We start from the raw sequence: 72,089 nt of genomic DNA, 5'->3' as shown, positions 1-72,089 counted from the left end.
GGCCTGACCAGTCAGGGCCAGGGGTGTGGATAAAGAAGATGTGATATATAGATGTATAGATGTATACACACAATGGAATACTCCTCAGCCATAAAATGAATGAAATAATGCTATTTGCAGCAACATGGACGGACTTGGATGGTGCTAAGTAAAGTCAGTCAGCCAGAAAGAAAAATACCAATTGATATCGTTTATATGTGGAATCTGAAAAATGGACACATGAACTTATTTACAAAAGATAGACAGACTTACATAGAAGGTAAACTTATGGTCACCAGCGGGGATAGGGGAGATGGAAGGATAAATTAGGAGTTAGGGTTTAGCAGATACAAACTTCTATGTGCAGAACAGATAAACAAGGTCCTACTGTACAGGGAACTATATTCAATGTCTTGTAATAACCTATAATGAAAAGGAATATGGAAATGAATATATATGAATAAATGGACCACTATGCTGTACACCAGAAATTAACACAACTTTGTAAACAGACTAGACTTAAATTTAAAAAAATAAAGAACAGAGTTGCATTGCGCCCAGAAGTAGGCTTCCAGCCAGAAATAAACACAGATTTCAAGTATAACCTTCAAGCGTCACTGAAGGAATTAATCCTAATTGTAGAAAACACAAGCACGGCAATCTGAGAGCACTGCTGAACAACGAGGACCCTACTTGAGTGTCCACCATATGCCAGACGTGGCTGTAGATATCTCACACTTACAGTCTCACCGAATCCCCGCTAAAACCCTGTGTAGCTTTGGCACCACTCTTGGATTCTGACTCTCAGACACCTTGGAAGATATTTCACACAATCACGTAACGTTCATTTGTCTCTCAAAGATAAGAGAGTTGCCCATAATGTGCAAATGTGTAAACTTAAGTGTGACTCAAAGATATTAGTAAAATTTACCCAAATAACACAGAGATTTAAGTAGCAGAACCAGGATTCATACTCCAGTGTAAGATTTCAAAGCCTCTTATTCTAAAATACTGCACGTCCACTCCAAATTGTTGTCAAACAGATCTAAACTATCGAGTGGTTCACCTTGGAGTGGAAAATACATACCAGCTTCTCACCTCTCCGCCAACCGTTTAGAAATATCTGTGTCCAGTCTGATTCATTCCCAAGGAAATACTATTTGCCCAGATACCAAAGTAAATCTATTTAGAGTTTAAAGAGCTCAGCTTTATTTTAATTACATTAGCAAAGCCTTTCTGTATTACCCAAGGGGCACTCAGAGCAGGCATTCTATGTCTGAGATGGAATAAAAGAACACAGTTGTCCTGGGCATGCTCATCCCAAGGCAAGCAGGTGTTCTCCGTGTTTTGCAGACCCAGATGGAATTAGGAATCCCATGATCAACTATTCATCCTTTCCAATTCTGTGCTGACTGGAAGGGGACGAATGGGGATTATGAGACCAGTCAGTCCACAATGTTTATTACTTCTCCTTGAAACCTGGATTCTGCCAGCAAAGCTGATCTCCAAGTGACCTCATGCCTTCTGAGACTGCACTTCCATTTTGGATTCATAATTCCTAGCAGGTGGGAGCTTAAGTGTGGGGTATCAAAAATGATTAAAAAATATATAGAGTTTCCAGTTCCTTTGAAATATGTAGCTGTACCTTACAGCTGACTATACCTGATAAAATGAATACGGTGTCACTAGTGGACCCAAAAGCTATGGTAAAGGCTCAGGGTTGTTTATTAGACTTTGTTCTTTTTAACATAGTGCTCTAAGCTCAGATTGTGAAAAGAATAACTGTGCTTGAGTGAAGTGATCGCTAACAGGAAGTGGTCAGGAGGATCATACCTGGGAATTTGTCTCGCGTTGGGCAACATGAGGACGTGGATGGCTCATCACCTCAGTGCTAAAGCGCACCGTGGTGCTTGCTTGATTAAAGTAAGTTATGCTTTGCACATCGATACGGAAAGAAATATCCTAAGAACGATGAAGAGAGGTGCGAAAATGAACTGAATTTTACCTATGTGGGGTACAAGTGGTTTTGTTGTTGTTGTCTGTTTTTTCCTAGGGGTCTTGTTTATCCTCCTGAGTTCATGGTCCATTTATTATGCTTGGTACATGCCAAGCCCTTCTCATTTATTTTCTTCCCTTTTCTCTTCTACACTGCTTTCCCATTCTCTTTTTCCCCACAGGGAATTGCATTTTTGCATTTGATGCTTATCTTTTTGCTTATGTATGTTTCTGTAAAACGTTTACTCTTTTGCTGCATGTATTTTTAATGTCTGTAAGTGGTATTGTGTGATATAATCTCATCCCCTTTCTTACTCTTCTCACTAAACATGGTGTTTTTAAGATTCACCCGTGTTGCTGTGTTGAAATCTAATCTGTTGCTTCTAATTGCTGCATGATGCTCCATTCAGATTTTATTTGGTGGAACAGTAAGCTGTTTTGAACAAGAGGTCTGTCTGAACTTCAGGAAAATAATTCTGCAGATTCTGGGGAGAACAGACTGGAGTCACTGGGGGAGGGGACACGAGGCAGCAACTTTAATCATCCGAATGAGAGGTCACCTGGGCCAAGTACTGGAAATGGAGAAGAGGAGTTTGTGTATTGGACCTAATCTGAGGTAGATGATGTATTTTGCCTACATGTTGGATAGAAGGAGTGAGGAGGAAAAGGAGTCAAAGGGGACACAAGGATTTTGAGCCTGAGGGGTGGGATGTTTTCAAGCACCAATGATTGAAGGAGGAAACACAATAGAAGGCAAGGGTGGTGGGGAGAGGTGGGGAGGATAGGACAGCCTCAAACCTAGACATTCATTCGTTTATTGAATCAAGCATTTATTGAGTCCCACTTGTGTGCCCGGCACTGAACTAGCCTGCTCGGAGAGTAGGGCGGGGGTGGGGTGTGTACACATCTCTACCCGCATTGAGTGCAAGACAGACATTAACAAAAGATCACAAAAAGAAAAACACCATCACAGGCTGTCTCAAAGGCCCTGGGAAGATGAAGGACCCGGCATTCTGCACAGAGCAACAGCACTGGGCACACGTGAGGTGTGAAGGTGGGAAAGGATTTGGCCTGTTGGAGGAACTAAAAGAAGCGAGGGTAGCTGGGGTGTAGGGAATGAGGGGAAGACCTAGCTGAGTGGGGACCGAACTCAGACCACATCAGAGGCCAAACTGCAGAGTCTGGATACTAACCTGAAAGGAAACCACGGGAGGACTTTATGCAGGAAGGACCCCGCGTGATGTGCGGGGTTGAAATCTCAGGGAGGCTGCTGTGTGGAGCATAGATTGGAGAGTTAAGTAGGAGATGTTCAGGAACTGTTGCAGTTTTTCAGGTGAGGGTGGGGCTGGCGTGGATTGGGGGGGCAGAGGAGGTGGAGAAAAGGAGGTTGAATTGAGAGGCTCTGAGGCTGAGCTGACTGGACTTGATGATGGATGGGAATGATGGGGGCCGGGGGGTCTGTGTCAGCGGGGCAGTGGGTTGAGCCTGAGCTCCCTGTTGCATGTGCAAATGCAGACATCCAGGGATTAGCTGGAAAGGACACCCTGACATGTAGGAGATGGCTGAGAGGCAGTGAGATGTACTTCAGAACCACCTGTGCTATGGCAAAAGGGAGACCCTTGAAAATAGGTGAGATCATCAAGGAAGAGGGTGTAGGGACATAAATTGAGAAATGTCTCTTTCGAAGATAAAGCTTTATTGGAGATTTAAAAGTTTGTTATTCATTTTGAGACATTAAAAATGGAATAGCAAGCAAAAAAAAATAGCATAATCTCATACTCATATCACCAGACACATATTTGGTTATATCTGCTATGGTGGGAAAAAAAGAAAGAAAACATTACAACCTAATCTCCCAACTCCTGGCAAGCACACTGATGAATTTGGTAGCGGAATACTTTTTTGAGATCCAGATTCATCTTTTCTCTTTGTGTTTTTTCTTCCCTGATCGAGGCAGATTGTAGACTCTATGCTTATAAGCCTTACAAGGTAGGGCTCTGACGTTTGTGAGGTCAAGGCTGTCTGTAGACGATGAGGGCAGTCGAGGCAAGGAGGGTTTCCCAGTGACTGAAGAGTTCCCTGGGCAAGTTCTGCGGTCCTGGAGGGGAGCAGTGAGGTTCTTCTCGCTGACCCTGGTGGTATTCTGAGCACCGGCAAGGCCGCAGAGTGGGCAGCCCCTGCTGCCTGGGCTGCCAGCCCAAAGCTTCACGGGTGCAAGCTTGGTGGGAAAGAGCAGGGCGCGCAGGGCTTCGGAGCCTGAGACAGCGCAACTCTCAGAGGGGACTGAAGTTGTGTTCCGCCTTAGTCAGCCCCGTGTCCTGTCTGAGAACTATGGCAGAGCCCCTCCGAGGAAGGAGAAGAAGAAAAGAGGAGGAAAACGGACTGACGCTCAATTTCTCACCAACCCAGCAGGATGAGAGCCTGGGGTTGAAATCCAGTTAATTAACAGAAAATAAGGAAATGCAGTATTTCTTGAAGACTTGAGTAGAGACAGAGGTTCATACCCAGTTCATACTCTGCTTAGTGGGAGGAGACCGCAGTGGAGACCGAGTACGAGGAGGGCCAGTACCAGCGCCTCCTGGGGAAGAGGCAACTCCAGAGGGGAGCGAGGTCAGCTGTGTGACATGTGGCAGAAAGGCCTGACGGGGAGGGGGACACACCTGCAGGGAGGGGAAGCCTTTGAGAGCACAGAGGGCACACGGTAAGGGGCTGGGAAGAGAAACTTGTGTAGACTCCATTCAAGAAGATGGGTAGCGGGAACCCACTCTTAAGCTCTGGCCAGTGTAGATACCAGGCTGCCGTTGTGCTCTTCTAGAAGACCCGGGGCTCTCACTTCACTCATTCTTCGATATTGCCATTCAGTAAGTCCTTTTGGTTTGAACTTGAATATACCATTGGTTACTGCTTTATGTCTGAAGCAGAAGATTAGGGGATGGATTAACTACATCAGTTTGTCTGTACCTCCTACTACAGTTGATTTTTTAAGTTGATTGTTATAAAATCTTGATCAAATATTTAGCATCCTATAGTATAAATGCATGTTATATTGTTGACTAAAAGAGCCAAAACGGGTTATTTGAAGTGTCTAAATAAGTTTTGAATGCAAGGGCAGAAACAGCTAAAGACACATGGAGATAAAGTTGTTAAAATATCCATTAGTTCATTTCAACAGATGTCATAATGAGTCATGACAGTCACCACCACAGTAAAAAATGAGTATTGAATTTTTAAATTTTGTTCACATTCCTTTTTTTAACATTTTTTATTGATTTATAATCATTTTACAATGTGTCAAATTCCAGTGTTCAGCACAATTTTTCAGTCATTCACGGACATGTACACTCTCATTGTCACATTTTTTTCTCTGTGAGTTATCATAACATTTTGTGTATATTTCCCTGTGCTATACAGTGTAATCTTGTTTATCTATTCTACAATTTTGAAATCCCAGTCTATCCCTTCCCACCCTCCACCCCCCTGGCCTTTTTAAAAAGAACTTTAACAATTATTCAGAAAACAAGACTAAGTTTCTAAAATAAAACAAGTACTTCTGAAATTGCCTTTAAAAAAAAGATGATGGTTAGTGGAGCAAAGGCAAGAGAAGGAAGGTCTAATTTTTGTTTGTTTTGCTCAGGGCTAGGAGAGACTTGAGGTCCCTTCTGTCCTGAGGTAGAAGGAGAGGTAGGAGAGTCTGAATAAGAAGGGTGGAGTGGATGACTGGTGGAGGGAGGTGCCTGAGCAGTGACAGCTGGAGGTCCTAAAGAAGAAGGGACTGCCTTGTAAGGAGACAGAGCAGAGTCTGGGCCTGCGGGAAGGAGGACCCCATGGCTACCTAGAGAGGGACCTTTAAGGCACTGAGGAAGCACATGGGGGAGGTCTTGATCTTCACAATGAAGCATGTCAATGTCAAGAGATCAGTGTCTGCCCGTCAAGGACTTGGGAATAATAGAAACATTTTAGGGTCTATACAGAGAAGAACACAATAAGGAATCATTAAGGCTGAATATAAGTACACTTATAATAAAATTACCTTTAGGATTGTGTATTATATGGTGGGCACTGTTCTATGCCTACTACATAAATATTCATATAATTAGTATAATTCTTAGACATTACGAGTATTATTATCCCCACCTTATTGATGAGGAAATCGAGGCTTAGAGAGGTTAAATAACATAACCTCCTTAAGTAGTAGAACCCTGTGGTCATTCAACAAGAAAATCACAGAGCCAGGGTTTTAACCAGTCTTCTGGGCACCAAAGTCAACCTTAATCCTTTGCCAGTTGGAGAAACACACCGGGGCAGGCTCTGAGGTTGAAGCAGAGGGTTTTGTCACAGGATGTTCACCAGCATCTTGCGGTCAGGAAGATTGCTGGATGCTGGGTGAACTGGTTTAGGAATTCCTTGACACTGATCGCAAAATGTCTGGATGAAGACATGGTGCCCAGGTCATGCAGAGAGAGGCTGGCAGAATAAAGAGTGTGAAGGTGTGAAAGAACTGAAGACTGAGGCAAGGTGGATTTCAGAGTTCAGCTGTGTATAGGCAGAATCTGAAGCCATGAGGCTGGTGAGTTTGCTGAGGGAGAGAGTTTACAGTGAAGATGAGGGGGGCCTGGGAGCAGGTCTGGAGGAATTCCAATATGAAGCAGTCAGCTAAAGGAGGAGACGCTTGTGAGGGAGACAGAAAAATCTGTTGGCAGGAAATCTAGGAGGGGGGCAGGGGTGTGTCACTAGAGCAGAGGGAAGAGAGTGGGTATTGAGAAGCAGGGAGGATCCAACAGGGCCAGTGAGAAGCTGACCAGTGCGGTGAGATGGGGATGGAAACAGGCCTTCTGGGTTGGGGGCATGGAGATCTCTGGTGACCCAAGCAGGAGCTGTTTTGGGGTAATGATGGGGACTAAAGCCAGCCAGGAGTAGGCTGAGGAGTGAGAAGAGTGAGGAACTGTAAATGAAACAACATTCTTAGGAAGTTTGGCTTAAAGGGTAAAGAAAGATGAGGCAACAGCTAGACGGGTATGCAAGGTTGAGAGAAGGCAGTTTTTAAGTGGAAAAGACTTATGGGCATTTCAGTGCCTTTGGGAGAAATCCATTAGAGAGGAAATGAGAGAAAGGAGGGTTGGTGGCCAATGTACACTTCCTGACAGCGGCAGAAGTTGGATCTTAAGCCATCTGGACGAACCAGCCTTGGCTTGGGGGAGGGAGAAAAGGCCAGGGAACAGGTGGGAGGGAATGGGCTTGAGCACTCAGTGGTGGGTGGGTGAGAGAGATCCTCATAACAGACTCAGTGTTCCCTGAGAAAAAGGAGGCAGGGTGGTAAGAAGTGAGGGAGTCAGAGGTTTGTGGAGGGCAGATTAGACCAGAAGTGCTTTGCAGAGTTGACGAGAGAAAAGTGGCATGCGTACTGGGCAGGGCTGAAAGACATGTGAGAATCGTTACCGTGAGTACATGGTGAGATGTTGTGTGTTACTTTCTCAGTAGGACTCGACATGTGCTCTGCTTCAGAGCAAGAGGGGTGTTGGGTCCATTCGGAGCTGACTTTTTGCCAGATGGGTGTGATAAAAGGACAGAGCGACAGAGGAGTTTGGAATTCTGGAAAAAATGCTGTGGAGTGATGGGCCATGCGATCTAAGTTGGATAAAGAGGTCAATAAAGAAAGAAGCTAGGTGATGGGTTGGCAGAAAGTGAAGGGTTCATTGACTGGAGGTTCCCAGGAGGCTCAAAAACCATTTGGGCAGAAGTTGACCAAGCTAGCTGGAGAGAAAGTTAAGATTTATGCATAAAATGAAACATGATGAAAAGATTTAGGTGGCTTGGGGAGTAGTGACCAATGTGAAACAGGGAAGATGGTCGCTGGGATTGAGAAGATCAAATGATTAAGAGGACTTAATGGTCTAAATATAAAACAGAAACAGACTCATAGACAGAATACAAACCTGTGGTTGCCAGCGGGGAGGGAGGTGGGAAGGGACAGACTGGGAGTTCAAAATTTGTAGATGCTGACAGATACATGTGGAATGGATAGACAAGACTGTGCTGTGTAGCACAGGGAAATACATACAGGATCTTGTGGTAGCTCACGGTGGAAGGGAGTGCGACAGTGAATGTGTGTGTGTTCTTGTGTGCCTGAGGAATAATGCTCTACACTGGAAATTGACACAACATTGTAAGCTGACTAAAACTCAATAAAATAAAATTTTAAAAAAAGAGGACTTGATGGCCATCCCAATGTTGGATGGTCATCCGTGTGGACCATGAAGCACATGATGCAGGGGCCAAAGTCATCTATGAATAAGAATGGTAGGAAGATGGCATTACTGAGGAGGGGAAGAAGGCTGGGTAGCCAGTAGCTCTGGACAGGGACTATGTGCCCAGGAGCAAAGAATTGAGTGTATGCTTATGCCTGAAATGCCACAGTTCCTTTTTTGACTTAAGATTGCGTTCCCTTTAAGTTGCAGAGGTTTTGAGGAGGAGTAATACACCAAACCGTGCAAATCATTTACTGTTTGGAATAAATGAGTTTCTCACTAGTTTACAGAGAATCCTTTTTGGCCAGGAGAACTAAAAAGGCATATGTAGTGAGAGGAAATGGCTAAGCCTAGAAAATGTCATCACAAGTCAATCCCAGGAACCAACATGGGGCAACTGGCTCGGCGTACCAGGAGAGGTGTAATCAGGCAGGTGGAGTTGCATCAGCTCACATCAGCCCTTGTGGGCAAGCAGGGAGCACCATGAGACTTGGCTCAAGGCTTTTCTACACCCTGGCTGGACTAGTTTGAATGAGAGCCTGGCAGAAATCAGGACCTTGGACAACTCAAGGGGACCACAGTTTGCCTCAATAAAGACCATTTCTAGGCTGCTGACTACTAACCCCATAGCTGTAGACTTTCTAAGTGGAAAGGGAGGGGTGTACAAACTTGGTTATTAAATTATAGGTCCTTTCTCATTATGGGAAGCAGATCACATTCGTATATTTTAGGAAGCAGATCATATTGTACTTCTATTTCCATCCATACATCCGAAACCAAACATTTGTTAATCAGTTTCTATACGCAGACCTTTTGATGAGGGCTGTGCAAAGACATGAATAAGATGTGATCCCATTCCCAGAGATGATCATCTGGGCAAGGGAGACCAAGAGAAGTTAGACAGATAATTAAAATGCTATTAGAAAATTCCATCATGGTGAGTTGAACAAAAAAACCGGGGCACATAGCAGAAGAAGTAACGAGCTTTGTATACATTTTTTTGTTCTCAATCAGGGTACAGGCAAACTAAAACATTTGCCACAAATGTCCTAGAATAGTCAGTGCCTTTTTGGGTGAAAGATAAGTGCCTTCTCATATGTGCTTTCTAAAATTCCCAAAAGTTGAAGAAGGTTTCAGAAGATCATAGCATTTAGACAATTGTCCTGATGTTGGTATGAATATGATGTGTTTTGGTGTGGTTTTGAGATGAAGAATATCCCAAGTGAATAGCAGAAGTATTTTGAGAGTTAGAATGCCTGTACAAAGAAGAGAATGCAAGCAAAATCATAGAACTGGGATGTGCCTCATGCTTGGGAGCTTGTCTGAGTGTCGCTGAGGCTGGTAGGGAAGGGAGCCCAGAGAGCCCTGCGTTCTCTGTCTTTGGGACAAGAAGCCTGGGGCCTCAACATGGCCTGGAGCCCTGGAAGCTTTCCCACCTGCACCTCTTTTCTCTTTCATTCATCTATAACCATGGTTTTCAACTTGATGTGACAGCACAAGGATGCGAGGCCACACCTGTTAACAACTAAATATGACTCATGTGGCCCCCATAATAGTTTCAAAGCTGTTTCTATAGCAGTACAACTCTTATTCATATTTGAGTCTTCTCCCAGTGTCAGAGAAGGAGATGGGTGTGCCGCTCTGGAAGGAAATTCTGCATGGCCTGCCACCTATCTTATTTCTATCACATCTCTCCTACCATGAGGACCATTGCCACTGAGCCACTAACTGTCACGGATCACACAGGGAAGGCTCCGTTGGGGTTGGATGGTAAGGTGCCGCTGCTTCTCCAGGTGTAAACAGTTGACATCTCAATGATAGCGCATAAGATCCGGTCAGTCAGGATTCTTCCATAAAAAGAAAGGATTAAAAAAACCCAAATATTATGCATTAATTTACTCTACTCCATAGGAGACTAAGTTTGAGGTTTCGCTGGGGTGTAGAGAGACACAGAGCAGTGAGGCGCAGGCTGGTGCCTTTGGACGGGAGCTGTCATTAATTGCTGCTTGACCTAAGGTTCTCCTCTTCTCCTCCGGGAATCTTTGTAACACTTTCCAGCCCCTGCCTGTCTGGGAACCTCTGGTCCACATTCCTTCTGGCTTGGCCTTTGCTAGGCGGGATAGTCTCTGCTTGCTCGATTCTCTCCGAGTCCCTTTAAGAGACAACTGACTTCTTGTTTCTGTTCTTTTGTGGTCAGAGCACAAAGAAAGTGAAAACTCCTGTGGTTCCCAGTCTGGTTTCCTTCTAATTAGGTTGTGGTTACCTGATGACGGGGTCATTGCCACCAGCTGGCTGTGCCCTCCGCCCCCTGCCTGGCTCTCTCTGCTCGCCTGCCCTGCCTTTTCTGATGAACAGACCCCTCCGACACATGTAAAGCCTCAGCCTTGGAGCCCGCAGCGTGCAGGATGGTACAGTCTTCTTCTGCCAGCCCTTTCCTTAAAAAAGCCAAACTCTCTTGGCCTTTCCAAAATTTTAAATATGTCTTAAATATGCCCAAGCACGTGTTAAACCGAGCTATATAGTAGTTTTCATATCTCCAAGTTGCTAATTTCCTGGGATCTGCCAAGATTTCCATTTTAGGCTTGTGAGATTAAAAAGGATAATTTGGAAATATGTCAACACTTCGCACTTTCCATCCGGGCCTTGGGTGTGGATCACCTCGGGGTAGACGCCCTGGTTCCTGGGCTACTTCTCTTTTCTTCCCTTGGTTACTGCCCTCTGTCCGTTCACTGGAGGGTGGAGGGGGCCCAGGACACGCTCAGGGCAGTCTGCACAATTTTAGTAAAGTCCTGGAGTCAGAGAGAACTGAATGTGGGAAGAATATGAAGCCACGGACTAAAATCGGACGTTACTTCTCATCCATGAAAGAAGGGTGATGGCAGATAAAGGAAACTGAGAGGACAGGGAGGCAGTACCTTTTCAGGGCTGTGCACGGAAGGAGATGTGCAGCCATGGAAGGCGAGAGGCACCACTGCCCTGTGCTCAGTCTCCTTTCAGACCCTCCTTCATCAGTGCTTTCCCCGTCACACACACACCCTCTCACATACGTAAAGCCTTCCCACACCCGCTCACAATCACATACACAGAGGTACACTCACTCATACACACACACACACACACACACACACACGAACCTTCTCCAAGTGTGATTCTCAAGTAGAATGGAGTGGAGGGGACTCTTGGCCGGGCATGGAAAGGTTTGGTTAGCTGTGTGATCTTGGCAGACCCTTTACCCCGTCGGAGCCTCAATTTCCCCACCTGGAAGATTAGGGGTGGGGACCACATGATGCTGGAGTTTGCTCCCAGTCCCAGTGCAGGCAGAGGAGAACCGCTCTTCCTCAAGGTGCGCTCCCACTGCTCCTGCACCGAGGGCTTCTCGGCATCCAAAGAAGATGCTGAAATGATTGCTGAGCCAACAGAAATGAACCCAGCTCAGCATTCCCAGTTAACAGTTTTGTGGCCTGCTGAGCTGGTCTGGCACCTTCAGACCTGTTATTCAGGTTGGCTTTTTGCCGGTCTTTTCCAAGTATCCAGATAATTCCCCTTGGCAGGGCGCCCGTCCCCCGTTTCCACCGCCTGGCCGGCGGGGGTGGCGCTGGAGGCTGTTTGGAGATGCTGCTGCCGCCACCCCTGCTGCAAACGGCAGAGAAGTGAGTCTCCCTGGGGCACGGCCCTTAAAGGGAGAGACTATCCCCTTGAAAGGCGCGAGGTGCACACGGTCACACCCGTTTTTCCCATCACTTTGCCACAGGCGATGCACATTCGCACTTTTTAACCACTTCATTTGGTTCTTCCAAGAGCTCTAAAGAGAAGAGAGTTCAAATATTCTTCCTGCAATTTTTGATAAAAGGTTAAGTGACTTGCCTTCTGGTCACAGCTAATGAGGAGCAGAGGTGAGGCCGCACGTGGCTGCTTCTGACTGACAGATCAGGACCCTCCCTGGAGCTTTTCATCATCTCTCAAGAACATGGATGTGTGGGACTGACCCACCCTGTGTGCAGGGGCATGTGGCGTCAGGACTGGGGGGCGGGAATCTAGCTGGTCAGCTGGAGCCCCAGGGGATTCTGACACACCCCAGGTCTAGGGGGCCCAGGTGTCTGTTATCCAGAGGCTGGGACAGGCGTGGTGTGGTTAAGAAGTGGGTGGGATGGGAAGCACATGGTTTTTCTGCTACATTCACCCTCTACTCACTCTCAGACTCGGTCTCTTCACTTGATCGTGAGGAAAAGGAAACATGGACTAGCCCTTCCCCCTACACACTGGAGCTAGCTGAGAAGGTACTCTGTGGGAAAGCCCTCATCATGCACGTGGTGGGTTGTGTTGGTTAGTTTCCACGGTGGTAACAAACAGCCCCAGGCTGTCAGGGCCTTACAACCATCAACCACTTTTCTCTTCCTGACTTTACATGAAGGGCTGCGGGTTGGAGTAGCTCGGCTGGCCTCTGCTGGGTTGGACCGAGCTGGGCTCCCCATACAGGTTAAAGGGGCGGCCACTCTCTGGGACAGGCTGTTCTCAGAGTGGAGGGTCAGAATGAAAAGGGCAGAGCCAAATCCCCAGAGTATATTTACAACTTCTGCTCAGACATGGCCTCCATCACATCCACACACTCATTTAATTAACAGATCTCCTGCCCAACCGTGAAATCATTGGAGTGGGGAATTACATACTCCGCCGGCAGGGAACCGCAGCCTGGGTGGAGGGGGAGTGAATGGTTATCAACACACAGTACAGTTCAGCAGAGGGGTCTTATTATGCTGCCCACGGTCACAGAACTCAGGAGCCTCAGCTCCAGCGGTTGAATCAAGCTCTCCGTTGTCTGGTCGGGTGACTGTCTTTTAGTCTGAGTGGCCTCAGTTCCACTCTGGCACTTTTGCGGCTTCCTCTGTCTCTATGTCTCTTGCAGACCCTTCTCTTCTGTTTTCTGCCCCAGCAGAGCTCAAGTCTCAGAGGCAAGGCTCTCGCTCCAGGGACCATGCTCTATAAATGCAAACAGAGAGGAGGCTGGAAATCCCAGGGGCACCTTGAGGGCCTGGCACGCCTATCCGTCTGTGTGGCCCGGGCAAGTGCACTCATGCCTCTCTCCTGCAAGGAGGGCCCCTGCAAGGTGAGAGACCACAGACAGAAGAAAGGGGACCAGCATTCAGTACCTCACAGAGAAACCAGTGTAATTAAGGGAACTTGCAGGATTCCAGAAACTTGCAAGGATTTCCATGAAAGAAAGAAAAATGTTGTTAGCATGAGTTCTCCTGCCTACTGTTTCGGGGACACAGTCCCGCAGGTCCAGAGCACACTGAGACATCACGGAGGCTCAGTGTTCTGTAACCAGCCTCACCCTTTCGGTGGCTGTGTCTCCATCGTCACTGGGCTGTTGCGGATGAACAAACCTTTATCCCTTACCCATTATTACCATTCCAAGGACACATATTGAGTGCTTCCTGTGGGCTGGGCCCATGTCTGAGGGTATGGCGATGCACAAGCCCCAGGTCCTGACCTGAAGAGCTCATACTCTGCAGCACGAGGTAGACGCATGAACCCAGCCTTGTACACCAGCAGGGGCCCAGCAGAGATGCATGAGCATCACCCAGGCTGGTGCAGACGAGAAGTTTCACTTCCCCGGCTGCCTTGTCTTCTCTTCAATAATAATAAGAACAGGCATGTCTGGAGCCCTCTAGTCCCCTGTATTTTGTTCTCTCCCTATACACAACCCTTATGGTAACGCACTGGGCAGTGGAGCAAAATGAGAGACAGACAGTCCTGGAATTCTGATCCTGGCCCTGCCACTGTGTGACCCCACGTGAGTTATTTAACTTTGCTGAGCCTCATTTCATCAGTGGTAAAATTAGGGCAGTAATATCTCCCTTTCTGGAGTCCTGTGAGGATTAGAGCCAAGATGCTCGCATTGCCTGGTCTGGCCTCTGGATGCTCTTTGGATAGTATCTGCTTTCACAGTGCTGTATGTTCTAAAACGGATCACTTCTCATGACTTCATGGCCCCGTCCTTTGCTAGGTATGTGAATATTAGCTGCTGCAACAAACACACCTCTTGATTTCAGTCATTTTATACAATAAAAGCTTATTTCCTCCTCATATCAGAGTTTGACACAGATGATCTTGATTAGCAAGAGGCTTTCCTCCATGGAGGCTTCAGGGATCCACACAACCTCCATCCTGTGGCCCCACCATCCCCTGAGTCTTTGCGGCTTACAGCAGATGAGCAAGGAGGAGACAGCACATGGCTCCCTACCTGCCTTGCCATGAAACAAAACACACCAGTGCTACGTATATTTCACTGGCAAAAAAGTCAATGGCAGTCTTAACAGCAGAGGAGGCTGGGAAATGCAATCTCCTTGTGAAGCGAGGAAGAGAAGGTCCAGGCAGCCTATGCTGCCCCCTCTTTCTCCATCAGAACACTGCAAATGCCCCCCTGAGCCTACTCTTACCCCCATATAGGCTGTCTCCTCTCAGTAGCCAGAGGGGTCTTTTAAAAGTGTGAACTATGTCATTTGTTCCCATGCAAAACCCTTCAAATGTAGACTCCCAGCATGGCCTCTCTGTCTGCTCTCACCTCCTATTACTCTGCCTTTCACTGCACTCCAGCCCCACAGGTCTTTCTGTCCCTGGAACATGCTGGAGTTACAGCTACCTCAGGGCCTTTGCACTTGCTGTCCCCTTGGCCTGTGACAAACTTCCCACCTCACCTTTCTTTCATTCAGTTCTCTGCCTCCTTAGAGAAGACTTGTTTGACCACCCAACTACCCTTCATTAAAAAAAAATTACATTGGATTAATTAATGGATAATCGTTAAATACTTGGATAAATTCTATGTAAAATGAACTATTTGAAATATTGGTCACCAAAAAAATTACATTAGGAAATGTTAAAAACAAAAAAGATATAGGAAATAATAGACTGATACCACCATCCAGGTTTATCAAAGCCTAATGTATGTAGGAGTTTATTCAAATGAGGATCTCTATGACTCAGTTTTGACCCAAATACCAATAAGTGCCAAGTAGCCTCATATTTTAAAGCAAGGTGATGGTATTAGCTGGTTGCCCACCTCCAACTTCTAGGATAAGGTGATGTTGGGGAGGTCGGAAGGGAGAATTTCTTTGCAAGGAGTGGCTGGAGTGTGCGGCATGTCCCACCCCTGTCTGTGAAAGGATAGAGTGTTTTTCTCTCCCTTTAACCTCAGAGATGGAGCATTAGATGAACCACTCAGAGAGCCTGTCCTGTGTCCCCGGGAGTGGGGGAAACTCTGGGACTGGATGAGCCTGAAGAGAAGGGCCAGCTGAGAGCTAAGGACTGGGTAGTGGAGAGAGAGCTCCAGAGTCAGCTGCCAGCCAAGTGATGATGGGGTGAGAGTGAGATTCTCCCAGTAGGAGGTTGGTCTGAGGAAGGGAGCAAGGTGCGGGTCCCGCTGAAGAGGGCCACTGTTCTTAGAAACAGTGAACAGTACATACATGTGAATTTTAAAATGGTTTTTAAAAAAAAGGCATCTCCTGATCAGCACTCATTAGGTAATTGGCTTGAAAGACCCCTGCCATCCCCTAAAGAAAGGTAACTTTGCAATCACCAAGCTGTTTTTTGCCTAGTATGTCCTTGTGCCTTCTCCCTTCTGCCTATGAAATTTTCCATTTTATATTGCTCCTTGGAGTTCCTTTTTATCTGCTAGATTGGATGCTGCCTGATTCAGATTGATACGTGATCAAATAAACTTTTAAATTTAAAAAAAAGAGAGCGAGCCACTGTGGAGCCTCGTGTTTCCTGGCAATGAGCTGTCTGGGATGAAGGCTTCCCATGGGGCTGGGGGCATTACTTTCTCCTCCACCGAATCTAACCTCCGTTTGGGTAGTGGAGTGCTAGAAGCTGGCCTTCTCAGACAACTCCCTGTGCAGCCAGGGGCTTGGATGGCTGGCGCTTCTGCTCGTGAGTTCCCCCCCCAGCGGCAGTGTGTCACTGTGCAGCGCACAGTGTACATTTCCTTCCCCAGCCCCCACCCCACACCCCACCTTGGGAGGAGGTTACTTACCCAGCCCATTAACACTGGACCTTCCCAGATGCCTAGCTTTGGACAGAATGTGAACAGACGTCTCACTGCACAAGTTCTAAACAAAGCCCTTTCGAGGGATTGCCAGGTAGAGAAGGGTTGTTTCTTTTATGGCAAGATTCAGTTCACTCATTCATTCACTCAACAGGTGCATACATTAAGCACTGCTCCATCTCCAATAAATGTAAGCCAGTTTGCCAAAATTCAGTGCACCCCAAAACCCAATCTGAGAAATAATCAATTCACTCAATTTGTCAGTTTACTCACCTTGTCCAATGGCTAATTTGCTGGTTTTACCAAATTTACTCATTGTAAGAGCTTGAACAGTCAAGGTTTTAACAATTAAAATGTTGGCTTAAACAGAAACAGTAGAAATTAACATTTTTTCCACATGAAACACTACATTTCAGGCAAAATTCCAGCCTTTAACAGTATGATAGGATTATTTTGGCTACTTCTGGTTTCTTTATGTGTTTTTGAATGTAAGTGTGTATTTTCAAACTTGAAACATTTAAGTATTTTTTTTAATCAGTTTCTCAAAATGGATATAAACGTTGACTTTATAGGGTAATGTGGGGATGTGGCCACGTAGAAGGGCATGGATCTGGGGCCAGCCTGCATGGTGTGTCTGCCTAGGTCTGCTTAGGGACAGCTTATGTACACATGCGATGTGATCTCAGCCATGTCACATACAAATGCTGGGGGGAAAACATATCACAGGGAGGAGGGTGTAGCTCAGCAGTAGCGTGTGTGCTTAGCATGCATGAGGTCCTCGGTTCAATCCCCAGTACCTCCATCAAACAAGTAAACCTAATTACTTTCCCCCTCAAAAAAAAAAAAATCACAATAATAACAAGGTTATTACTGAGTGGTGGGATTGTGAGTAACTTTACCTGCCTTCCTTATAACTTTTGTCAGCAAAAAAATTAGACAATGCTGAGATGGAAAATTGTATCTGAGCCAACCTGAGGACCATAGCCCAGGAGACAGCCCGTCAGAGAGCTCTGAGGAGCTGCTCCACAGAGGTGAGGGGGGAGGTCTGTATATATGTGATTTGGGCAAAGGGCCTACATGCCATCAGGCATGCCTCTCAGCAGATGTCTGCTAGTCATGAGGAACAGACATCTTAGTTGATGGTTTTAGTGCTTTTTGAAGTATGGGAATCCAGGTCATAAGAAATTTCTCCTGAAAATAGCCAACCATCCGAGGGCCTGTTCTGCCAGTCTTCCCAGAGCACAGAGTGCTGATCTTCACCCGGAATTCCTTTTTAGGGTGTACCACGGGTCAGCGTCTGCGGTGGCTGACGGCTTGATTCTTGTAGAACTGGATGGTGGGCAACATTCTCGATTTTACAATCCCTTCCCTTTCAGTTTTAATTTCAACCAAGGTTTGGAAGGGATTTGGTGACCAATTTGTCCCATGGTGCTAGGAATGCTTGTTCACAGGTCAGCAAGGATTTTGTTGGCAGGCCACTCAATGTGCGATTACTGAGCTAGGTCCTGTAAACAGTAACCAAAGGCCTCTGGACCGCCTGTCTTGCTAGTCTTTTATGGTCCAGGAAATGGCTCCCTCTTGTTGCTTCTTCCCATATCTCCAGTTACTCTATTACAATCCTTGATCTTATAGAACTATATTTGGTGAGTCATTTCAAATCACCTAATCATCATTAATTTTATCTGAGGCTCAGTCACACATTTGGTAATGCAAGAAACAATAATCTTGTAAAATGGGCAAACTACAAGTAAGACAGCTAGTAACATTCGTAGGGTCATAAGGAAGTATTTAAGCTAAGAACTTCCATTAGGTGCAGCCCAGTATCTCCCCAGGTCATCTGACCAGTCTGTTACGCATTAAGGGATGATATATTGACATTGTACGTAAAGTTCGCCAAATTCCACGAGCTTATCTGAATGTACAAGGTGAGTGGTGGGTCATCGTGACCTCTTAACAGGATCGAGAAAGGAGTGGTATCTCCTAAGGAGTTACATGGCTGGCACTAGAAGAAAAAAAAAATGATCCTTATGGCTGAGCAGGTGTTTCTGCTGTGGGAAGGTCTGGTTAACGCACAATACAGATCCACAATGCACCCTAGGTGGGGGGAGGAGGCCAAAGGGCAGAGGAAAAGTTTCATGTTTAAATTTTTCTTGACTTGCCTTAAAAAGTGAATTTTATTTCATCACTTCTCTGTATGTTTCATTTTAAGACATACTTTTAATAATTGTAAGCATTCCCTACAGAGGAGGAACCACACCAGAGGGCTTCTTCATCTACAGTCACAAACTCCAGTGACACTGCTGCCACCTGCTGTTCACACCTTCTCCATCCAAGGGCTTCTCGCCAGTGCCTTCCTGCAGGAGTGTCTCAAAATCTCCACCACTGTCTTTCCCAGACCCCTTCTACAGCCTGGGTAAGAGAATTTCAACCTTGGCTCAATTTCAGATGCAGGAAGGGTAAGCCCTTAGCACAAGCAGAAGGGTTCCAATAAGAGAATGGGGAGATGCTTCTGAGCCGTGTGACCCGGGGCGCAAGACCTTGCTTCTTTGAGTCTGTGTCTTCATTTGTAAAAGAAGATCTTGTATATATTTCCCTGTGCTACACAGTATAATCTTGTTATCTATTCTACAATTTTGAAATCCCAGTCTGTCCCTTCCCACCCTCCTGCCCCTTTGCAACCACAAGTTTGTATTCTGTGTCTATGAGTCTGTTTCTGTTTTGTATTTATGTTTTTTTGTTTTTTAGATTCCACAAATGAGCGACCTCATATGGTATTTTCCTTTCTCTTTCTGGCTTACTTCGCTTAGAATGACATTCTCCAGGGACATCCATGTTGCTGCAAATGGCGTTATGTTGTCATTTTTATGGCTGAATAGTAGTCATTGTATAAATATACCACATCTTCTTTATCCAGTAGTCCATTGTATAAATATACCACATCTTCTTTATCCAGTCATCTGCAAATGGCGTTATGTTGTCATTTTTATGGCTGAATAGTAGTCCATTGTATAAATATACCACATCTTCTTTATCCAGTCATCTGGACATTTAGGAGCTTTTGTAATTAAAAGTGTCTCTCCCATCTGAGATTGTCAGAGAAATTTCCAAGATTCTGGCTCACAAGTCTCACATCACTTCTTTCAGGCGAGATGTCTAGCAAATGGGCAACGTAAAACTGAGAAAACTGGAGTGGGCTTCCCTGGGGAGCTGACACGAACAGAAAAGCTGGGGAGGCCTGGGCCCTTCTCAGCAGCTGTCAACATCACACCAGATTCTGTTTGCCCGAACCTTCCTTCTGACCAGGTCTAGATGCTCGCCATTGGGAGATAATCAGCTTTCCTGTTGCCAATCTAATATTCCTCCCTCAAATATCTGCTGTGTGTATTGATGGTTTAGAAGCTCAGCAAAACTGAGACTCTCAATTGGTGAGTTCCAGCAAGTACATGTAAATGATTTGGAGACTGTTCACTCTGCTCCACACTATCAGCCCGGATGTGATGTGGATTCCAGGGGCAGGTCTGGCTGTTCGCATCCTCTAAAAGGGAGGCTGGGTACCAACTCGCTCTCTCGCGTTCTTGGTGTGGACAAAGTGCTAAATGGAGGTAGTATCGGCTGCCTGGATTTCTCCTTTTGGTGCAGAAATTTTTGCCTCTAAAAAGTTGGCCTTGAAAATTGTCTTTCCTTTATGGAAATAAGACTAAAGCAATTCTAAGATAGCATTTTACACCTATTAAATTGGTGAAATTGTATAATAAATTGCTCAATGCCAAAATCTCTGAAGTGAAATCAAATACGCCTCATGGCACTGTAATTTGTGAAATACTTTTGGAAAGCAATAGAAATATATGTGCAAGAGACCTAAAGGGTTTTCATACCTTTTGAGCTGATAATCCTACACATGAGAACTTATCTTTCAACAAAGGCAAAAAGCTGTATTTAAGAAGCTGTCCGTTGCGGCATTATCAGTGGTACCAAAAGAAAGGCCTGGAGACAACTGAAATCCTGACCCAAAGGGGATTATGAGTAAGTTCATAGAATGTTATTGTGCCATTAAAATGATAAAGGCTATGTAGAAATATGGAGAAATGTCTCCTATATATTAAGTGAAAAAAGGCAACCAGAAGTCCGTGAATTGTAATTACAGCCATCGTAGACTATTTTTTCAGATGACAGTTGGGCTGTAATGGGCAAGTACACAAAAAGTTGAATTTGGATAGTAAGATTCTGGATTATTTTTCTTTCTTTATTTCTAAATTATCTTTAATGTGGCTATATTATAAACAGAAAACTGGCCTTTCAGGGTGCAGATATGCTAAGCTGAATTTAGTCACTCTACAGAGCACCTCTCTTTGAAACAGAGAGCCCATTCGGATTTATTTGGAGAGGCTAATGACTTCTCCTTTTATCAGCACAGGTTGGTCTGTGCTGAGATGGCACTTGCCTAGCCTCATTGGGAAGGATCATAAAGTGACTATTAAATATGTCAGTGTCAGTCTTACTACCAGCTTGCCTTTCACTGGCACTTTACAATTTTCAAAATGCTTTTTCATCCTTTATCAGATTTGAGCTTCACAACAACTCCACGTGGCGGGCAGTGCATGTGGTATTACGACCATTTTATCGATGGGCACATTGAGGCTCAGAAAGTGAAGTGATGGGCCCCAGTTCACACAGCTGGCAGGTGGGAATGCTGGAACTAAATACTTGAGAATTGTTTGACATAAGAGGATAAGGCCAGATTCTCAGTGATTGTCCCCATATCAACTCTGAGGTAAAGGGATTATGGAGAAAATGCTATTGACTTCTTTTTTTTTTTTTTTTTTTTTTTTTTTTTTTTGAGTTTTTCTCTTACTGAGTTTTCTCTTGGCAGGGGAGGTAATTAGGTTTATTTATTGATTTATTTTTAGAGGCGATACTGGGGATTGAACCCAGGACCTCATGCATGCTAAGCATGTGCTCTACTGCTTGGGCTATACCCACCCCACTAATACTATTGACATTTTAAGGCGAAAAAGGCACTTTTTGTGAGACGTAAATGTTTCACGTACCTGGGAGAAGCGTGCAATGATCTGTTGGAGAGCCTAGTGACACAGTGGTAAAGCCAGAGTGTGGGACACTTAAACGCCGATGACTCAGGGCCCAGGACAAGGAGGCACCTTTGAGAGGAAAGTAAGGCTTACGAAGGGCCTGATGGAGACTTTGGGAGGAAGAACCAAGGGTGAACCTGGACTTAGATCTTTACCCATCGGTGATCAAGGAAGCTGAGAGGGAAGCGTTTCAAACTGAGACCCTGTACATGGGAACAAGAAGACTAGCCCCTAGGATGGGGCTCAGGTATAGCTCTTAAGAAGCTACTAAGTAACACACAAAAGGTGACAAGGACAGCATTTCTAGGATCTTTGTGGTTCATTCACACGTGGCTCTGGGCTGCTGTGGGGTTTTTTTGTTTGTTTTGTTTTTGTTTTTTTGCAATCAGGTATTGGTTTATTCTGGCCATGTTAAGTGTTTAAAACTCAGAGATTTCCCTGTAGATTCCTGGAACACTTGCCCACTTCTCTACCCTCCCCTTGGACATCGAGTATGAACCTCCCCTACCGGTCCACTTAGGCAGACCCTCCTGATTCCTCCTCAAAGCGAGTGCACTGACATTCTACAGGCAGCTTTCCACTCACTCCCACAACAAACCTATGCCCTACACATGCTCTGCTCTTGTCTGTTTTTTCTCTCTTCTCTGTGTGTGTATGTGTGTCGCTTTCAAAAAACATTACTGACAGTTTTTCATTCTTAACTTTTTAATTTTCTGCAGTGAAAATATGAGTGGGCCGCTGTGTTTGAGCCAGCTGCCTCGGGCTTCTCCAGCTGGGATCTGCAGACCCACCCTCAGGCACCTGTGAGTGTAAGGACGTCCACTTTTTATCTTTTCCCTTAATGCCTGTTTAAAAAGTAGATTAATGTTTGCACATTCCAGATCATCTGTACAGCCACTGAATACCATAACACGATTTCAGTGTCTACATTAGCACTGTGTTTAGATAGTACTGGGGCCAAAGGATGCTATTTGAATTGTCAGAATTAGAGGAGAAAAGAAGAGATTTAATATGTAAATAAGTAGCGGCCAAAGGACATCACAAAACATTGTACAAAGAAAATTTACCCATTCGTTTAACCAGAAAACTGGTGGGTGTGCGGAGTTCAAACATAGCCCGTGGGGTACAGGCATACCGAATACAGAAGAACCCCGGCAAGAAAAGATATCCAGAAGAGGTGGGAAGCCTGTCTCTTCCATGTCACAGAGGGGTGAAGGCTCACCCAAAAATGATCTTTTTGGTTTCAGGGTCCATTTACATCTGAAAAATTATGGAGAACCTCCAAGAGCTTTTGTTTGTGTGGGCTGTATCTATTAATATTTTATGTATTAGAAACTAAACTGAGACATTTCGTTACTGTTTCATTTCTAAATGGCAATAATAAACACGTTATAGATTAACATAGCTAACATTTTAATGAAAATATATTTTGCAAAACAAAACTTTATAGAGAAGAATAGCATTATTTTACGTGTTTCCAAATCCATTTGAAGCCTGGCTAAACAGAAGACAGCTAAATTTTTGTATCTGCTTATTTATGTTTTCAACCCATTTTGAGATACTGTTTTGATTGATGTTAGGGCTCACGGTGGGCTGCCCCAAAGTACGCCACAATGGCATATGGATTATTTTGAATTAAAGTTTCTTAAGAAACAGCCAATGCAAGAGGGATGCTCTTCTGTCTCCCTTAAAGCAGGAAATAAATCTCCCACTTAGAGAAATTATTTGTTAGCTAATAGAGTTTTGCCAGTAGAAATTACTTTTGCTCAGTAGAAAAAGTAACTCTAAAGGTTTTTTTTAATTCCTTTATAGGACGTTAACCAGCTTTGTATGTAACCTAGCAATTGCACCCTAACATCCCTTTATTAAGTACGTAGCTTCTCACTTTCTACAGAGGTCTATATATTGTCCCGTTTCCCTCGTTAAGTGATGAATTCCATAAAATCTTTGGCACACGTTCATTTTATATTTGCATGAGTCACAATTTTAATTTTTTTCAGAATTGTCCTTTAGGAACCTCCAGTTTCACCGTCAGCATCATCAGCCTTATCGCATTCATGTTACAAGTGGCAGATCAGTTGTTTAGCAAAACGTCTTTAAATACTGTTGTCAATTTGAATTATTTGGGGTTTGTACTTATATACATCTAAAGGGAAATATCTTGTAGACTTTTTTAAATTTTTTTATTTATTTATTTTTGAGATGCCGCTTTCTTTTAAAAATTATTTTTATTTTAAAAAATTGGGGGGGGGGTAATTAGGTATTTATTTATTTATTTATACAGGAGTACAAGGGTTTGAACCCAGAACCTTGTGCATGCTAAGCATGCATTCTACCACTGAGCTATACCCTCCCCCACCTACCTCTAGACTTACTAAAATTGATTTCATCTGAATGCTTCTTAAATATATACTAACGTGGAATTACATATAAACTGCTTATGCCTTTAACTGTTACACAGCTGTAAAAACAAAACATATTAAATACATACATAGCCACAAATCCAAAATAACAGCTACCTGAATTTATGCCACCAAGAAGAATTTCTGACCCAGGAAGACAAGTATGAACAGAAAATCAACACTTGACTTGTGGGTGGGACTGCTACAATATTGGTGAACGCACAGACCCTGACAATGCCATTGCTGTCAGTGGAAACCTCACATGGACACGGGGCCCCCTGCTGAGAACGCTTAGTGCCCCTAAATGAGACATTTGACTTATCCGAGCTTCTCTGTGAAATAGGAGTGTGTCTACCTATCTCACAGGATTAGTACAGGGAGGCACAAATGTGCAACTGTTATTGTCACAGAAGGGGAAGAAAGCATTTCACTCTTTCATTCGTCTCTCTCCCCTCTCAACAGTCTTATTCTCTAATTTTGTTCTTAGGACTGGCCCTGGAGCCAGACTGAAACTAATTATTTAATTGACCTGACACAAATTATTTAATCTCTCACTCCAGGTTCCTCACCTGTAAACTGGAGGAGATACAGTCTCTACCTCGTAAGATTGAGTGGCTGATTTAGAATAACGCATATAAAGCACCTGACACAGAAAGAACTCGATAGATGATCATCGTTAGCACAGTGCTCAGCACCTGAGAGCTGAGTCAGTGATGGTTATCATCATTCAGACGTGAGACAAGAGCTAAAGCGATAGTCCCTCCTAAAATGATACTTCTAGAAGGAGGACAAGAAAGGAAACATAACATTTAGTGAACGCACACCGGGCCAGGCACTCAACATACATTACGTAATTTCACCGTCACAAATCCCTGGGAGGCAGGTGGTGCCACCCAGAGCCCCATGAGGGTAGGGGTGAGGGGAGGGAGCACCTAGGGTTCCAAGTTAAGGAGGCCCCGCCCAAAATTTAAGGAGGCACTTCCTCTCAGGGTTGTGCTGACGAAAATGAGGCTCCAACAGAGTAGGATGGTAAGGAGTGGGGATTTACCCTCTGGTCTGCCGGCTGAAGCTGAAGTGGACGGGCCGCGGGGCTTCCTCCCTATGGGTTCTCACCCCTTTACCCCATCCAGACGGTGCTGATCTCTGAGAAACCACCCAGCTCGTTCTAGAAAGATCCCAACCATGATTGCCCAAACTGTGACTCAAGTCTGGCCATCTAAAATGTCCTAACTCTTTCACAGGAGGGCCCTGCTGACACAGCTGCACTTTAAGCTTCTTGAAAGTATTATAGTAAGGGCCTCTTAAGACTGTCTCAGTGAGCCCAGATTCTAACAACTTAATAAGAAAAGCCTCTTAGGACGAAACTGGGAGGTTCTGATCTCCCGGAGAGAAGCTAACCCTTTGACCTCACGTGGTGGAGGACGCTCCGGGAGGGCGTGGCTGTCACTGGGCTGAGTGCTGCAGTCTGCACGTGGGATGGTTTTCCAACATCCCCTTTACTTCAAGGATAACACGGCTCAGGAAGTAACCAGAGCTGCCCTGCAATTTAGTGTTTCCCTTTCCTTAAGATGGAAGGTGCGGTGTCGAGCACAGAGCATTGAATCCAGGGTAGAAGCCAGATTCTTAGAATTTGGGGAGCTTCTCTGGGAATCCCTGAGGCATTTGTATGAATAACCAACCTAAGGGCAGGAAAAACCTTTGAAAGGAACAATTACAGTCTGTTTGGATAAGCTTTCCTGGAATCTGATGGTAGAATCCAGAGGGAAAAGTGCCCTTCCCTCCACCCCACCTCAGGAAAGGAGGCTGAGCAGAGAAATGAGTTATCAGGAAGGAATGTGCAAACAGAAAGATGACCTTGGTGTTCTTTTCAAGAGTTAATGATTTCTCTAGAAATATGCTATGGACTGCCTTGTGTCCCCCAAAATTCCTAAAGTGAAGCTCTAATCCCTGATGTGATTCTATTTGGAGATAGAGCCCATTAGGAGGTAATTAAGGTTAATTGAGATTATAAGGGTGGGACCCTGATGCCATCGGATTAGCCTCCTCATAAGAGACACATGAGGTCCACCATGTGATCTAGCCAAGAAGAGTCTCACTTGAACCTGACTTTGCTGGCACCGCGATCTCAGACTTCCAACCTCCAGAACTGTGAGTAAATAAATTTCTATTGTTGAAGCTACTTAGTCTACAATAGTTCGTTATGACAGCCAGAGGTGACTAATACAAAACCCCTGTGGGTAATATACCCACAGTTTATTCAGTTGGCTCTCAAGCCTTATTCGGGGCTAGTCTCACAATATTTGCATCTGTATCTTTTAAATCCTCACCATCCAAGTAAGTGGGTAACAATTTTTGCTGTTTTTATGGTTGAAATTAGAATAATGGATTCTTTGGATTATAGAATCAAAAGCAATAAAGTCCAGAGCTGGATTATGGAGCACCTAGCTTTCCTGGGCATCATTGCCCTAAGGGTAAAATGAGGAACATAGTTCCTACTTCACAGATCACTCATGAGGATCTAAGTTTATACCCCCGACCCACCATGGGAGGTGTAGGCACTGACCAAGCAGGTAAGGCCACATCTTGTTCCTGGAGGCCAGAAAGGAGAGAGCCAGAGGCGGAGTATCTCTGTTCTTAAACAGCACGCGTTTCCAGTGCTAAGACAAGTCATCGGGACAGGGCACAAACAGGAAACGCAGGTAAGTGCTTTATTGAGGGGAAGAACGTTCTGGACAGGTAGGACAAATGACAGAACTGAAGTGGCTGTAATTTGCCTTATAGGATCAGGTAAGATACAAATGGAGTGATCTGGGGTGACTCACATATCACGTGATAACGATTGAACTCATTATCAAAGGCATGAGTTGGTTTGTCTATTAAAACCCCCATCTCCCACAACTCCACCCTCACGATTCAAAGTGCAGGCTGACAACCACAGACAATCACACATGTGAAAGATGAGGTAGGGGGACTGATGAAGGTCGGGTTCATGTGGATGGTGCAACAGTGAGATTGTGGAGCCTTGGATGTGCATTGGATGCAATGGTTATTAAGCATCACTTTGCTTTCCTCAGTCCTTCCCCTTCCATAATGTCTAATTGAATGTAATGGCCCAGTCCGGAGCTGACTGGCCATGCTTCCTCCTTGGGAGCCTGCCCCTCTGCTGAGCTGGGACGCCAGGTCTCTGACTCTTGGCTGCAGAATCTGACAGAATGTTTCACAAGGGCCCGTTCACTTTTAGTGATTTTAATGAGGAACATCCAAGTGGTGCCACCAAGATACTTGGGACCAGAGACTCAGGTTTGAAAACTTAGAAATTCTCACCCAGGGAAGCAAACAAATGCCTTGTTACTGAAAAGCATATTGAGAAGAATATGTTCATGCAGATTCCCATTCTACCAGACACTCTGTTGTAACCAGAAAGGAAAAAGGGCAAGGATTCTGAGACCTGCCCAGTGAAGACATCTAATCTGAAACTATGAGGCAGACATAGTTCTGGACGCTGTTGCTTTTGCACCCTGGAGTTAATTTGGTTTGAATGACTGCCAAACCCTAAACTTCAAAAGACAGTCACAAGTGGGAAAAGAGGCCAGCACTCTTGGGGTTGGATTCCCAGAATTTTCCCACTTACTGTAAGCCTCTCATTCTAAGGGCAGCCCACTCTGGCTGGTGGTTTGGTTTTAGAAACAGCCCTTCCCCCTACTACAAACAATGTTGGTGCGGTTCTGAGAGGAAAACCATCAACCATGTTGTCCACCCAAGGACCTGAACTTGGGTATGTCATCTCCCAGAAGCCACCACCATGGTCATGCGTGAGGTCCATGAGGATAGGCAACCCTCTCACACTGAATGCAGCTGTTCTCATTAGCTGGTCATAAAATACACGTGAGTGAACATCTCATCCTTTTTAAGAGTTTCATTGCAATTGAATGTAAACACGAATTCAGTTAATAGGAGTTTATGTCAGCCATTAAGCTTAGTTTCATCTTTGAAGTCTTCTACTCTTTTGTCCCCCATATGTAATGTTCACCATGCCCTGATGGGTTGTACCTCCAAATTCCCGCAAGGAACCAACCCCTTCTCTCCTCCGTGGCCACCATGCTGGCCAAGTCACCTTCAGGTCTCACCTCTGCTATTCTCCGAGCCTCCTAACTGCTCTCTCTGCTCCAACTCTGCCCCTCTCCCCACAAAATCTGTTCTCTATGCTCTAACCAGAACCATAGTTTTGGTACCCAAGCCTGATTATGCCCCCACCCTCCCCTTGCTAAAAACCTTTTGCTCTTAAGCTAAAACTCAAAACCCTTCCCTTGGCCCCTGCCTGCCTCTGCTGCCTCTCTTGACCCTCGCTCCCCATCCATCCCTCTCTGCCTGCAGCCAAGTTAACCTCCCAGCTTCCCCTTCCTCCTCCCTCCACTTCCCCAATGACCACCGTTCATATGGCACTTTCTAGGGAAGTTTCCCATGAGATCCCCCAATCTAGAGCAGGTCTCTAAGTTTTCACTAACTGTGTTTCTTTTCTTAAGAGTAATTATCTCCATTTTTAATTACACATTCATGACTGTGATTATTTTATAAAGATCCATCTTCCCTCCTGGTCTCTAGGCTCCATGAGAGCAGCGGCACATCCGCTCACCATCTACCCCCAGGCCCTTCACCTGGTGCCTGGCATATAAATAGGCTCTCACAGAACACTCTTTGAATGAATTTCAGAGAGGTAGACACCGCGTGGAAGACACAGACAACTATGAATCAGAGTTGTTGTTTAAAAAAAAAAAAAAGGAAAAACTTAACTTTTAAAAAGATCAGAACATTTGAAAGTAAGGTAAATTATTCTCAAAACTTCAAAACAAGATTACTTATAAAAATCAGCACATAATGAATGACATAAATCGTAACAATGCTTTCCTAGGTCAGTGTACCAAGGCAATAGCAATAAAAGCAAAATAAACAAATGAGACCTAATCAAACTTACAAGCTTTTGTACAGCAAACCATAAACAAAGCAAAAAGACAACGTACAGACTGGGAGAAAAATATTTGCAAGCTATGTGACTGACAAGGGTTTAACTTCCAGAATATACAAACAGCTCATACAATTCAATAACAAAAAACAAACAACCTAATCAAAAAATGGGCAGACCTACATAGACATTTTTCCAATGAAGACATACAGATGGCACATGAGAATAGGCTGAATATAGCTAATTATCAGAGAAATGCAAATCAAAACCACAAAGAGGTATCACCTCACGCTAGTCAGAATGGCCATCATTAAAAAGTCTACAAACAATAAATGCTGGAGAGGGTGTGGAGAACAGGGAACCCTCCTACTCTGTTGGTGGGAATGTAGTTTGGTGTAGCCATTATGAGAAAACAGTATGGAGATTCCTTAAAAAACTAAAAATATACTTAGCATATGATCCAGCAATCCTACTCCTGGGCATATATCCAGAGAAACATGGATGGACATAGAGATTATCACACTAAGTGAAGTAAGTCAGAGAAAGACAAATAAAATATCACTTATATGTGGAATCTAAACAAATGACATAAAGGAACTTATTTATGAAACAGAAGCAGACTCACAGACATAGAAAAACGAACTTACGGTTACCAAAGTGGAAAGGAGGTGGAAGAGGGATAAATTAGGAGTTTGGGATTAGTAGATACAAACTACTGTACACAAAATAGATAAACAACAGGGTCCTACTGCACAGCACAGGGAACTATATTCAATAGCTTATAATAACCTATAATGACAAAGAGTAGGAAAAAGTATTATATATATATAACTAAATCACTATGCTGAACACCAGAAACAAATACAACATTGTAACTCTACTATACTTGCATAAAAATATAGATAATGGATAAGATTATCTGTGCACGGAATTCAAAGGAAAAAGTTCTAACAGCTTGTCAAAACCACAGAGGAAGTCCAGAGAGAATTTTGGAACCTGGTGTATATGGTCAAAAGTCAAAGAGATGAGGAGAGCGGGCGGGCACCAGCGAGGTCCTGGGTGTATCTGGGTTAAACTCTTATCTCTGGAGCCTTGTTTGTAGCATGGTTTGTCAGACCACATTAGTGGGCACAATAATGGGGACCCAGGTGAGATGGGTCCCATCAAGCAACCATAAAAAATGCTTTGTGACTATGCCAGGAAGTTGGGAGCTGCCCAAAATCAGTGAGCAGAAAGCAGTAACTGACCATCAGTGTGTGGTCTGCCTGATGGAAGTACGTGGCGTCTCCAAGAAGGGAGGCCAGAGTGTTGGAAGTTCCCACCCTCTGTTTATTGGATGGAGGATTGGTGTCCAGCTGGTTCATGGTTGGCTGATGACCCTGCCCATGGAGATCATCCACACCACGATGCTCTGGTCTCAGGTTCCCCAGGCAGCCTCTGATTGTGGGCTGGACTTACATGGAGCCTTTTCTGCTAGAGTGGAGAGAAAAAACTGGTCAACTGTGGTAGACTGAAAAATGGCCCCCAAGTGTATTCACATCTGAATCCCTGGAACCTATGAATATACTACCTTGCTTGGCAAAAAGGACTCTTCAGATTTGATTAATAAGGATTTGAGATGGGGAGATTATCCTAGATGATCCAGATAAACTAAATGTCATCTCACAGGGGAGGCAGGAGCACAGAGTCAGAGAGACTGGAGGATACGATGCTGTTGGCTTTGAAGATGGATGAAAGGGCCAAAGAATGAGGGATGTCTCTAGAAGCTGGGAAAGTCATGGAAATAGATTCTCCTCTAGAGCCTTCAGAAGGAATGGGCACACCCACACCTTGATTTTAGACCAGGGGAAGTGATCTCAGACTTCTGAACTCCAGAACTGGAAGATAATAAGTCTGTGTTGTTTGAAGCCATGAAGTCTGTAGTAATTTGCTACGGCTGCAATAGGAAACTAATATAACACGTAACGGGAGTGTCTGGTCAACAGATTAGTACCTAGATCATACGTGAGCCTTTGGAGAGTCTAGTTGTTTTCATTCAGTTCCCCTGGGGCCAGACCTCTTCTAGAGGCATAGACCAAATTTCTGGATCTGCTGAGAACCAGCATGGCTGACCTCAACTTCCCCAAGGTCCTTCCACCCTGGGAAGCCTGGCCTGGCCTGAGGAACCACTGGCTCTTCGTAAAAACCACTCTGGTCATAGTTACCCATTATGTGTGGGCTCTTAGGTGAGCTCTTGGGAACAGAGCATTGGCTTGGCACCAGAGAGGCCTGAGTTCACATCCCTTCTCCACTTGATCGTCATGAGACCATAAACAAGTTACTTAATTTCCTTCTATCATGGTTTCCTAACCTGTAAAACAGAGGACATCTCCCTAATTTATAGTGTTGCTGTATGCATTGAAAGAGGTAATGCATGTCTAACACCAAACACAGGGTCAGGGCCAGAGTAGGCATTCAAACAAGGTTGCCCCTAACCTCCCCCACCTCCCACCCTCACCATGAGTCTTCCGTGTGCTCAGCTCTTTTGAGTGGAATTCCAGCCACTTCCTCTAAGTTTTGTTAGCACCCTTCCTACAAATCAGTGACCTCAGTGATCACCCTCCCAGGGACCTGATGTCTTAGTTGGGGTTACTCCAGAAATGGCACCAGAGACAAGGATTCCAGCACAGGTGGTTTGTCTGGGAGATGGTCCCAGGAAACACCCGAGGAGAGGTGAGATGGGGGGAGGAAGTTTGCATGATCATGTAAATTACCACTGTGCCCACCTGGGGCTTCACTCCCTGGGAAAATCTAGGAGACAGTTATCCCGTCCAAGGGGCAATCTTTCTCCTTTTTTGGGGGGGTGGGGCAGAGGCAGGAATAATTCCCCAACATCTCCTGACTGCTGCCCTCATGGGCAGAACAGGCTCTGGCCCAGGGAACCCTCAGGCACAGGGATGCAGGTGCTGGCATGAAATGTGGGCGAGATTCCACCAGCTTCTGCCTCACCTGAGGAGCATCTTCTAAACGCAAGGCCTTCCTGGTCACAGCCTCCACTCCGGTCTTACCCTTTCCTTGACCAGCAGTGAGTTCAGCATGCCCATCGCATTGCTCTGGGCTAACTGCAACCTAGTCTCAGGCTCTTCCAATTTGCAAAGTGATAAACGAAGGAAATCTATACTTGTTTTTTGATTTGGGATGGGAAGGACCACCATTTCCCCGGCAAACCAAAGGCTGTTTTTCTCGTATATGCTTTCAATTATACTTTCAAATATCCCACATAACTTTCAATGTTTGGCAAGGTTTAAAGTCAAAGTCTGCATATATTAAAGGCTGTTTGAGCCCACAAAATCTTTTCATCATCTTTAAAATCTCTGCTTCTTTCCCCCATCCAACCACAGATAGGTTACAGCCATCCCAGGGTTATTTTTATCATTACCTGAGACTATTTTAAAACATCCAGATAATTGAGAACCCTAATCAGTAAAAGTCTGGATAATAGGAGGGTCATCTTATTAAATGCCTGCTGACCATTGGCTGGATGAAGCATGGAGGAGGCGTTTCAGATGTGCCCAGCCCTGAAGAGCCAACTCACACCCTAGCTGCTGGTCATGATTAAGCAATAGGTATCGAGTGCCTGTAAGGTGCAGGGCACTGTGCTGGGTGCCTACGAGGTGCAGGGCACTGTTCTGGGTGCCTACGAGGTGCAGGGCACTATGCTGGGTGCTGTCAGGCACACAGAGAGGCTTGAGGTTTCAGAAAGAGAGAACTTTCCTTCCCCAAAACAACTCTGAGCCTATTTCAGCTTCCACTATTAGAGGCTTTTTTTTTTTTTTTTTTTTTTGGCCTTATCTAGCATCCTGTTATACAATGAACTTCTCACCAGGAGGGATCAAAGCCTCGTACCATATGGCTGAGAGGGGCCTCAGAGGTCCTGCTGTTCACAGACAAAGGCTCAGAGGGGAAATAAGTATTAATCTGAAGTGACCCAAACCACAGGTGGTAGAGCTGGGCCTGAAACCCTTGCCTTTGTTCCCTAACGCCTGCTTTCTTCATATTTTAAGCTGTTACCTGATCTTTGCACTTGGAGGTGGCTTAATTAAGGACTGGGCTCTGAGATAGCTTTCTAAGAGCACGTCCTGGCAAAGTGGATGTCACCAGCTGTCCCACTCTCCGCTGTGCAGCTGGTCATCTTTGCTCCCGCGAGCCCAGGAGACCCTCTGCTGCCTAAACTCCTCTGAGCACCCTTCTAGCTCAGCACTGTTGACCCTCTGACCACTGCATCAAAATCCTATGGGATATGATGTCACTTATATGTGGATTCTGAAAAAAAAAATACAAATTTTATTTACAAACCAGAAATAGACTCATAGACATAGAAAACAAACTGTGGTTACCCAGGAGGACTGGGTTAGGGGAGGGATAGATTAGGAGTTTGGGATTAAAAGATACACAGTACTACATATAAAATAGATAAACAACAAGGACCTACTGTATAGCACAAGGAACTATATTCAAGCCAAAATGGAAAAGAAACTGAATATATACATGTATCTCTGAATCACTTTGCTGTATACCTGGAATTAACACTGTGAATCAACTACACTTCGGTAAAAAAAAAAAAAAGAATAAAAAAAATCCTATGGGAAAATCATTTTAAATGTTCACTCTTGGGCCCCTCCCCAGACCTACTGGATCAGAACCCAACCCTGGGGCTCGGGCCGAGGAAATCACACTTGCAGCGAACTCTCGGTGTGTTTCAGACCACACCAGAGTCTGAGAGCCACCAGCCTCCGGGCTGAAGCCCAGCATCCTCAGTGTGGCTTAGAAGGCCTGCACCATCTGGCTCTGCCTACCTTCTGGCCCCACCTTCATCAGCCAGACTGAGCTGCTCCCTCTTCTAGAAACAGGTGTCGTATTGTCAAGCCTCTGTATTTTTGCTCAGTCTGTTTCTCCTGCCTGGTTTGCCTTTGTTTCACCAATTCTTCCAGGCAAATTCCTCTTCCAAGGCCCTCCTGATACGTCCCTCAATCTCCATCATTCCCCTTAACTCCTTGCCTAGGGAGACTGGCCTGCTGTCTCTCCTCCCTCCTCACAGCTATTGACATCTGCCTTTATCGTAGCACTTGTCTTATTAATGAGTTCTAAGGCTGCACCTCAGTCAGAGGGCTGCGGGGAGCACCTTTTGCTCCTTTCTGCATGTTAGGAAAAGTCTCCTCTTCCTCGAGAGCCAGACACGCCGCTTGGCAATAGGTGCGCAGGCTGGATTTCAGCTCGCTTGCCCCTTCGCGGGCACCCTTGTGCAGGACAGGGCCTGTCGACCCTGTGCAGAGGCTCTCCACCTGTCGTCTCTGCTAATGGAGAGCTCCCAGGGAGCCCTGACTCTTGATCACCTTTGTATGTCCCCAACTTAGAAATCTGGCCCCATAGCAACGCTCTGTAAAAGGTTTTATCAGCCAAAGTGAACTGAACGCAGGCTGTGAGCACAGGCAGGTTTGGTCCACGCACAAGTCGTCAAGCACTGTGAGTTGCAGAAGGGCCTCAGAGCAGCAGAGGCGGGATGAATAATGTCATCTGTTCTGTTCTCCATGGATTCCGGATATTTTAACACCTGCAACTAGGAACTATTTAGTGCTGTGAGACTAAAATAGATGCCTACAGCACTCTGTTGCCTCATTCTTTGTTTTTCAGAAAAAAACTCCTTCCCCACTTCCCCAGGAGGTAAATCTGTCTGAGGCTGGTTGTTACTAAGGCCACCGGAGAAGTCATGTGACTGAATGGCCCTCCGTTGGGCCCCTTCTGCTGCACAACTTGTTCAGCAGTGAATTGGGGCACTCATCAGGCCCTCGTGGGCAATTCGGGGGACACCGTCAGCCGCAGCAACAGAGCTACAGAGCTGTGTTTCAGACTCCCTGTTGACCCATAGAGAAGGGACATGGAATGGCTGTAGGTTCTGGTCCCAGTTCCCAAGAGTTTAAAATTCCCATTACTACAGTGAACATGCATTCATAATATCTTTTTATGGTTTTGATATTAGGGTAATGCTGGCCTCATAGAATGAGTTAAAAAGTATTCCCTGTTTCTATCCTCTGAGAGAGAGTGTAGAGAACTGATTCAATTTCTTCCTGAAATGTTTGCTAGAATTCACCAGTGAACCCATCTGAGCCTAATACTTTCTGTTTTGGAAGGTTATAAATTATTGATTCAATTCCTTTTATAGAGGCCTACTCGGATTGGCTATTTCTTCTTGTGTGAGTTTTGGCAGATTGTGTCTTTCAAGTAATTGGTCCATTTCATCTAGGTCAGCAAATTTGTGGGCATAGAGCTATTCATGTATTCCTTGGTTATCCTTTTAATATCCACGGGATCTGTGATGATGTGCCGCCTTTCATTTCTGATATTAGTAATTTGCATCTTCTGTCTTTTCTTCTTAGTTATCCTGGCTCGAGGCTTACCAGTTTTATTTGCCTTTTCAAAGAACCAGCTTTTTGTGTTTCATCGATTTTCTCTGTTGATTTTCTGTTTTTAATTTCATTGATTTCTGCTCTGATTTTTATTATTTTTTTCTGCTTACTTTGGATTTAATTTGCTCTCCTTTTCTAGTTTCCTAAGACAGATGTTTACATGATTGATTTTAGATCTTCTTTTTATCTAATATTTGCGTTCAGTGCTATAAATTCCCCATAAGCACTACTTTCACTGCATCCCACAAATTTTGTTGCTATGTTTCTATTTTAATCGAGCTCAATAATTTTTTAATCTCCTGTGAGGCTTCTTCTTTGATCTATGTGTTATTTAGAACTATATTGTTATGAGGGTATAGCTCAAGTGGTAGAGCTATACCCACAAAGTCCTGGGTTTAATCCCTAGTACCGCCATTGAAAAACTAAACTAAATAAGTAAACCTAATTACCTCCCCCTTGCAAAAAAAAAAAAAGTGTATTGATAAAGCTCCAGGTAGTTGAGATTTTTCCAACTATCAGTACTGAGATCTGAAAGAAGACATTGTAGGAATTGTTTTCTTTTAAATTTGTTAAAGTATGTTTTGTATGGCCCAAAAGGTGGTCCATCTTGGTGAATGTTCCCTGTGAGCTTGAGAAGAATATGTATTCTGTAATTGGGTGAAGTTGTCTATAGGTGTCCATTAAATCCAGCTGATTTCTGATAAAAAATTGTTGAGGTCCCCAACTATGATAGTGGATTCATCTATTTCTCCTTGTAGGTCTATTAGTTTTTGCCTCACATAGTTTGACTTTCTGTTGTCAGGCACAGATACATTAAGGAATGTTATGTCTTATTGAAGAATTGATCATAAAGGTTTTTAATTGCATTTTTAATTAAACTTTTTATTTTCTGAGATAATTGTAGATTCACATGTACTGGTAAGTAGTACAGAGAAATCCCATGTATCCTTCATCCAGTTTTCCCAGTGGTAACATCTTACAAAACTATAGTGTAATGTCACAACCAGGATATTGATACAACTGCAATTCACCATTCTGAATCAGGTTTCCCTGTGCTCGCTCCGGCAGCACATGTACTGAATCAGGTTTCCCTGTGCTCGCTCCGGCAGCACATGTACTGAATCAGGTTTCCCTAGTTTTACTTATATTCATTTTCATGGGAGGGGTTGTGTATTTAATTCTATGTAATTTGATCACATGTGTAGGTTCATATATTCACCAGTAGTCAAGATAAAGAACACTTCCATCACTACCAATATGCTTCATGTGCCTTTTTATAAACCACCCTCTCTTCTCTCCTTCTCCGACCCCATTCCCTAACCACTTGTTACCACTAATCTGTTCTCCATTTCAATAATTTTGCCATTTCAAGAATGTTATATAAACGGGCAAAGGAACTGAATAGACATTTCTCCGAAGATACACAAATGGCCAATAAGCTCAGCATTATTAGGCATCAGGGAAATGCAAAGCAAAACCACATGAGATACTTCACACCTGCAGTGATCAGAAAGACAGTGTTGGCAAGGATGTGGAGAAATTGGAACTCTCATACTGTGTGCGTAGGAAAGTAAAATGATACACCCGCTTTGAAAACAATCTGGCAGATTCTCAAAAGATTAAGCCGAGTTATCATATGACCCAGAAATTCCAGGTGCTCAGTATACAGCCGAGAGAAATGAAAACCTATGTTCACACAAAAACTTGTATATAAATGTTCATAGCAGCCTTATTTGTAATAATCAAAAACTGGAAATAACCCAAATGTCCATCAACTGGTAAGTATATAAACACATTGTGGTATATCCATATAATGCAATGTAACTCAGCAGTGAAAGGAATGAACTATTGATGTATGAACTAACATGTATTAATTTCAAAATAATTATGCTGAGTGAAAGAAGCCAGGTCAAAAAGAAAAAAAGGGGTCTATGCATACGCTATGATTTCATAAATAAATATAAGATTCTAAAAAATGCAAACTAATCTACAGTGACAGAAAAAGATCAGTGGTTGCTTGGGGATTATTTCTTAACGTATCCTTTGTTATCAGTTTTTTCAGGTTTTTATTTGGCTACATATGAACTTTACATTAGAGTATAAGATATGGATAGAAAAATGCACAAGTCATTAAGTGCACATCTTGAAGAATTATCACAAAGTGAACACACCCATGAGACCTTGTTTTAGAAGCAAGATTTCTGTTTCCCAAGGGTGATATTTTGGCCAGAACAATTTACTGTGAACTGTCAAAGATAAACACAGCCGGACATTAGTCAAAGCCGTGAAAACAGATTTTATTCAGGAACGACCGACAGTAGCGGGGAGAGCCTGGCACCGTTTGGATTTGTGCAGAGGGAGGAGGCAGAACGCGCAACTGGGGAAGTAAAAATTACGAAAACCTGGAAGAGGGTGTTGGTCCACATGACAGCCATCTGAATTTGCTTTCTAATTGAAGTTAGGTTCCTGCCCTCCCACAGAAGACTGGGAGACAAGGGCCCTATCATCAGGTGTCGTGGAAACAAACAGGAAATGCTTTCAGCAGCCTTGGGTTTTCCCAGGCAGACACTTTAAGGGGCCTTTGAGTGGTCAGAAACCATTAGTGTTAAGTCTTTATAGCCAAGGTTGAGGCCCCATCCAGGAGAGGGCTCAGAGGAAGGTGGCCTGAGTTTAGTCCAAAAGAGAATCTTTGCCAGCACAACTGTCCCACAAATGGAGAACTTTCAAAATCATTCCCCCTTGCCACATTATGATAAGAAAAAAAAAATGCTCCATGCATTTTCAAGTGTCCTAGCACATAAAAGCCACCACACTAGATAACGTTTAATGGGCCTTCCAGCTTCGAAATCCGACAGTAACATCACCAGCTATTTTGTCTCCATTTGAAAAAAGATAGAGCTGAAGAAACAGGCTGAAAAGAGTACTCAGAAGTGCTGACAGTGTGATGGAGGCTGTAGGGGGCTGTGCTCTTCCTTCCTCTGTAAATCTTCACGTGGCACGCACACTCCCTTGCCTGCATTACTTTGCACAAATTCCCCGGGGGAACCAAACAAGGAAGTGGGCAGACCCAAGAGTGAATCCTAATTCGCATTCAGATTCTTGCCATGTAACTTTATTTCCGTGAGCAATTTAGCCTCTCCTGGCCTCCCTGAGCTTTGCAAAGCCACGGTCTTCGGTGGTTTCTGTTCAGTGTGCACGGGCAGTCACGCCTTTGGCGGGCAGCTTCCCCAAGGCTCTGCCAGCTGCATGGCCCAGACTCAGGGCTGGACTATTAGAAATGGCACCAACCACCATGCTGTGTTGCTCCACACCTGTTCCTGACAGCAGCGGTGGGCGTGAGAGACTGGAAAGAAGGGAACAAGCAGATGCCCGTCCCTGCACAAGTCCATTCAAGCCCTGCCAGGGCCTCAGTGCAAAAGGCACCTGCCCAGCTCCAGGAGAGAGGGTGTTGAAATGAACTTGGCAGAGGCAATAGTAGCTAAAGCAACTGAAGAGTCCCTTGAAAATACACTATTTTAATAGCTAGATATGGCTGAAAAGTTTGGGACCAGTGATGTCACTAAAGTTCCCCTCCACCCAGTTGGAAAGGGATTGGGTTAGCAAATTAGATAACGAGGGAAGATAAAACCTTCTCTGTTTATGCTTCATTGGGTTGAGACCTCTCATATGTCCAGTTTCAGTTGTTAACTGCCCCTTGGAAAGCCCAGACCTTCATGAGCCATAAGTTGGGCTACCGTCTTGGCAGGGGAGAAAACTTCATTCCTTTGTGGAATTTTCTTTCTTTCCTGGGGGAAAAGATAAGTTTTTCTCAATAGGTTCTCCACATCCCTACCCACAGGAGTCTGGACCTTTTCTCCTATTGGTAAAGGGAGCTTTAAAGAATTTCAAGTTGGGGATAGATATGATTGTATTTGAGTTTCAGAATATTCACCCTGCTTCCTACCACATCTTTTGTTTTAAAATAAGCTTTTTTAAATTTTAAGATCATTGCAGTTCTAAGACATGAGACACAAAGATCCTGTGTACTATTTCCTGGTTTCTCATAGTAACATCTTGCAAAACTACAGGACATTAATCACAACCAGGACCCTGACAACTGATATAGCCAAGAAATGGTAAAGTTCCATCACCACAAGTGTCCCTCATGTTTCCCTTTTAAAGCAGCATCTGTTTTCCTCTCACTCCTACCCACTCCTTAACCCATGGTGAACACGAATATGTTTTTCATTTCTAAAATTTTGTCATTTCCAGAATGTATAAATGGAATCATACAGATACATAACTTTGGGAATTGCTGCTGTCACTCACTGTAACCCTCAGGAGATTTATCCAGGTTATTTACTGTGTGTATCAATAGTTTATTTCTTTTTTTGTTGAATAGTCTTCCATGGTATGGATGTGCCACAGTTTGTTTGTTTGTTTTTAACTATTCCCCTCTTGAAGGACATCTGGGTTGTCCAATTTGGACTATTATGAATAAAGCTGGTATAAATATTCATATACAGCTTTTGTATGAATATCAGTCCTCATTTCTCTGTGCTAAATGCTCAGAATTGCAAATACTGGGTCATATGGTAGTTGTGTGTTTAGTTTTCTTTAAGAAACTCCCAAATAATTTTCCAGAGTGGCTGTACAATTTTACATTTCTGCCAGCAATGTATGAGTAATTCAGTTTCTCCGCATCCTTGCCAGCATTTGGTGGTGTTACTATTTCTGCCATTTCAATAGATATGCACGAATGTTCCGTTGTAGTTTTAGTTTGCATTTCTCTCGTGAAATGATGGTGAACAACTTTTCATGTACTTATTTGCCATCTGTATGTCCTCTTCAGTGAAATGTCTCTGTATTTCTTCTGGCCATGTTCTTATTGTATTTTTGGGTTTTTTACTGTTGAGTTTTGAGGGTTATTTAAATATTGTAGATATTAGTCCTTTGTTGGATATGTGGTTTGTAAATATTTTCTTCCAGTCTGTAGCTTGTCTTTTTATCCTCATAACAGAGTATTTCTCAGAGTAAAAGTCTTTTATTCTGATTGAGTCAAATTTATTCATTTTTCCTTTTATGGACAATACTTTTGGTGTCAAGTCTGTGGACTCTTTCAATAGCCCCAGGCCCCAGTGATATTCTCCTGGAGTTTTTTGGCTTTTTAAGTTTTATAGCTTTACATTTACATTTACGTGTGTGATCCATTTTGAGTAAGCTTTTGTATAAGGTGTGAAATTCGGTGTAAGACTCAGAATGAGCGCTTTTTTTTTTTTTTTTTTTTTTGGCCTGTGAATGTCCAGTTGTCCCAACATGGTTTGTTTAAACAGACTATTTTGCTTCCATTGAATTTGTTTTGCATAATTGTCAAAAGTCAGTTGGACATATTTGTATTGGTCTGTTCCTATGTTCTCTGTATTGATTGACATCCATTGATCTGCATGTCTAGCCCTCTGTCAATACCACACAGTCTTGATTACTGGGCTACATATGTCTTAAAATCAAGTAGACTGATTTCTCCCACTTTATTTTTCTTTTTCAAAATTGTTTTAGCTATTCTGATTTTTATGGCTTTCCAAATGAATTTTAATGGATTCTTGTCTATATCTATAAAACAATCTTGCTGGGATTTTGATAGGAATTATATTAAACTTATATATCAATTTAGGGATGGCTGACATCTTTACTACATTCAGTCTTCCAGTCCATCAATGTGGTATGTCTCTCCATTTATTAAATCTTATTTGATTTCTTTCATCACTGTTATATAGTTTTCAGTATACACATCCTGTACATATTTTGTTAGATTTACACCTAAAACTTTTGGGATTTTTTTTGAGTGATAAAACATGGTATTGCATTTAAAATTTTAGTGTCTAAATGTTCATTGCTACTGTATAGAAATATAATTCGTATTTGTACATTTTTCTAATATCCTATGACCTTGCTGTACTCACTTACTAGCTTTGGGAGGTTAGATTTGTTTCTTTTTAAGATTTCTTTGGCATCTTCCACCTACATAATCATATCTTCTGCAAGCAGGGACAGTTTTATCTCCTCCTTTCTAAATCTTTAACTTTTATTTCATTTCCTGCCTATTGCACTGCCTAGAATTTCTAGCACTAGGTTGAATAAAAGTTGTGAGAATGGACATATTTACCTTATTCTCAATCTTAGGGGGAAAGCATTCAGTCTTTGCCCATTGAATACAATGTGAACTGTAGGATTTTTGGTAGGTGCTTTTTTATCAAGTTGACCAAATTCCTCTCTATTCCTATGTATCTAAGATATTTTTATTATAAAAAGGTGTTGAATTTTGTCAAATGATTTTTCTACATCAACTGATATTATCATGTAATTTTTCTTCTTTAGCTTCTTAATATACCCGATTATGTTGATTGATTTTTAAAATATTAAACCAACCTTGAATTCTTGGAATAAGCCTCCTTTGGTCATGGAGTATAATATTTTTTATATACTGCTGAATTTGATAATATTTTGTTAATAATTTTTGTATCTCTATTCCAAATGGATATTAGGCTATAATTTTTGTAGTGTCTTTGTCTGGTTTTGGTATTAGGGTTTGGCTACCTATATAAAATGAATTCCCTTGTCTTCTGAAAGAGATTGTATAGAATCAGTATTAATTCTTATTTAAACATTCAGTAGAATTCTCCAGTAAAACTGGACTTGGAGATTTCATCTGGGCGTTTTAAAGTTATAAATCCAATATTCTTAGTAATTGTAGGCAGCTCAAACATTTTTTTCATTTATTTTCCCTATTTCCTTAATTTTCAATTTCATTGATATATGTCCTCTATTATTCCCTTTTTCTGATGCTTTGGGTTTATTTTGCTCTTCTTCTTCTAGATAAGAGCTTAGATTACTGATTTGAGACACTTACTCTTTTCCTAATCTATAGCAGCTCCTTTACACTTTACAGCAATTGGTGCTATAAATTTCCCCTTCAGCACCACTTTATCTGTGTTCTATAAATTTTGATATGTCGTATTTCAATTTCACTCAGTTCAGTGTATTTTTTAAATTTCCCTTGAGGCTTCCTTTTTTGACCCATAGATTATTTAGAAGTAGAAAAATGTAAAAATGGAAGTAAGAAATTCTAAACAATGGAAGATATCCCCTTACATGAGACTTCTCCCATACAGAGTGTTGTTCCAGACATTCAGAAGAATGACATGTGTTGTGATCACAAAGAGCTTTGCAGGCTCTGGCATGAAGGGACAGGTTACCACCTCATGCTTTGTGATGATTGGTGCTAGAGTAAAGGACTATTTAATTGGTAGTAACAGAAACCCATCCCAACTAATTGGGGGAAAAAGAAAACAAAGGAAAGAATTGGGGAGATTACTGGAATATTTAAAGGGATTCTTGTAGACATTCCCCCAGACACTAGGATTTATATTAAGCTGAAAGCTGGACTCTGAGCCATCAAACTAAAGTGGCACCTATTCTCAACTAATTGTCTGTCTAACTAACTCCTCTTTGCAGACTAGGTTTCTCTGTCTCTCAGTGCATGAGGGAAAGGGTGGCCATCTGGTCCTCCAGGATCAATCAGCTCAACCACACAGGAAAGACTGACCAGAATTTATGTACCACAGTTACAAAGTTCTGGGACAGAGACTCTGATTTGGCCCACCTTGGGTAAGAGTCTACCTGTCATCCAATCATTTGTGACAAGCATGGACAGGCACATGGACTTCTGTCCTGTGCTTAATAGAAGTTTTGGAAGCAAGTTCTCTGAGAATAGGTTTTGCTAGAGGGTATACGGGTGGGATGAAAATGAATGATATTGAATGAATGTGATCCCGGCTAAGTGGTGACATCCACCTGATTAATCTTGACAAGGTTCACTGGGAGGTGTGCATCTTCCCAGATCCCTATTGGTTAAGTCCCACCAATGACAGTCCCTTTCTACCGATAAACACAAAGCTCCATGATGCAGTAAAAAACAAACAAACAGAACAACAAAAACAACAACAACAACAAACCCTGTAATTTCTTGCTAAAGACTTCAAAGATATAGGTCAGAAAATGAAGGACTTAGAGATTAAAATGATAGGAATTTGGCAAAGCACTGAGAGCTCTTAGCACCTAGTAAAGTGTATAGAACATAGCAATCTTCACTAACTGTGGCTGAGTGAATGACAGAATCTCATAACGACCTGGAAGAACGTGTCAGAGAAGAGACTTATCCTGAAATGAGCTTCCAAAAAAAATTGCATTTTATTTTTAAAATTGGAATTTCATAGAACACATATATATGTATTTTCTCAGTGAGAACCTAACAGATAAAGTTAATATCCTCTGACTACCACTTTGAATTCTTGCCTCCTTCCCCACTCTCCAGGAGGGATCACAGCTGTAAGTTAGATGTATAGACTTCTAGCCCTTCTCTAATACTTTCATAAACATATTATATGCATCCATCAAAAATATGTTATACTGTGTAGGTTTTAAAACTATATAAATGCTATTCTGTACAAATTGTTCTTCAGTTTCCTTTTTCCATTAAAAAAAAAATTCTTGGTTTTATATTTCTTCTAGTTGACCTAGAAAGAGACCTAACTCATTCCTTTCAATGGATATATAGTATTCCATGGTACGACTTTGCCACAATTTGTCCATTCTCTTATTGAAGGGTATTTAGGTTGCTTCATTGTTTTGCTATCATCAGAATGCTACAATAAACAGAAGTATTGTTTCTATATGCACATATGTAGAAGAAGTCACAATCTCCACCCTCCTTGTATCCACACACTTTACAATGTGACTTTGCAGCTCTTCCCATCAACAGGTAAAGTCTTTTCCTCCTCACCTTGAATCTAGGATGACCTTGGACTTAACTCAGCCAATAGAATGCAGCAGACATGGCAGGGTGCCACTTTCGAGCCTAGGCCTCAAGACTCCTTGAATGCTTCTGTTTTCTATCTCTTGGAGCTCAGTCTAGCCACCAGGTGAACAAACACAGAACTACTGGAGAAAAGAGGCCACAAAGAGCAAGAGTTAAGCTGTGTCAGCTGAAGGCATCCTACACCAGCCAGCCTTCAGCTAACCCAGCAGACTGCTCACAGTGACTGAGCCTGAGGAAATCAGAACTGCCTAGCTGAGCCCAGCCCAAGTTGTCAACCTGAAGAACTGAACTAAATACATAACTTTTGTTGTTAAAACAAGTATCTGACCGGTGGGAATGCAGTTTGGTGCAGCCACTGTGGAAAACAGTATGGAGATTCCTCAAAACACTAGGAATAGACTTACCATATGACCCAGTAATACCACTCCTGGGCATATATCCAGAAGGAACCCTACTTCACAATGACACCTGCACCCCAATGTTCGTAGCAGCACTATTTACAATAGCCAAGACATGGAAACAGCCTAAATGTCCATCAACAGATGACGGATAAAGAAGAGGTGGTATATTTATACAATGGAATACTACTCAGCCATAAAAACCAACAACATAATGCCATTTGCAGCAACATGGATGTTCCTGGAGAATGTCATTCTAAGTGAAGTAAGCTAGAAAGAGAAAGAAAAATACCATACAAGATCGCTCATAGGCGGAATCTGAAAAAAAAAAAACATAAATACTAAACAGAAACAGAATCATAGACATAGAATACAAACTTGTGGTTGTCAGGGGGATGAGGGGTGGGAAGGGACAGACTGGGATTTCAAAATGTAGAGTAGATAAACAAGATTGTACTGTGTAGCACAGGGAAATATATACAGGATCTTGTGGTGGCTCACAGCAAAAAAGAATGTGACAATGAATATATGTAGTTCATGTATAACTGAAAAATTGTGCTCTACACTGGAATTTGACACAACATTGTAAAATGACTATAACTCAATTTAAAAATATGTTAAAAAAATAAGTATCTGATACAATGTGTGCAGATAATTCTTTAGAGTAGATTTTTCAAACTTTAGCATGTATAGTATCAGCTGGTGGGCTTTTAAAATCACATATTGCTGGGCACCACTCAGAATTTCTGATTTAGTAGATCTGGATGGGAATGGAGCATTTGCATTTCTAACACATTCTCAGGTGATGCTAATGACACTGGGGTTGGAAGGTGAAGCAGGAAGTTGATTAAAAGTAGTATTTATGATCTCTGATGTCTACCCACCAAAGCGCAGAGTATAAATGATGAAGTAAACCTGAAATGTTAAGTCAAGAAAACAAATAGTATTTCATAGTGCTAGATATTATAATACAGTATATACCAGAGCAGGACTTGTGGCTAGAAGATGCTCTAGAAGAGTATTCCTTCTTTCAAAGAAATAGCAGGGCAGAGAGATACAGTCCTGAATGGTCAGTCCCCAGCCTCCTCCCTCACCTCACTCCCCTTGGTTCTCCATGCCAGCTGCCATGGCTGTCTTTTACCTCCTTGAATGAAACCTCCTCTCTCCCACCATAGGGCCTTTGCACTTACTGATTCCTCTGCATGGAACACTTCCTCTTTCTTTCTACCCATGTTCAACCAAGTTAATTCCCATTTATCCTTAAGGTCTTAGATCTAATTTCACTTAATTAGGAAAGCCTAATCTCCCAGACTAGATCCAATTTCACCATTATAACCTCTCAACACACTGCATCTCTCCTTCATAGCATTTATTACAGTTGCAATTTTACCTTTATCTTTATGTTTATGTGATTCACAAATATCTTACCCTCCAGCCTGTAAATTTCAGGAGCGCTGAGACTGTGTCTCTTTTGAGTCATGGTTGTAACTTCAGCATCAGCTTTGTCTGGCAAAGAGCAGATACCCATAAATATGTACTGGTTAAACAGAAGTAGAGTTCTCCAAAAGCTTTAGTGAACATGAGGTCAAAAGTACAGTGGAAAACATTTAGAAGAGGAAAAAAAACAAGGAAACAGAAGTACTATCTTCAGGATACCACACACTAGTGGGTCACAGAATAGCAACAATGAGCTCCCAACTGTTTGAATAACTGTATCAAAAGAGTATTGGCTACCTGACCTCTGATCCCCTGGAGAGAAGTTTCTCCTGGTGTACTAGTGGGTTCTGTCTGAGGTCCAGCCCTATTTAATATTTTGAACAAGACAGAAGGCTTGCCTATCTTATTTGCAGATAAGATGAAAGTCAAAGGTTTATTTTGATGGAATTTATATTAAAAATAATACCATGGAAATACAAAGCCAAAACCAGTAAGATAAAGGTTAACAGAGATATATGTTCATATTCATGTATGACTGAAAAAATGTTCTGTACACCGGAAATTGACACAACATTGTAAACTGACTATAACTCAATAAAAGAGAAAAAGGAAAGAAAGAAAAAGAAAAAACAAACAAACAAAAACCAGAGATACATGTTCAATCAATCTTGCAAGTACCTGATAGGGAAAGAAAGCTGGGTTTGACTGTATTTTCTATGTAAAAAAAGTGCAGACTGTCCAGAGGATGGGAACTGATGGTGTCCTTTTACTGGTGGATTCTCAAGCACTGTGTCTAGTTCTTAGAGCCAGTTTGAGTCCTAGAAACCCTGAGATATGAAGAATAGTTAGAGCAGCTGGAGAAGTTTAGTCTGCAAAAGTGAACAGTAAGGGAAAACAAAAGCTGACCTCAGATAGAGGCAGCCCACCAAATTTGTACTTCCACCTTAAGAAGAGACACCCCCCCTTATTTGAGATGCCCTTTTTAAAGCTCTCATGATTTTTTTTTATTTCTATGATTCTGATAAGTGCTTTTTCATGTTCTTTATATTCTTTTTCATTTATTCCTATTTGTTTCATAATTCCCTATTTGTTTGGTAAATACATTTCTCTCTTTGAGAATTCTTTGGAAAAAAACATTTTTCTATCAATCCATCTTTTTAAGCCAGGGAATGGCCTCTTTTCCCCCACCTTCTTTCCTGTAGATTGTTTAACTGCTTTCATTTGTCTGATGTGATTTCGCCTTTTGATTGTTGATTTTGCCAGCAGTCTTTCTTAGAAATATTTTCCTTAAATGTTTTAGAAGTTTGGTTTGCAGGTTTATTTTTAGTGGAAAATTTCTTTCCTTCTTTCTTTGCCTTCCTCTCCTTTTCCTCTCTTTCTGTCATCCTGCTCCTCTCCCTGTCTAGTACCTTACTTTTATTCTGTCTGGGTTCTGTGGCTTCCAGTCCAGAGCCAGCTAAAATATGGGAGATATGGGCTCCTGCCTCATAGAGAAAGCAACAGTCATGCCAACATGTCTGCCAGCTGCGTGGTTAGATTGCCTCCCAGGCACTTGGCTTTCATGGAGAACATTTATTCTGTTACCTTCACAGAAGCCACACTTTGGGTGGCCTCTGTCTGCTTCTAAGCTGGTGCAAGTCCATCAGGACTTTGGCTTTTCCTCTCTAAATAGCTCTGTGCTTCTGTTCCATTTCTGATCTAAGGAAAGGGACAGAAGAGTGCATAAAGCATGCACAGTTTTTAAAAGAATGATAAAGTGAAATTTTATTGTAACCACTACTGACTATGTCTTTTACATTCTTCTCTTTATAGTTTTTTCTCCACTGTCATGTGCTTGGAGTAGTGAGAGCCCCTATGACAGGAATCTCCAGTACCATCTTGACATAGTGCACCTGTCCACTCTACTGCCAAACCCTCTGGGTCCTAGGATACCCTGACCTCTTGGAGGTTGTAGGCTTTGTGAGCAGCCTAGCACTTTATAATTATTTAGCCCCAGTATCTTCTGACCAGCTGTGGTTACCATTATTGCCTTTTCCTCAAATTAAACAATTAGTAGCTCAAGATGTTTACAGTTTTTTCTCCTAACAACAGTTCGTCAGTTCAAGTCTGTGAACTCTCTATGTATACTACCTGCAAGAAAACACAGGCTCATTTTATACACTGGGTATGTTGCCCCAGGACCTAAGTCCTACAAACCTTAAAAAGTCTTTGAGAAATATATAAATATTATTTACTTAAATAATTGTATTTAATATTTAACATAATAAATATTTTCTTAAAATATTTTAAATAAACAATATATATGTAGTATACAAATAACATACACCACAAAATATAAAAAGAAAATTGTAAAATTGGAATGGATATTTAATTATCTTCAAAATTAACAATTAATTATTCAATTAAGATTGTACAAGTTTTACATTTTGTAGTAATCTGAAGTTAGATTTCTTATTTCACAAGAGCCTCTGATCATGTACAGCTGTCAGAAATCATAGCTAACTGTAAATTATGAGTTATTTTTGGATTAAGATTTTTAAGTGCAAATTTTACTCAAAACTTTTTTTAACAGTAAAAAAAATTTTTTAAATACAGGCCATGTGTTTGATGTGGTATGGAGCTAGACTTCAGAAGAAGAGGCTTTAAAGGGCCTTAGGGAAATGGAAGGGGCTGAAATGAGACAAAGAACGGAGAATAGCAAGAGGGAAAAGAGGGTTCTTGGGGGGGAAGGAGACGCCTATTGAGCGGCTGCTGTGTGCCAGGCACTGTTCCAGGAGCTGAAGATCCAAAAATAAAAGCCACGGCTCTCCAAAGAGGTCACAGTCTGGTAAGCAATCAGATTAGTTCAGTGAAACAGAGTGTTAAGTTACAAGGAGGTCTGCGCACTGGGGGTCAAGGTGTGATGAGAAATCTCATGGGGACAGAACTAGGAAGCCTTCTCTGGGAGGTGACATTTGATCTGAGGGGAGGCAGAGGGGGAAAAGTGGTGGGGAGGGGTGAAAGATGCATGAGTTTCAAGAAAGAGACCAGGCAAAGAAAGGGCAAAGGAGGGAGGACTCGATGCGATCGGCGCTCCGGCCATCGGGCCTCGACTGCTAGGGTCTGAGCGCGGTCGCCGCCCACTCCGCTCCCCTTCCCTCCCCTCGCGTCCTCTCCCCTCCCCGCTTCGCGCCTCCGCCGCCGGCCCGGCCTGCGCGAGCTCAGAAGCTGCCCGCTCACCCGAGACGCCATGTACCGGCTCCTGTCAGCTGTGACCGCCCAGGTCGCGACCCCCGGGGGCTGCGCCTGGGGCTGCGGGCGGCGTGCAGCCCACCGGCGCGCCGGGCTGCCGTCCGCTCGGCCCCGGCTGGGTCGGGGGCCTCGGGCTGGGGCTGGGGCTGGGGCTGGCGCTCGGGGTGAAGCTGGCCGGCGGGCTAAGGGGCGCGTCCTCCGAGCCGACCCCCGCGGCGCCCGACCGCGAGGCGTTGCCTCAGGCCGAGCCGCTGCCACCGCAGGAGCAGCCCCTCGCCTCGTGGTCTCCACAGACTCCGCCGCAGCCCCACTCCAGGCACTTCGCCAGAGCCATCGACAGCAGCCGTGACCTCCTGCACAGGATCAAGGTGCGGCGACGGGAGGGGGGCGTAGGCGGCCGGGAACGCGGCGCCCAACCCCGGCGTCACCCGGGAATGAGACCCCTTGGTGGTTGTCTCTCGGGGCGAGGGGACCCCACCCCGGGCGGCGGGATGCCCGCAGCCGGCTTCCGAGAAAGACTTCCCGTTTCCCGACCTCCCAGTCACGGTCAGGCGCTCTCGGGGGGTTGCCCAAGTCGGGGCGGAGGTCACCGCCCGCCTCGCGGACCGCCCCTTCCCCCTCGAGGTGCCCAGCGGCACACCCCTCACGGTTACCCCGGGGTTCGGCCAGGGCCGAGGGGGCGGGCCCCGGGCCGAGGGGCGGGGCGGGGCGGGGCGGGGCCTCGGGGAGGCTGGAGGAGCGCGCCGGCGGACGCGCGAGGAGGCTCCGCCTGGCTTTGAACTGTTCTTTTCCTCCGCTCTTAGGATGAGGTGGGCGCGCCGGGCATAGTGGTTGGAGTCTCTGTAGATGGAAGAGAAGTCTGGTCAGAAGGTGGGCTCAGAAAAGTTTCATTTCTTGGCTTGTTTTGTGTCAGTCGGTGAATGAAATCTTGACGCGTTCCTGTTTGGAGTGAATCCCATGAAGTGCTGTTCAGTTTTCATAAAACCGTACATACTGCGGAGAAATCATGTTTAACAGACCAAAGAATCGGGTTTTTTATGAACAGCAAGGTTTAAAATGTGACTCTAGTGAATAAATTGGACTCTTAAAGTTGGCTTGTTTCTATGCTACTTTCCTGTAGGACTGGGTTTATTGTTCTCAAAGCTGTGTGTTAAGCAGTCTGTTAACTGCACCTATGTAGATAACCTTTATGAGTAGATAAAACGTCAGAATTTTGTGTTTTCTTTAACTCAATCAACGACTTACTTGAGTCCTCTGTCTGTAAAATACACTGTACTGAGAACTGGGGATATACACGATTCCTTGTCCTTAATGTGTTTATAAGCTACTTTATCACTTTTTTTTTTTTAACTGTGCAGAAGTGTCAGCTATTTTTTCAAACAAAAAGGCAGCCGCTTTGGAAGAGAAATTTCTAATCATTTTATGATAGTTTTATCAAAGCATGTTTTATAACTTGATTCTTGATTTACTTTTCCGTTGCACACAAATTAGTCCAATTGGTCATAGCAGGTTTTTTAGAACATTACTTTTAGGAAATGTTTCAGACATCATTTAGCAGAAGTACTACTTTTAGAAGCTGATAGGAGCAGTAGAGTTTTGAATTTAAAGAAAAATGACTCTTCCCCCAAGTTAAAGTATAGCTAATCAATATACCTAATACGAAAGATAATTGTAATAAAAATTATATAAATGCTCTATAGTTGAGGGCTTTATTTTTATGAAAATATTTTTCAGCATAATCTATATTTACAGTAGAAAATAATTATTGTATGCCTTTTTATTCTTTTCAAATCTCAATTCTTTGTATGTGTTAGATTTCTACACTTTTGGCCTACAGAAGATGAAACCATACTTAAAACATTTTCTAGAAGGAGCTTCAACTAGTAGTACATTTTTTTCTTTTGACTTGCAGCTGAATTAAATTGATGCTAAACTAGATTGGCTTTGCAGGGCATCTTTTCATGTTTGTTTTTATTGGTGGTTATTTTTAGGAATTTAGTGGAAACTCAAAGGTCAAGAATAAATGTAATCTGAAGAACAGTGATGTTTTCTTTAGAGAATGTAGAGTAATTTATTTAAAATGTGGAATATCCAAATTGTTAGAAAAGCTAAGAAAAATCAGTATCTGAGTCAAAAAATTACTGTTATGCACAAAGTACTATTTTCAGTTTAGTTATAAGGTTAAATTGTTAGGCTTACTGTTGTCAGAATGGCTAAGACTCTCATCCATTGCCTTTTGATATTAATTAACTTACGGAAGTGGAATTTCTTTTCCTTTAGATAAACACACCGAATGTTTTAAGATAGTATCAGTTCAGTTTTTGAAGACTTCTTTGACCATGAAGCCTATTAATAGTGACTTTTTGCTTTTTTCCCCCGAAGGTTTAGGTTATGCTGATGTTGAGAACCGTGTGCCATGCAAGCCAGAGACAGTTATGAGAATTGCCAGTATCAGCAAAAGCCTCACTATGGTTGCTCTTGCCAAATTGTGGGAAGCAGGGAAACTGGACCTTGATATTCCAGTACAACATTATGTTCCTGAATTCCCAGAAAAAGAGTATGAAGGTGAAAAGGTAATGAAACTCACAATTCATTTTTCTAATGACATTTAAGTGGCTTAAAAGGTTTCATAAGATTCTTTGGTTTGTTTTTAATTATTTTTAATGGGTTAAAGTTTTGTTTTATCCAGATAATAACCCAGTGGGCATTTTTCTGAAATTTGAGGCTAAACTTGTGCACATGACACATTTTTTCCAGCAGCAGTTTAAAATGGAAAATATTACTGAGGCATTATTCCAAGGCTACTAACTTTTTATTACACAGTTGAACACTGTAATTGAATTTTTGTGTTTTTACAATTAGGTTTCTGTCACAACAAGATTATTGATTTCTCACTTAAGTGGAATTCGTCATTATGAAAAGGACATGAAAAAGGTGAAAGAAGAGAAAGCTTGTAAAGCCTTGAAGATGATGAAAGGGACGTTGGAATCTGACCAAGAAAAAGAGTTAAAAGAAAGAGCAGGCAAAAGTAATGAAAAGAATGACTTTGCTAAAGCTAAGACAGAGCACGATAATGAAGCCAAAGGCCGGAATTCAAAACCTTGCAAGAAAAAGAATGATTTTGAACAAGGCGAATTATATTTGAAGGAAAAGTTTGAAAATTCAATTGAATCCCTAAGATTGTTTAAAAATGACCCCTTGTTCTTTAAACCTGGTGAGTATTAATTTCTTCTCTTTACAAAGTCATCGTTATTCAAGTATTAATTTTCAGAAAATCTAAAATGATACCATCCTGAGTGCATTCGATGTGGTTGATGATTATGGCATGGGTTTTCCTGTCAGTCTGATGCCTGCCTTTTTGTCTATAGTTCGTATCAGAGCCTAGCATCCAGGCAGCTAGTTGTTTGTTTTAGCCTCATTGGAGGCTACCTAGACATTTAGTGGATTCTCAGTATTGAGATATTCATGGAAAAAATTATATATTGGAATAATAGTTCTCCAAATAAAATCTGGGCCAAAGTTGGCATGATAAAGTGTTGTTAACATTTTAGTATTTCATTAGTATTTAATTTCGTATTTAAATTGTTCAACTTATTTCGTGCTTTCATTGCATGAAGAAGTTAGTGTCCATCAACTTAATTTTATTTCCCCAAGAGCTGATCTATAAAAATAATCTTTTTGTATACTTTCTGGTATGTCTACTGAAATCACTTAAGTTACATTTAGGTTTATGTACTTGTATTCCATTTTCATTTTAAGGTTTTGTTTTGTTTTGTTTTTACCATGAATAGATATTATATAGGTATAATAAATAAGGGCAAAGAAATATGATTATGGATTTTGCCTTAAAAAATAAGGTTCCCATCCATTTTTAGTACAGATCATACAATCTCTGTTTCTAGAATCTAAAATGATATACAGGTATGTATTCAAAACAATATATATATTTGTATATGTATTTGTGTTTTAATATATATTTGAAACAATGTTTTTATACTTACATATATTTTACTTAAAAAAAAGAATTTGCACAACTGTTTATGCCTGAAATGATGAGTAGTTAGGTATATTAAGAATAAGACAGTTAACTCACAAAACCAATTTGCTTTTCTTTCCCTTTCTGTTCCGTTGCCAGTTGGAAGGATTTTTTAGTTTAGAGATAGAATTTATTTTCTTATTTCATTATCACAGAAAGAAATAGATTCATGTGAAATTTTACGTATACTGATCATTTTATTTTTGTGTTAGGGACATGGAATAAGCAGGGCCATTGCAAAGTTGACTAAATTTGTTAATGTTTCATCCATGATCTTCCCCTAAATGCTAAAGTAAAATACTCCAGTTTTAAAGATATGCCAGTTTTCAGTGGGAATATATTTTACATGATTTTAAATAATAATGAAGTATTTTCTTTTTTTCCCCCCTTACAATGATGTCTCAAGGTAGTCAGTTTTTGTATTCAACTTTTGGCTATACCCTACTGGCAGCCATAGTAGAAAGAGCTTCAGGATATAAATATTTGGACTATATGCAGAAAATATTCCATGACTTGGATATGCTGACAACTGTGCAGGAAGAAAATGAACCAGTGATTTACAATAGAGCAAGGTAAATGAATACCTTCTGGTGTGTCTAGCTGTATCTCATCTTCAGAATATGTTATCAGTTCAAAGTCACATTTTCTTTAACTCCATTCCAAAATCAACTTGCCACATTTTGGGAGCTTTCCTGCATGTCTGTTTTTCCACCTATAATGTAAGGGAAATAAAGTGTATTTGTGGGCAGAGGATGTAGCTCAGTGGTAGAGTGCTTGCTTAGCATGCATGAGGTCTTGGGTTCAATCCCCAGAACTTCTGTTAAAATAAATAAATAAATAAACCTATTAACCCCCCCCCCAAATAAAGGGATTATTTCAGTCTCTTTAAAATAAAAACATTTTTAAAAAAATTTTTTAAATAAAATGTATCTGTAAAGGACCCCAAGATCCTTAGATGAAAGATAGCAACAATAATTCAAGCACATGAATGATTAAAACAAAATTGCTCCCATCGTGGGCATTTATAATTTGCTCTTCCATTATCCCTTCCCTTAAGTTTTAGTTAATGCTTTGTTTATTTACCTTTTATTGTTTTTAATTGTTTTTAATTTTGAAATGACTTCATACTTATAGAAACTTATACTAGTATATATTTATGCTTGTACAAAGAATTTTTATACACCTTTCACCTAGATTCCCCAAATGATAATCATTATCTGTCTGTCTGTATGTTATTTTTTTCTCAGCCATTTGGAAATAAGTTGCAGACATGGTACCCCTTATCCCATAAATACTTAAATGTGTATTTTTAAATAAAGACATTCAGGAAATTAACATCAACAGTGTGCTCACATCAAATCTACAGACCTTATTCAGTTTGCCAATTGTCCCAATAATGTCCTTTATAAGAAAAGGAAAGTACAATTTTCTTTTCTGGTGTAGTCTAATATAGGATTACACATCATATTTAGTTGTCAAGTCTCTTAGAAGTCACATGAGTTCTATTTGTTCCTTAACTGGTGATGGTAATTTTAATTGTTTTGTTGAGGCTGTATATACCAGGTTTCTCCACTGTAAGAGTTTAAAATCATTTTATTGAAATATATCAACTAAAATTTTATCATAATTTTTACTAGTAATTTGTGTGTGTGGGGAGGATTGGGAGAGAATTCTGAGGCTTAAGACTAATGTTAAGTTTTACAGTTACAGTGTTTCTTTTTCTGTTTTACTCTTTTTTTTTAAACATTTTTTTATTGAGTTATAGTCATTTTACAATGTTGTGTCAAATTCCAGTGTAGAGCACAATCCCATTTTACTCTTGAGAAAGGTAACAACACATTTAACAAATCAACTGTTACTTTTACCTTTTAAGTTTCCATTAGTACATACTTTACAAATGGCTTAATAGTACTTGACTAGGTGAAATGGTGAATTAGGTTTATTTTCCTGTCCCAATATACTAGTTTTGTTCAATCTTCTGTTGTATTTAGTTAAATTACCATTTTAAAATTACCAGCTTATTTAAAAGTATCAAATGTGCATTGTAAATCAGCCTGAAGGGGCTTTTTGGAACCTAAACAAATTAGGTTAGCAGCAAGCAATGAATTTTAATTTTTAAATGATGTGTAGTGTTCAACCACTTCAGACAGTGTTTATTATTTTTTAGTTCAACATTACATTCTACTGAAAAGCTTAAGAAAAAATGATAAATACCTGAAGTTTTCAGTTGAATCCAGAAAAGATTCTCTAGTAAAGATGGCATAGATGCATGACCTTATTTTGATTTAGATCTAACTATTTGATAACAAATATCTACACTTTTTTATAAGGGAGAGAAGAACATTATGTATAATCATTGAGTCTCTATTTTCAGCTGAAAATTAAGGCTCCATGAAGGTGCAGACTGCCAGGCAGCTATCATTTTATGTTTTCTTAATGAGTGGTTAATTTATGACTTGCTCAAAAATCAAAATACGGTGTATGATGTTGAGTTAATTTCATTTTATTTCCCGTTCTTTGAAAAAAGGCAGTGGGTTTCTGTTTCTACTGTTAAAGGTTCCTATCAGCTCTGGGTTTTTTCTTCAGATGTTGAAGATGCTAAAGGAGTAGTTGATTCATTTTATGTAGATTAAATGGGCTGCAGAAATAAAATAGGGCACAAAAAAAGAAGGAAACATTGTTACCTAGGAAAATATTCTGTCCATTTGCTTTGTTTTTATTTTGCTTGATAAAATATCTATTTGGGCCTCTAAAACTCAACTCTGATTCTTGTTTATTTTTATAATATTCCAAAAGAATTTAGACGTACCAACTTTTGGGGGAAGTTCAGGAAGTGAAAGAAATCTTCTCAAAGATAATATATTTTTAAAAACATTAAAGTAAAACTTAGTAAATGTGTATGTTTCTGTTCATTTGTTTTATGGTACCATTTTGCAGGAAATAAAATTTCCAGCAAGTTTGTAGCTTTGTTTAGTCTACTGACCCTTTGGTATAATCATAAATTAAATATGTTTATATTATCTTGACCTAGGCTTTTTAGAGTTATTGTATCCTGAGTAGATATTTATCATCTTTATCACTCTTCTGTCTGTATGTGTGTGTTTAAAACAGTGCCTCCCAGTGTCTGTCACCTCTTTAAGGTATTTCCCCAGAATCCCACCCTAAAATACTGCTTATGTTTCTTTGATCAGAATTTTAGCAACAGACCACATTCAGCTGTAAGTGATGCAGCAAAATTAGTTTTCAGCTGGGTACATTGTTGCCCTGAATAAAACTGGGATTTTTCTTAAATGAAATAAGACTATTGACTCTCTATATGTAGATAAATATATTTATCTCAAGTATATTCTGTTTAGACAAGTAAACTAAATAACACTTTAAGCAAAGACCCACAGGGAAGTGGCATTAATGTTCTTTTCACTGAAAGACATTCAGTTTGTTGGTGGGGGACTCCGTAGTCAATGCATTAGCCTCCTCTGTTCGTATTTTTCTCTGTTTGGCACAATACTTAAGACAAAAATCTCCTTCATAATTGGATAGGACCAAAATCAAATGGATGTTTTCTGAAGTGCTTGCTGTATATTGATAATATAGATATAGCCTTTACCTTCTCTTTTTGTCTTTATTATTATTTATTATCTTTATTTTCTAGAGTATCTTCTAAAATTAAGCATTGTTACTTATGAAGCTCTTTTTCATGGACTCTTGTAGTAGGTTCAGTCTATGTTAATGCTAAACGTTAGAATAAGATTGGTTTTAATAACATGCATTTTAAATTCTGTGGATTTTTTACCTTCTTATAGCAACAAAATATAATGTGGTATGTAATGGTTTCTGCAGGCATTTAAGAAGCATTTTAAAAATACAAATATTTTGAATTTGTAAGTTTGTAGATATAAAGTTCTGTGGTAATACAGTGTTCTTGTGCCGAATCTGGAGATTCTTAAATAAGTAGGAAAAGGCTGTTTGTTGTCTGGCATCATTTCATCAATTTTTCAGTTACAAAGATGTCCCAGTAATTTAAGAACTTGTGTCTATAATTCTTTTTAGAGCAGAAATTCCTTAAGAATTTGAAATAGTAAAGTTATCATTCAGTTGAACAAAATTATTTTTAGGAAAAGTCATTAATTTGTCCTCTGTGAGAAGAAATCAAGAGATTAAAGTCTAGACTTTTCCTATTTAGAGTTTAGAATACTAGGTTAAAGTCTAGAATTCTCCATATACTTTTATTTTAAAGGAGGAATGACTGAATCATCCTAATTTCCGGCCTTGATTTAAGTGCTTTGAAACACTTTACTGTTTAAAGGAAGTTGCGCAAAGCTGGTTATTAACCAAAATAGATTGGTAGTTCTCTCTTAGTTTACAAACTTGGAGTTCACTGTAAAAAATATATTTCTCAATGTGAAAATGTGTTCCTGTTATGTGGCTTCTTTCAGATTTGACTGGCTGGAATTACAAGTGTAATCAGGGCTCAGGCAGAAAGTAATGAGGACCTAAAATACAGGAGTGGCTATAGGAATGGAAACCATGGAGAAAGGTGGGACACAAAGCTGAGGGTGAATAGTAGGATTTGGCATTATTGGATGTGAATGTTGAGGGCAAGAGAGGCAACCAACATTGTAGTAGAGAAGAGAAACATGAGATAAAGTTGTGGAAGACATTCGTTTTGGACATGTTCACTTTGAGCAGTGAGAAGACCATATATTAAATCATTGGTCCTCAAGATTCTCTGTAGACTTTTTTTAACCTTCAAAGCACATACCTGTGGTCACCCCTGCTTTACCCAATATTATGACTTGAACTTTCTGGGGACATTTAAGAATCTTGAAGGAAGAAAGAGGAGCCATTTTTCTTTGTCTTTTTAAAATAAGGTTTATTTCTTTTCTTTTCTTTCTTCTTCTTTTTTTTTTTTTTTTTTTTCTTTCTTTAGTGGAGACACTGGGGATTGAGCCCAGGACCTAGTGCATACCAAGCATGCGCTCTAACCAGTGAGCTGGACTCCCCATCCATTTTTCAAATTATGTGTGCTCATTGTTCCTCTAAAGTTATGAATTTGGGGAGGATGATGCCCATATGTGATTCTGATAAACAACTTTGAGAAAAAAACAAATTTGAGAATTATAAATGCTAGTAGAAAATCTGGCTGTAAATCTGGAGCAAGGGTTGTGGTACAGCTGCAGTTTTGTAGCTATCTCTGTGGAAAAGAAGACCTGAAACACTGGAACCGCTGGTGATTGTAGAGATATGGGGACTCATAGGATCGAGAGCTAGAAAAGAGAGCTCAGAGCAAACTGGCCTGCGGGGAGGGTCAGTGAAGCCCTGGGCAACCAGGATGAGGAGCTTACAAAGGAAATTAGAAGGTCCTTGGTAACCCACAAGAGAGCTGGTTGGTAGAGATGGGGGAGCAGAAGCCATATTTTAAGGAATTGAATGAAGGGAGAGGTGAGTGCGTGGAAACACCAGGTACAGACTATTTCGTGTAGTTTGGCAATAAATGATAGTGAAAGGTCTGGTAGCTAGAAGCTGTAACAAGGATAAAAAAGATTTAAAAAAAAATTTTCCCCTTAGGATATAGGAAACTAGAGCATTTTGTGAACTAAGATGAAGAAGTCAAAGTTCCTAGCATAACACACAAAGTCCTTTGTGACTGTGTCTTGTCCCATGTCTACTCCTCCAGCATCATCTTTTGAAGCTCTCTGCTTCAGCAAAAGTAAACTACTTTGCTCCCCAGCCCAGTCTCTGTGAGCAGGCATTTCAACAAGGCTAGCTCTCACTAGTGCTTAGGATTCCTCATACCCATCTTGTTAGTATTGCAGAATTTGGGGCCCTCCCCAGACGTACTGAAGTAGAATCTGCGTTTTAACAAAATCCTCAGTTGATTCATATTTTGCTTTGAAATTCAAGAGCTGTCCAACAAGACTGTTAGCCCTTTGAGAGCAGCCACAGTATGAGGTTTTACTTGTCTCTCCAGTGCCTTGTAAGGAGTCTACATTAAGTATTTGGCCAACAAATGATGCTTTCATGTGTTCAATGTATTTACGAAGCACTTAGTGGATGGCAGGTACTGTTCCAGATAGGGAAATCATCAGTGAACCAGGTAGATAAGATTCCTGCCCTCATGAGACTTACATTGCGTGGGAAGAAACAGACAAACGTGTAAACTGAGAATCTCAAATGTTGATATGAAGAAAATAAAACAGGATGATGGGATGCAGAGGGAGAGTTTTAGGCCATGTCAGTTGAGCTGAGACTTGAAAGATAAGGAAAGCTAGTTCACCTTTTTGCAAATACAGAAATGTCTGGCAGTGAAAGAAGTAAGGCAAGGTGTTGTAAGTGATGAGGTCAAAAGAGGTAAGCAGGGGCTAAATCACATTGGACAGTGAGTCTCAATAGTTTTAGACCCACTGCCCCTTAATTTAACAGATTGTTGTAACATCTCATTTAATATTCTGAAATGAAAGTGATAGATCACATAATCTACACTCAATACTCTAAAATATAAAGAATAAATAAAAGAAATATTTATAACACTTAAAATAAATAGTAGATATCTCAATATGTTAATGTTTACTCATGACAACATGAGAAGACATAATAAAGTCAGATGCAACCTAATACGTAAAAGTATTTTAAATGTGAAATGCAGACCAATACAGGTATATTGGTGCTTCAGCTCTTGGCCTTGGCGGCTAACTCTGGCTAAAGTTTGAGCAAAATAGAATGTAGTCTCTTCACTTTTCACAATGGTTACATTCAAAAAAAAATTCACTGTAGAGTAAAAATGTGCAAAAAGTACTTTGTGTTCACATAGGAGATGGAGAGGGTTCTAGGCTCAGCTAGTTATTAAGAGTTTTTTTACTTACATTAATAACTGATAGAATAGTTGAAGGTCTCACAGGATATAGGAGAATGCGCCACTGTGGACTTTTCCTGTACATCATAGGATATTTGGGACTCTTGGGCCCTTATCCACTAAGTGTCAGTAAGAGCCCACTAATAATCATGACAACTGAAAAATGCTTCTCAAAATTTCCCTTAAGGAGTTGGTACTGCCTCTGTTGAGGAGCACTGATTGTGTTGTAGGCCATAGTAAGAAATACGAATTTTTTTTCTCATTGCCGCGGTGACCATTGGAGGGTTTCAAATGGGTGGGAAAAAGGGGAGACAATCTGTGGCTTCTGCATGGAGGATGGACTGCAAGTAGGTAACATAATCTAGGAAGTGTAACTGGTGGAACAAGGCTGTAGAGGCAAGAAGAGTCAATCAAAGATGCAGGTAGTAGAATTAGTCTTAAAGACAACAGGAAAAAAGGGACTGGAGAGAAGGAAAAAAGATTGGATGATGCTGTAAATGCATCTTAAGATAAAGATGGGAGTTTCTAGCTCACTTTGGATGGCCTCAACCTTGTCAGTAAAACAAAGGATATGGTTACCCGCTGACTGGGCCTGAGGTAGGGTAGAGAACTGAGGGTAAAGAGACTGGGAATAGCTATTATGAAGAGTATACCAGGAAGTAACCAGGAAAAGCATAAAGGGGTTTGAGGACAGCAGTGAAGACCCTTAGCAAGAGTATGAGTTGTTATCAGCCAGCTTTGTTACAGGAGGTCCTGCAGCCTTTCTTGGCAGATACGGACTACCTACATTTATTCAGGATTGATGAATTGAGTAGTTTAAGTTCAGAAGAGTGAGGAACCCAAGGATGCTGGTGAGACCACAGCTGAAATAGTTGAAATGGCTGATGATATAGTTCAAGCTAGGAGTGAAAATCAAGTGAAAGCAGTAGGGACTAAAAGACCTGGAAAAATGGAAAGATTCAAGGGGAATGGATAGAGGTCCCACTGAGGGCAGAAAGAAGGTTCAGTTGGAGAGTTGGGACGACTGGGAGTCACATTCACAGGAAGAAAGTTCTGAGCATGAAACCTTAGTGTTAAAACAGTTTAAAGTGATGGTGAGACTCAAGTCTGACAGTGCTTAAGAATAGCCAACGTAGGATGAAGATGAAGGTCATTAGGGCTGAGACAGTCAGCAAACAGGAAACCCGACAGCACCATTTTGCTGTGAATCTTGCAAGGAAGGATCTTGATGAGCCAGGATTCTTTTTTTGCTTAATTATTTTGTGATCGCATCTCAGGTACCTAGTATTTACGGTACAGTCTCCTCATATTAGGATAGAAACCTCATGAGGTCAGTCTCTTTTGTTTAACACTTTATCCCAGCATCCAAACAGTGCCTGGCACGTACAGTAAAGGTAGGGAATCACCCACACACAAACTAATAGGGCAGTTAAAAGACAAAAGCAGTAAAATCCTCCGTATCCACAATAAGCAGTTAAAGGATACACAAAACAGATGTAAAGTATGATATCAAAACCAGTAATCGTGAGGGGAGGGGAGTACGAATGCAGGGTATCTAAAATGCATTTGAAATTAAGACAGCAACTTAAAGCAATCATGTATATATATAGACTTCTATGCCAAAACCTCACAATAACCTCAAACCGAACAGTGCCTGGCACATAGTAAGTGCTCCATGAGTGATTGTTGAATGCTTGAGTAAATAACAGCTATCATTTATTAAGCACCTATCAGAAATATGCAGAGTGCTTTATACATTTATTTCTTAACTCTGCAACGTAGACGTTTTTGTCCCTATTTTACAAATTAGGATGCTGAAGCAGAGAGGCAACAGACTGCCTGGGTTGTACTCCAACTCTGCCACTTGAAAGCTGTGTCACGTTGGACAAGTTATTTATAGTCTCAGTGCCTCAGTTTCCTCATCTGTAAAATAAGAATGATAATGAAGTTTGCAAACTCCAGCTTCTCCCACCACACCAAGAAAGTACCACATCACATCATTATACATAGTGTTTCTATGTTATTCTTAACTAGGGGTGATGTAGTCTCCTTACAGATAATAACCTTATTCTTGAACATCCCCGCGTGTACATTTTTAGCTATAAAATTCCACATGGCACATGATTCATTGAGCCCAGGGACTAAGAATATCTACCAAACGCTAGGTGTTCCTGCATATATTTTGCACAAGGCAAATATATATCATGTGTAATACTAATCAGTACATTTTTCCCAGATGTTAGAAGTTTGATACACTCAGCATGGGCAAGCCTTGCCAATAGAGAAAACAGCCTGCTTTCTATGCTTTAATTACTCAGTTATCTTTGTTTCATTAGAATTTGAATCATACTGAAAATAGTGGTTAGTTTCTGAGAATACATGTTCACTACAGGGAAGTACAGTCTGTCTCATGTGTACAGTTTTCTGTTCATTTTCATGTATAAAGTCGATAATAGACTATCAAGTTTTTAATGATTATTCTTATTTCATTTTAGATTTTATGTTTACAATAAAAAGAGACGTCTTGTCAACACACCTTATGTGGATAACTCCTATAAATGGGCTGGTGGTGGATTTCTGTCTACAGTGGGTGACCTTCTGAAATTTGGGAATGCAATGCTGTATGGTTACCAAGTCGGGCTGTTTAAGAACTCAAATGAAAATCTTTTACCCGGATATCTCAAACCAGAAACAATGCTTATGATTTGGACACCAGTCCCTAACACAGAAATGTCTTGGGATAAAGAGGGTAAATATGCGATGGCATGGGGTGTTGTGGAAAAGAAGCAAACGTACGGTTCTTGTAGGAAGCAACGGCATTATGCCTCACATACTGGAAGTGCAGTGGGTGCCAGTAGTGTCCTGCTGGTCCTCCCTGAAGAACTGGATGCAGAAGCTATAAATAACAAGGTTCCCCCACGAGGAGTAGTTGTTTCTATCATATGTAACATGCAATCTGTTGGCCTCAATAGCACTGCTTTAAAGATTGCTCTGGAATTTGATAAAGACAGATCAGACTTACCTTAACATCACAGGTGCAGAATGAGCTGTTTTGGGTTTTGGGGGTTTTTTTCTTTGAAATATTGAAGTCCCTAAATACATGAGATTTTTTAAGAATAAATTTGTAATAGAGTGTAATTGAATGCAGAGAATTATGGACCTCTAATTGCTTAATTTTGTAACTGTCTTTTATTGTAGGATTAGTTCTTTATACTCAGGGAAGTAACTATATTTTTACTTTTTGAAAAAAAGTGTTAACTCTTGAAATAAAATATTCTGATTAAAAAATGTACTTTTTGAATGTGTAATGTAGAGAAAAATCTCATCCAGTAGGACCTCAAAATATTGTTCTTTTACTATGACAGCTGAAACAAGATTATGAGAAATGGTGTATTAGTTATTTATTGCCACTTAAAAGAACACACATTTATTATACCATGGTTTCTGAGGCTTGGGAATTCAGGAATAGCTTGGCTGGGGGGATCTGGCACCGGAGTCTGTAATAAGGATGCAGACAAGATGTTGTAGTCATCTAAAGGCTTCTCTGGTCTGGAGAAAATGCTTCCAAAATGGCTCATTCACTCTCATTACTGATGGCAAGAATCTGTCCTCTGACTTGTGGTTGGCAAGAGGCATTAGTTTCTTACCATGTGGATGTCTCTTTAGGACTGCTTGAATATCTCAATGTCATGATAATTGGATTCCCCCACAACAAACAATGAGAGAGAGAGAGAGAGAGAGAGAGAGAGGAATGAACCAGGCAGAAGTCAAAGTCTTTTTTAACCTAGCCTAAAAAGTCACATTTGCTGTATTCTGTAGATCGCACATACCAACCCTTATATAGTCTTGGAAGGACTACACAGGGTGTGAATGTGAATATCAGGAGGTGGAGGTCATTGGGGGTCATCCTGGAAGTTGGTTACTACAGTATGACCTTTCTTCCCCAATGGTTCATGTCTTTTCCACATGAAAAATACACTTCCTTCCCCTAAGTTCTCCAGAAAATTCATCTCATTACATCATCAGCTTGGAGCCCAGTATCTGTCATCTAAATCAGGTCTAGCGGTGGATGAAGCTCTTTGGGAGTAGTGCCCTAAGTATACCAACTCAGGTACAGTTCCTCTTGATCTTAAACCAAAGTACTTGAGTGAACTAAAGATGTTATTTGCTCCCCCCATCCAACCAGACACAGGTTGGCAGCTGCTTGAAAATAGTACTCAAGGCTTGGGAATAATTCTTGGCTATGTTTTCTGAGCCCTTGGTTCTTCCATCTGAGTCATTCTTTTTTCATGAAAGGCAGCATGTGTTTGCATCTGAGTGGTTTTCTCAGCCTGCTTTCTGCTTGTAGAAGTTTGGTGGTCCAAAGACCTCTTTTGTGTTCTCTGTTCAGTCTAAGTTAACAGTGTTCCTGCTAATATAATTTTTTAAAATATTGTGAGTCCCATACAAATCTCATTGGGGTTCATGCTTGTAAATGAAAGCCATACCCAAAAATCTCTTCAAAATACATCCCTCTCTAACTTAGAATTCTGCTGAGACAACTGGAGAAAACACCATCAAGCTTCCATTAAGACCTATTATTTAAATAGCTCTTTAAGGCACCATCTTGGCTTTTTCCTCAGTCTTAAAGGATCTTATAGTCACAGCCTCAACTTCATCTTTAGACCATTTTTGTCCTAGAAGTGCCCTAAATTTTATGTTTGCCTTAAAGCCATTTCTTAATTTTAGCATCGTTTGCCATCTGGAGAGTCTGGGAATTTCCCAAATCATCAATTATTGATTCCTTTTTGCTTAGTAGCCCTTCCTTTAGCTTATTTCTCTCCTGCATTTTAGTATAAGCAGGAAGAAGAGGCCAAGAGGCACGTTCAACACTGTCTGGAAATCTCAGCTAGAACACCCAGGTCATAAGGCACATTTTTCTGCTTTCTGTGTTCTTGCCAGCAGCACCACTGCTAAGCTTTCTGCCACTACAGAACAATAATCTTTCCTCCAATGTCCAAGATTTTCCTTACTCTCTTTTAAGTCCACAATTGCAGCCTCCTCAAAGGTCATTGTAATTCTAAACAGTTTCTTCAAGACTCCTCTGGCTTTCACTAACACTCTTTTCAAAGGCTTTCCAACTTTTTTTTTTAATTGAAGATTAGTTGATTTACAATAGTGTGTTAGTTTCTGGTGTACAGCATAGTGATTCAGTTATACATTTACATGTATATTCTTTTACAAATTTTTTTCCATTATAGGTTATTACAAAATATTGAATATAGTTCCCTGTGCTATACAACAGGACCTTGTTGTTATCCATTTTATATATAGTAGTTTGTATCTGCTAATCCCAAACTCCTAATCTGTCCCTCCCCCACCCCCTTTCACCTTTGGTAACCATAATTTTGTTTTCTATATCTGTGAGTAAGTTTCTGTTTTGTAATAAGTTCATTTGTATCATTTTTTAAGATTCCACGTATAAGTGATATATAATATTTGTCATTCTCTGTCTGACTTACTTCACTTAGTATGATAATCTCTAGGTCCACCACTGTTGCTACAAATGGCATTATTTCATTCTTTTTTATGGCTCAGTAGTATTTCATTGTAAAAATACACCACATCTTCTTTATCCAGTCATCTGTTGATGGACATTTAGGTTGTTTCCATGTCTTGGCTATTGTAAATAGTGCTGCTATGAACATTAGAGTGCATGTGTCTTTTTAAATTACAGTTTTCTCTGGATATGCCCAGGAGTGGGATTGCTGGATCATATGGTAAGTCTATTTTTAGTTTTTAAAGGAACCTCTTCTGTTTTCCATTGTAGCTGCACCAATTTACATTCCCACTAATAATGTAGGAGGGTTCCCTTTTCTCCCCATCCTCTCCAGCATTTATTACTTGTGGATTTTTTTTCCTTAGAATATTTGTGCCTATATGACTACCAGTCTAAAGTAAGTAGATATAGTAATGGGTTAACATACTCGAAAAACAGGGTAACCACAAATCAAAACCATACAAGAGTCACAAAAGCCAAAGAGAAGAGAGCACAAGCATAATACAAAAGAAAATCATTAAACCACAAAAGGAAAACAAAAAGAAGAGAACAAAGAAGAAATACAAAAGCAACTGGAAAACAAGGTTTAAAATGGCAATAAACACACATCTATCAATAATCAATAATTAGTCAATGGACTAAATGCTCCAATCAAAAGACATAGAGTGGGGGGAAAAAGACATAGAGTGGCAGATTGGATAATAAAACAAGAGCTTACAATATGCTGCCTATAAGAGATCCACTTTAGAGCAAATGACACACAAAGATTGAAAGTGAGGGGAAGGAAAAAGATATTTTATGCAAATGGAAATGACAGGAAAGTGGGGATAGCAATACTCCTATCAGACAAAATAAACGTTAAAACAAATCCATAAAGGAAGATAAAGAAGGACACTATATAATGATAAAAGGATTGATACAAGAAGAAGATATTACACTTGTTAACATATATACACCCAGTATAGGAGCACCTAAATACATGAAGCAAATACTAACAGATATAATGGGAGAAGTTGATGGGAATACAATAATAGTAGACGACAACATCCCACTGACATCAATGAACACATCTTCCAGATAGAAAATCAATGAGACAACAAGAGGTCCGATTTGACACAATAGTATAGATAGACTTGATATTTTCAGGACATTACATCAAAAAAAGCCACAACATATTCTTTTCAACTGCACATGAAACATTCTCTAGGATAGACCACATACTAGATCACAAAATAAGCCTCAACAAATTTAAGAGGACAAATTATTTCATCATCTTTTCTGACCACAAAGGCGTGAAACTAGAAATCAACCACAGAAAGATAAATCAAAATTTTATACACTCTAATGAAAGAGGGATTTTCTGTAGTTCTGAGCTTAGCCTGCTTCTTCACTTTTCGCTTTGATCTACAAAGGTAAATAGATGGGTGTCTCTGAAGGTTGAAGTATAGTGAAAGGAGCAGCCTAAAACAGATCCATTTCATCCCCTTGTTTCTTTCTAGATTCTCCTGACCTCCAGATCTTATATAGATATTTGTCAAAATTTTCAATCCATGCTGCCTTTGGTAAATATAAAGATGCCTTCCTTTAATGTTATTCCAAATTTTAAACATTAAATATTGTGACTAAAACAAATCAAATCAATGGTTATTTAAAAAAATATTTCTGATATTAAAAGTATATATTTTTAGTTTGGTCATGTGATGTAAGTGTGAGCATTGAACCTTAGCACAGACCATAGAGCAAACTGCTTGGAGCTTGCCAAGGAGCTGACATTTACGTTGGGGGAGAAGGAAGAGCAAAGAGCATTGTCCGAGTATCGAGGAGAAGTGTGATACAACTGAACTATCACTGTGGGAGGAGCCACCAGTGTGAAGAGCCTTGTGAACTTTGTGAACATGTATTATGAACAGAGAACTTGCCTTAAGCTAGTTTTTTTTTTTCACCTTTTGAGGATTTTTGTTGAAGCTCTGAGAAGAGCTGTGAACCTACTCAGAAAATGAGCCAATATACAAATGTTGGGGATTCACAGATCCCAGATTAAGAATTCCCATTTGCCATGATAACTTCTTTTCTTACTTAATACTGTTAGAAACAGTAGTGATAAATTTCCACATCTCCCAAAGTGGTACTTCTGGTGTGGCTGATCCTTTATATTAGGGAAAAGAGCTCAAGAGAACTTGATGCAAGTTTCTTGGTTTTTTGTTATTTTTTCCTGAAATTTACAACATATCAGATGACCATTGGCTACAAATGACTTACTTTACCTTCCTTGTATTAAATTGATCTTTCATTTTGTGAAATTAAAAAATATATACTAGAAAGCACAAAAGGTTCGAATGGCAAATACCTATATAATCCCAACACCCACAATTTATTTATTTTTTAAAATTTTGTTTCTTATTGAAGTGTAGTTGACTTCCAATGTTAGTTTCAGGTGTACAACAAAGCAATTCAGTTATATGTATACATACATATATTTTTTCAGATTCTTTTTCATTGTATGCTATTATAAAAAATTGAATATAATTCCTTGTGATATACAGTAGTTCCTTGTTGTTTATCTATTTTATATATATCAATGTATATCTGTTAACTCCAAACTCCTAATTTTTCCCTCTCCTGCCCTTTCTCCTTTGGAAACTACAATTTGTTTTCTATGTCCATGAGTCTATTTTTGGTTTGTAAATAAGATTTGTGTCTTTTTTTAGATTCCACATATAAGTGATATGATATTTCTCTTTCTCTGTCTGACTTCACTTAATATGATAATCTCTAGGTCCATCCATGTTGCTGCAAATGGCATTATTTCATTCTTTTTTATGGCTAAATAATGTTCCATTGTATATATAGACCAAAACTTCTTAATCTAGTCATCTGTTGATGGACATTTAGGTTGTTTCCATGTTTGGCTCTTGTAAATAGTGCTGCTATGAACATTAGGATGCATATATCTTTTGAATTATAGTTTAATCCAGTTGTATACCCAGGAGTTGGATTGTTGGATCATATGATAACTCTATTTTTAGTTTTTTAAAGAACCTCCATACTATACTGTCCTCCATTTTGGCCTCACCAATTTACATTCCCACCAGCAGTGTAGGAAGTTGCCTTTTTCTTCACACCCTCTCCAGCATTTATTATTTGTAGACTTTTAAATGATGGCCATTCTGGCTGGTGTGAGGTAATACCTCACTATAGTTTTGATTTGCATTTCTCTAATAAGTAGCAATATTAAGCATCTTTCATGTGCCTATTGGCCATCTGGATGTCTTCATTGGCCAAAATGTCTGTTTCCGTCTTCTGCCCATTTTTTTTTTATTATGATGCTTGCAACATCAGAATTGTAAATGTGAACATTTAGTCAAGTTTTCTTCATTTAAAAATAATAATAAATAAAACATAACAAATAAAGCTGGAGACCCCTAGAACAACCACCCAGAGTCCCACTCCTTTTGCTCTACAGGCAACTGCTATCAAGAGTTGGTGTTTATCTTTCCAGTCCCTTGTTTAATACTTTCAAAGCTATATCTAATATGTAGTATTAAATTGTATTATTTACATTTACACAAATAGTATCATAGTAGACATACTTTCTACATTCCTCTTTCAAATTTAACATTGTTTTTATGACCTGGTCAAGTTGGTAAATATAAATCCAGTTTATTTTAACTACTATAAAACCTCACACTGTATGACTATATCACACTATCCATTTTCTTATTGGTGGATTCTTTTTTTTTTTTTTTTACACTTTTCTATGCAGTGCTTTAAGGAACATTCTTTTCTTTGGGTTGAACCATATGAAATTGCTGTTTTTCTAGGTCAAAGATGCTTGAATACAAACAATTTTATATGATTGAAACTAATTCTGTTCTTTGTATGCCAGCACTGACTTTTAATTATTGTCTGTGCAGTGGATGGGAAATGGTCTCTAGTCGTTTTTACTTGCATTTGCCTGTAGTTAGTGAAGTTAGGCCTATTTTCATATGTTCATTGACCACCTGGACTTCCTCTAATGTAAATTTCCCAGTCACATTCTGTGCTCATCCAGAATAGGGGAAATGAATGAAGCATTTAAGAATTGATCGTGGATACATCCATAGATTGCTGAATGATTAACCTTGATAAATGTTGGAGGTACCATAACCTTGATAAACAATTCCCCCCATTCCATGGTGCAGGCTCCTTTGCAATGTGATTTTGCCTTTCTTCCCAGCCAAAGGTGGTGCCTGTTTCTCCACTCCCTTGAACCTGGGCTGACCTTGTGACTTGCTCTGACCCATGGAAGGTAGTGGAAATGATATTGTACAAGTTCCAGAGCTTAGGCTTCAAGAGGCCTTCAAGCATCCGTCTTCATCCTCTAGGAACACCGCCCAAGACTGCCATGTAAGGAAGCCAGACTAACTTACTGGATGCCCAGGCTAATAGCCAGCACGAGCTGCCAGACGTGTGATTGAAGCCTCCTTGGACCTTCCTGTCCAGTTGAGCCTCCATATGAATGCAGCCCCATGAGTGAGCCCAGGTGAGACCAACTCAATGAATCGTGAAAAATAATGTCATCACTAAATTTTGGGGTAGATTGCATTGCAGCAGTGTTAACCCAGTTATGCTCCAGTGTGGTAATGAGGTGGGTAAATAATTTGGGAGAAAAAAATAGAACTTGAAAGTACTTGGTTTTGAATAGACAGGATCATTTTTTATTTAAAAGAATACTATTAACAGAGTGTTTACTCTTTGTTAGCCATTGTGCTAAGCACTTTGTTATTTTATCTTCAAAACAACCCCATTAGGTAGAAATTATTATCCTTATTTTGCCCAAGATCACACAACCATTAACCATTAGAACTCATCTCAAACCTAGATATATCTGACTCAAAAGCCTGTTCTAACCATCATCTTGCCTTCCCTTAAAAGAAGCATCTCTAATACAGATCCAATAAAAGGATAGTTAGTATCATGCAACTTTATAGATGCAATGTTAAGTAAAAATTTTAAGTCACAGAAAATGAATAAAAATAAACATATATTGAGATTTAGTAAATCTGGCTGCAAATGAGGAAAAATACACAATTTTTGTTATCAATATGCAAATTAGAGACAAAACAAAGATTGCACAATAGAGTCATGCTTTTATACACTTTCTCTGTTAAGTACATAGCATGATACTTAAAATGTGAAATGAGAACATGGAAAAGACATTCATGGACTTAACACAAACACAAAACACTGAGCAGGGCTGAAGCTGGTATCTCTTGAGCTCTGGGTCCAGAAGGCAATGACACTTCCAATATTCTGTTCCTACAGAATAGTCGAAACAACCCGCTTCCCTAAGAAAAATTTAAAATGTAGGCTTTTAACTAAATCTGACTGGACTATTCTCCTTAATTTTTTTCTAAGATGAGATTTTGCTAGATAAGAAAGTAACAGTAGATCTGGTACAGTGGTTGGGGAACTGAGCCAGAACAGGTAGAACAGAGATAAACTGAGAAAATAAGCTATCCTGGCATCCCCTAAGAAAATTCAAAGGCTATTTAAGCCTGGATCAATAGCAAATAACTTGATACAACTCTTTATGCCTATAGTTGTGAAATTACAGCTGTAAAATCCTAAAAGATTGCAAGGTAGGGTCAATATTCTATAAAAGTAATCTTTCTTCCTTGTAAAGTACAATAATGAACTCTAACCCTTCCAGACAAAAATTTATGTTTTTTTCCATTGAATATTGCAAAGATGTATTTCCATAATCTCAGTTTTCAAATCTGGGAAAGAATTTTTAAACTTTGTATTCTATGACAGGCAGAATAATGGCCTCACAAAATGTCCACATCCCAATCCCCAGAACGTGTAAATGTTACCTTACATAGCCAAAGGGATTTTGCAGATGTAATTAAATCAAGGATTCTGAGATAGGGAGATTATTCTGGATTATCCAAGTAAACCCAGTATAATCACAAAGTCCTTATAAGAAGAAGGTGGGAGATCAGAGACAGAGGAGATGTGAGGACAGAAGTAGAGGAGGGAGTGACCTGGGGCCACTAGCCAAGGAATACAGGCAGCCTCTGGAAGCTAGAAAAGACTAGGAAACAGATTCTCCCTTTAGAACCTCCAGAAGGATCGTACACCTTGATTTTAGCCCCACAAGATCCATTTTGGACTACTGACCTCCAAAACTATAATAAATTTATGTTATTTTAAACCACCAAATTTGTGGTAGTTTGCTACAGCAACACCAGGAAACTATATTCCAGCTATTTTTGGCCATATTTCTAATATGAAGATGTTTCTGTTGTTTTTAAGAAAAAGCAAATGAGAATAAATCATAGAAAGATAGTAGTTTATTCTATCTTCTTTTCATTTCCAAACTCATCAGTAATCAATATATAAATAAGAGTAATAATGATATATAACCTTACAGTCATCAAAATGGCAAAAAAAAAAAAGCTTTCATTTATTAATCGAAGAGATGGAGGAGGGGGAAAATAATCTCATATATTACTAGTGAATAGCAATCTGGCATCCCTTGTTAAAATTAAAAATACACTTATCTTTCCATCCAGCAATCCCAGTCCGAGAAATCTAACCCACA

At 41.0% G+C, this 72,089-nt stretch overlaps 1 protein-coding gene and 1 long non-coding RNA gene across 6 annotated transcripts; one reads left to right on the top strand and one right to left on the bottom strand.

The window, feature by feature from the left end:
* Positions 1–29,489: 29,489 nt before the first annotated feature.
* LOC116664063 lies at positions 29,490–49,179 on the bottom strand. Of its 5 annotated transcripts, none has more exons than XR_004320378.1 (6): positions 49,064–49,179; positions 46,523–46,671; positions 45,836–45,913; positions 43,974–44,131; positions 32,763–33,014; positions 29,490–30,185 (listed from the first exon to the last, which is right to left on the bottom strand). It is a non-coding gene; the product is annotated as an uncharacterized LOC116664063 (long non-coding RNA). The 5 variants fall into 5 exon arrangements; XR_004320380.1 differs by having other exon boundaries at positions 29,490–30,182; XR_004320377.1 differs by lacking the exon at positions 32,763–33,014.
* On the top strand, positions 48,790–63,252 carry LACTB (lactamase beta). The gene is given in 7 exon segments (XM_032481005.1): positions 48,790–49,175; positions 49,177–49,443; positions 49,879–49,945; positions 51,458–51,648; positions 51,938–52,289; positions 53,518–53,683; positions 62,460–63,252. Coding segments are annotated over 7 exon segments (1,677 nt in total). The 5' UTR covers positions 48,790–49,073; the 3' UTR covers positions 62,992–63,252.
* The last annotated feature ends 8,837 nt before the right edge of the window (positions 63,253–72,089 follow it).

The sequence above is a fragment of the Camelus ferus genome, chromosome 6, assembly GCF_009834535.1.
Source record: "Camelus ferus isolate YT-003-E chromosome 6, BCGSAC_Cfer_1.0, whole genome shotgun sequence".
Taxonomy (NCBI): Eukaryota; Metazoa; Chordata; class Mammalia; order Artiodactyla; family Camelidae; genus Camelus; species Camelus ferus.
This window is presented reverse-complemented; position numbering and strand designations above follow the sequence as displayed.